Source organism: Odocoileus virginianus, chromosome 23 (genome assembly GCF_023699985.2).
Source record: "Odocoileus virginianus isolate 20LAN1187 ecotype Illinois chromosome 23, Ovbor_1.2, whole genome shotgun sequence".
Classification (NCBI taxonomy): domain Eukaryota; kingdom Metazoa; phylum Chordata; class Mammalia; order Artiodactyla; family Cervidae; genus Odocoileus; species Odocoileus virginianus.
The window spans coordinates 12846573-12915374 of NC_069696.1; the positions used below are offsets into that span (position 1 = coordinate 12846573).

General features: G+C 61.6%; 1 protein-coding gene and 2 long non-coding RNA genes across 5 annotated transcripts; 1 reads left to right on the plus strand and 2 right to left on the minus strand.

Annotated features, from left to right (window-relative positions):
- Nucleotides 1–405: 405 nt before the first annotated feature.
- On the minus strand, nucleotides 406–54516 carry WNT7B (Wnt family member 7B). 3 transcript variants are annotated; one of them, XM_070453502.1, is made up of 4 exons: nucleotides 53937–54516; nucleotides 27364–27586; nucleotides 9184–9455; nucleotides 406–3186 (listed from the first exon to the last, which is right to left on the minus strand). In XM_070453502.1, the coding sequence occupies exons 1-4, from the start codon at nucleotides 54030–54032 to the stop codon at nucleotides 2707–2709; spliced, it is 1071 nt and encodes a 356-aa protein (XP_070309603.1). In that variant the 5' UTR covers nucleotides 54033–54516; the 3' UTR covers nucleotides 406–2706. The 3 variants fall into 3 exon arrangements, with proteins under 3 accessions (XP_070309603.1, XP_020757874.2, XP_070309604.1); XM_020902215.2 differs by having other exon boundaries at nucleotides 27360–27586; XM_070453503.1 differs by lacking the exon at nucleotides 53937–54516 and adding an exon at nucleotides 49681–50281 and having other exon boundaries at nucleotides 27360–27586.
- Nucleotides 23889–27429, plus strand: LOC139030576 (uncharacterized). The gene is made up of 2 exons (XR_011482960.1): nucleotides 23889–24760; nucleotides 24862–27429. It is a non-coding gene; the product is annotated as an uncharacterized lncRNA (long non-coding RNA).
- A 4755-nt stretch (nucleotides 54517–59271) lies between the features above and the next one.
- On the minus strand, nucleotides 59272–68375 carry LOC110142783 (uncharacterized). The gene is made up of 4 exons (XR_002315411.2): nucleotides 68105–68375; nucleotides 61384–61564; nucleotides 60189–60278; nucleotides 59272–59524 (listed from the first exon to the last, which is right to left on the minus strand). It is a non-coding gene; the product is annotated as an uncharacterized lncRNA (long non-coding RNA).
- Nucleotides 68376–68802: the final 427 nt, after the last annotated feature.

A 68802-nucleotide genomic window follows, 5' to 3' on the forward strand; every position in this document is an offset into this window, starting at 1 on the left:
GACAGACCCCACCAGGTCAGAAGGGGAAGGAGACACAGAGGAAGACAGATGGGGCCAGGGCCTCCCACCTTCAGCCCCACTTCTCCCGAGAGCAGCCCCCGGCACCAGGCCATGACCCCCCTGCCCCTGTGGCCTGACCCAGGCTGTCTGGGGAGGCCTCAGAGTCTGTCCAGCCCCCCAGCTGTGGCCCTTGCTTGGTGGGGACAGGCCCAGAGTTCCTGGGGGCAGGCATGAGAACCAAGCCCCCCAGAAGGTGTGAAGGACGGGGTGGGGGAAGGGCCATCAGCACAGCGCCAGCTCCGCCCACACAGCGGGCGCCAAGTGGGGGGCCTTGTCCTCAGGGGACAGCTCCTGCCTCCCTCCCCCACCCCCGCGGCAAGGGGTGCAGACACTTCACACACTTGCTTCTCTGATTCCAGCTTTATTGGAGCCGAGCGCTCCCCTCCTGGGGAGGCCAGACACAGCCCATCAGAAACCCGCCAGTTCTCCTGAAGTGGGCGGGTGGGGGGGCAGCCACGGCAGGGACACACAGCGCCTCGGCCACCAGCGTCCCTGCCTGGGCCACACAACCCCCCGCCACCCAAGGGAAGGGTGACAGCCTATTAGGGGAGGGCGGGGTCTCGGTGGGGGCCGCCGAGTAGCCGAGGGACAGTGCACGTGACTTGGTGGCATCACAGGCCCCAAGGGTCCAAGGGCCGGTTTCAAGCAGAAGGAGGCGCCTAGCTCAGGGACAGCATGGCCATCCCCCCGCCCCCCAGTACCCAGTGTAGGTCACAATAACTTAAGAGACACTATAGACATTTCGACGCTATATAACAATATAAGTTAACCAGGTTTCTTGGCAAAGGATGCTAGGCCTGTGGACTCAGGGGGGTATCCTGGGACCTGGGGTGGGGGAGTGGGAAGGGGCCTGGGGTGGGGCATTCACAGTGGCCTGGGAGCTCCCAGGACAGCAGCTGTTGGTGGCATGTCCTGGCATCGTGCAGGCAGGCAGGGTAGACGCCGGGGCCAGGGCCCAGTGTCACTCACCCCAGGCTAGTGCCCAGCCCACTTGTCTGGTTAGTAGCCTGAAGATACATTGCCACGGGATTCTGTGAGAAGACACCTCAAATCAGGACAGGGACGAGTGCAAGGAGAGCGGTGCACTAGAAGCCGGCACACGCCATCCTTCCCGGCCCCGGACACCCTGTGCCTCGGTCTCCCCATGGTGGGCAGGAGTATTGGCAGAAGGCATGTCCAGCACTGAATCTCAGGCCCCTACTCTCTCCCCACCCAGCCCACAGCTTAGAACCAAGCAGGACCCCTTTCCATTCCTGTCTGCCAGGTTTCAGGGTAACTTGAACCTCATGGCAGGGTCTGCGTGGGGTGGGGACCACGGATGACTGGAGGGCAGCTATCTGCTGGCGCAGCAGGTGGGACCCTGGCGGAGCAGTGCCCTGGATCCGAGCTTTCTCAGCATCAGGGTCAGGATAAAAGGACCTGGACTGGGCAAGGAGACCACCAGAGAAACCCTCAAAGGCACCTCAAGGAGGGGGGCGTGGACCCCACTGAAGCTGGCAGGGGAGGGGCACAGCCAGAGTTTTCAAGGCATGGGGACTGCCTGTCACCCTGGGTGTCCCCAGAGCACGGCCTTCAAGGTCAGGAGCCCTGGGGTCACTGTCAGGGAGCCTGAGCCCGGGTGAGAGCCCCCACTCATGGCCTTGGGGGGGTCTCTCACTAGTACTCGAGTTACTCTGGGCCTCAGGGTCCCCATCTGTCAAATAAGGCAAATACCCCTGAACTGTCCCCCTGTCCCACCAGCCTGCCCCGGCACGGTGCTGTCCTGGGGGTCCAGCTGATTCCAGGGCGGGAGGGAGTTCTGTAAACTAGGGGAGCATCAGGCTGGTGGGGGCTGGAAGAGCAACCGCATTCAGGGATGCAGCACTCCTGGAACCTGATGTGGGTGACAATCTGATTTGCTCGATATGATTTTCAAAAGAAGGGAGGAAGGGGCCAGAGGTCCCTGTCCGTGGCTCTCCTCACTGGCGGTCTCAGCCGTGCCAGCCACCAAGCACCCTGTGCAGCTCACGTGGAGACCACTGCACCTGTGACCTCCCCCTGGACAGGGCCATACACCGGGAAGCTCCCGCGGGTACCCAGGGGCCAGAAGAGGGAGCAGAGGGCGGCAAGGGGACACGCTAACAGAGTACGGAGTTAGGACCGGCTATGCCTTAGTGCTAAAATCCTCTTCGGATACTAAGAAAACATAAATAATTTTTGTCGACATCTGCCCAAACTGCCCTGGAGCCCAGTGACTGCTGAGGCTTGGGCCAAAGTCTTTCTGCGTCCTGCACCACCAGGCTCAGGGAGAAGGACGCTCTCAGTCTTGTCGCTTTGCTTTCCGGGTAAGTGTGTGTCCTTGAGGTTCACTGTCCCGGAGAAAAGAAATGCACTGGGCGCCGCCGGGGACACTCACGCCATCGGCCTTGCCTTCTGGACCAGCTGACGGGCACTGTTCTGCCACAAGAGGGGACTGGCGTGGCAGGAGAGAGCCGCTGGTGGGCCAGGAAAAGGTGGCCGCCCCGTGGGAGCTCTCTCGCGCCTGGAGCACCCACCTCCTGCACACACCTCTGCCCGCGCGGTCAGGCGGCGGGGCAGAGGCGCCAAGGGCGCGGGGCGGGGCCGCGGGCGGAGTGGGCGGGGCCGCGGCGGGGTGGGCGGGGCCGCTCACTTGCAGGTGAAGACCTCTGTGCGCTCGCTGCACGTGTTGCACTTCACGAAGCAGCACCAGTGGAACTTGCAGTTGCACTGCCAGACCTTGGTGTACTGGTGGGTGTTGTAGCCCCGGCCGCAGCACATGGTGTCGCAGCCGTCCGCGCCGGGCGACGTGCGGTTGCACAGGCGGCCCTGCGTGCCCACGCTGCCCGTGGCCGCGTCCTCCTCGCAGTAGTTGGGGGACTTCTCGATGTATACCAGGTCCGTCTCCATGGGCTTCTGGTAACTGCGCAGCTGCTTGATGCGCAGGAAGGTGGGCTGGCGCAGGCGGCTGGCACGCACCACCTCGACCTGCACGGCCACGTTGTACTTCTCCTTCAGCAGGTGGCCCACCTCGCGGAACTTGGGCAGCGTGGTCCAGCACGTCTTGGTGGTGCAGGAGCCTGATACGCCATGGCACTTGCACTCCAGCTTCATGCGCTCCTCCAGGACCTGGGGGCCACAGGGCAGGCTCAGTACGGGCGGGGGAGGAATGGCTGGGGGAGGCAGGTGGCAGGGGGCCTGCCACCTCACCTCCATCTGACCCGGATCTGACCCCACTTCCCACCGTGTGACCACACATCAGTGTTTCCTGTTCTCTGAGCCTCAGTCTCCTCATCCATGAAATGGGGCTACTGACCACAAGGTCCCTTACTGCACAGGACCCTATGAGGGTCCCCGTGAGAATATTCAGACCTCAGCAGAGCGAGGCGTGAGCTCATCAAATGAGTTCCACAAGATTCTCAAAACCCTTCAGGGAGCTGCAAGTCTATGCACTGATGAGGAAACTGAGGCTGGGTGGATGGGGCAGGCGTGGGGCTCACTGCAGGTCACAGAGCAGCAGGTGAAGAAGCTGGTGCATGCCCCCCTCTGGGTAGCAGGTCCAGCAAGAGCAGGTGCTTAGTAAATGTGAACCCCCCACCCTTGTGCCTGGTATAGGCTCTGGCATGCAGTCAGCACTTAATAAGTGGCTGTTCAATGGAAGCCTGGAACGCACATGGAGCTCTGCACACCTTTGTTGAAGGAGGGAGTGGGGGCAGGTGGGAGGTGAGCGCATGGATCAGCGAGGCCGAGGCGTGCCGTCTGCTGGGAAGCCACCCTCTGACCAGTGTTGTTCTTTCTCCCCAGCTCCCCGAGGGCCCGCAATGGGTGCAGCCGTGTGTTTTCCTTGGGCCTCCTCCTTGGCCCCGGAAGGCTGATTCCCAGAGCCAGCCCTGACCCCGGGCACTCATTTACTCAGATCGAAAAGGCCCTGCCAGCCGGGCCTGATTAAAGATGGGGAATCATTAGCCGCCGCCCCACGGCTGCACAAGAGCCATTTGTCAGCTGTCTTAGTTCCCGCTGGCCTCACTGCGACAGCCTGAGGTCTTGGCCACCCTCTGCCTCCTGGCCCAGAACCCCAGCCCTGACCCTCAGTGAATGAATGAATGAATGAAGAAATGAAAGAACCAGAGAGAGAAACATGCCACGGTGCTGGTGACTGCCCAAACCCTTTCCTGCCTGCCCTGACTGCATGGGGCCCTGGACCAAGGTGACGAACCCTGGGACACACAGCGCAGGGGCTTGTGAGGGGGGCGGTGGCCAGGCGTGGGGGCTTCCTGGAGGAGGTGGTGCCTGTACTAGGAGTTGATGGAGGAGCAGAAGCTCATTAGACTAATAGGAGCTGTGTTCCAGGAGGGGAGCATCGCGAGAAGGTCTGGAGAGCTGTCACCATCACCACGAAAGGAAGATTCGACCCAAATAAGCACAACGTGCGGCTAGCGGCCTGAAGTTTAGGGGCCGAGGCTCTCTTCTCCTGTGTGAATGATGTCCTGGGTGGAACGGGAGAAGCTGGGGAGGGACCCCGTGTTTGGAGGAGGGGAAGGGGGCCCAGGGGAATATTCTTAACTGGAATTGCAGGGCTTGATGACTGCTGTGGGGCATTTGGGTTGAAGGCACTGACCAGAAGTCTGGTCTGGGGGTCTGGGTGAAGATGCGACCTCTTCAAAAAAAATGTTTCTAGGCCTCTCCTCTGCCTCCCACCCCTCTCCTCACTCTTGTTCATCCCAGCCCAACCTCTCCTTCCCCTCCCTCCACCCCACGATCATCTTTGCTTGGACCACTGCGTGCTAAGTCGCTCAGTCGTGCCTGACTCTTTGAGACCCCATGGACTGTAGCCCACCAGGCTCCTCTGTCCATGAGATTCTCCAGGAAGAATCCCAGAGTGGTTCCCATGCCCTCCTCCAGGGGACCTTCCCTCTCCCTGAAAGCCCCTCGCTCTACTAATCTGCCCCTCAGAGCTTGGAGGCTTCCCTTGCCCTGGTCACTCTGCCTGCCATGGATGGTCCAGGCCAGCGGCTGACCAGATGCATAGCCCTCTCAGAGCCCCAGCCCGGGGGGCAGCTGGCCCTGCCCCATGCTGCTGACCCAGGAGGTGCCTCCTCAGATGGGCGGTGATGGCCAGAGACCTGGCGGGAGTGTCCAGGCTAGCGTCTGTGCAGGCCGGGTGTTCCATCGGTGCCCGCGTTGGCCCGCTGAACGGCTGCCCCCGCCTCGCTCTGCCGCCCGCCTGAACCCCTGCCCTCCACATTCAGCTCCTCTGTTGCCAGAAGGGTGACAGTCCTCAGATGAAGTTGATTGGACCATTGTGTGCAGAGCAAGGGGCTGAAGCCTCGCTTGGCTGGGTCCCCAGGGCTCACTCTCCTGGGAAGTGATCACAGGATTCAAGAATGTGCAGTTTCCGGCTCCAGTGCCCTCATGATAAGAGAGAGAGAGGTGGTGGCGCCAGCCCCCACTTCCCCAGGAGACCACCTAGGAGGGTGCAGAGCGACCCACCCTGCCCAGGGGAGCTGCTGGCTGAGCCCTGGGCCTCACTCCTGCCCTAGGGAGCTCCAAAAAAGGGCAGACTGGGGTTCTTCCCAGAATAGGGGCTGGCCTACACTGTGGGGAGGGTGCTCAGTTAGGGGGTGTCCCCGGTTGGTGGCCCAAAGCCCTGAAGGAGCTCAGAGTTGAGCAGGTCTGCACATTCAGCTTGTCTGATCCTGGCCCACGAGGGATTCAGTGGGCCGTGTGCCAGTCTGGGGTGGGCTGAAGAGTGTCCTCGCAAATATGTGTCCACTCAGCCCCTCAGAATGTGCCCTTCTTTGGAGATCAGAAGTTTGCAGATGTAAGCAAGGTAAGACTCGCCATGAGATGGTCCTGGTTCAGGGGGGACCCTGAGTCCAGAGACCTGTGTTCTTGTAAGAGACAGAAGAGGAGGGAACACGGACACAGAGGAGGGGCCACATGAAGACAGAGGCCGAGACTGGACGATGCGGCCGCAAGCCAAGGAGCGCCCGCGGCCGCCGGAGCTGGAAGAGGCCGAAGGATCCTCCCGGGGAGTCTCGGGAGGGAGCTCCGGCCTGCGGACACCTTGACTTTGGGCCTCTGGCTCTGTGCAAGAACAAATTCCTCTTGCTTGAAGCCACTTCACTGTGGGACTTCGGTGTGGCAGCAACAGCCCCCTCTCCACCTGACTTGCTGAACTCCGCCCAAGGCCCAGGGGCTGGGGGTCAGGCCTGGCTGCTCTATGATGGGGCCGGGGTGCCCCAGCACTAGAGTGACCCCTGAAGGTCTGGACTCAGCTCTCCAGGAAACCTCAGAAGCCATACCCACCGGTCTCAGCTGCCATGATAAGCCCCCAGGGGGCCCTGTGTGGTCACCACCACTGGCCTTTTCCAAGAGCTCAGACTACACATGGGCGGCACGGCCCCACGGGGTCAGGGCTGTTGGGGGGACGGGCTGGGGCACACAGCGGGGAGGGAGAGGGGTGGGGCCAGCCAGGGCCTCGCGGACAGCTGGGGACAGTGTCAGCGGGAGAATCCTGGCTGCCAACCAGGTTAGAGGCCTTTTCTGTGGCTCCCCTGGCCCCGACAGGCCTTCGCATGGCTCATCTGCACCCCCTTGCCTCCAACATTCTGCCTCTCCTTAGTGCATGGCTTCCGGGTGTCACGGCTCCACCCCAGTCAAACCCCCCCAATGTATTGACTCTTCTCCATCCCAATTCCGCCCCTCCCCCGAACAGCCCCAGGCCCATCACCAGCCTCCTACTGTCAGCCCTTCTGTCTTCCTCAGGCCCAATCCTGCTAGTCTCCACATCCCCTACTCCTTTTTGCTACTGCTAAGTCACTTCAGTAGTGTTTGACTCTGTGCGACCTCATCCCTGGGATTCTCCAGGCAAGAACACTGGAGTGGGTTGCCATTTCCTTCTCCAATGCATAAAAGTGAAAAGTGAAAGTAGTCGCTCAGTCATGTCCGACTCTTCGCGACCCCATGGACTGCAGCCTACTAGGCTCCTCGGTCCATGGGATTTTCCAGGCAAGAGTACTAGAGTGGGGTGCCATTGCCTTCTCTACTACGCCTTTTTACCACCTACCAATTGCCACCCCCTCTTCTCCCAGCCACCAAGTCCCCAAATATAAAATGGAGATGGTGAGATCCCAGGGGTGTGGGAAAGCCCCTGCTCAAGACCTAAGCCACTGAAGAGGCTCAAAGGGGATTGGTTCAGTTTAGACTTCAGATGTGCCTCCTCCTCCAGGGAGCCCTCCTGGTGCCCTCCATGTAAGTCAATCTCTCTCTCCTCTGCCCTTCCAGACACAGATCACCATTGCCTGCGCCCAGAGAATGGAGCCTGGGGCTTCCCTCGTGGCTCAGGCAGTAAAGAATTTGCCATTCATGCCGGAGACCCGGGTTTGATCCCTGGGTCAGGAAGATCCCCTGGAGAAGGAAATGGCAGCCCACTCCAGTATTCTTGCCTGGAGAATCCCATGGACAGAGGAGCCTGGGGGGCTACAGTCCATTGGGTTGCAAAGAGTCGGACCTAACTAACACACACACAGACACACACACACAGACATGGAGAATGGAGCCTAAATGTTGTCTGTAAACTCCATGGAGGCCCAGAAATGAAGACTCATTTCTTCACTCATTTGTTCATCTGACAGTAGCTCAACAACCACTGGCTGCACGGCAACCTCCACTTCTATAAGATGAAGTCAAAGCCTGGGCCTGGTGCTCAAGGCCCATCCTGGGCTGGCCCCTGCATATGTCTCAAACCCTGTCTCACCCACCCCTGGTGCTCCCACAAGCCTGAACCCTCTGCAGTTGCCCCCTCCTCCCCCGGGCCCCTCCCCCGCCCTCACCTCTCACACTCTGCTCTGCTCTTCTCAGCTCTGGCGTGTCCTTCAAGGCCCCCCGCAGACGCCACTGCCTTCAGGAAGCTGCTGCTGCCCCTCCCTCGGGCCCCTGGGCTCCCTGCTGTGGGCCCACTGGGCGCTGGGGGAGCTCCCACAGCCAAGGCACATCTCACTCCACCTGTGCCCTGTGCCCAGCATGACGCCTGGCACACAGACCCGGCAGGAGCATTGGTCGAGTCAATGAGCTCAGCTCTAGGCTTGGGGGCAGAGGGCATCTTCAAGTCTTCTTTGCCTGGAAAGGCTAGTCTGTCCCTGGCCTGCAGAGCCCCTGAGGCCCTGGTGCCCTGGGTGCAGCCCCCGGGGCTGGAGAGCTAGACCCAGAGGCGTTCCGCTCGGCTGGCTGCCCTATCTCGGGCCATCTTGCCGCCATGGCGGCCGCTCCTCCCAGCCCAGTATCTGGGGCCCTCATCTCCCAGAGGCGGGGCTGGACTCGCCCTGACTCCTTCCCCACTGTGTCCCGGCTTGAATGTCTTCCTTTATCACGCACCTCTCTGCACCCCACCCCACGCATGAAGCTGGCTGCTCAAGAGGCTCCAACTCAGTTTCTGCCTTTCCTCAGGCTGCTCCTGCTTCCTGGCACCACCCCTTCCTCCAGCCTCTCAAAATGAATCAAAGGCCACCTCCTCCAGGAAGCCTTTCTGAGTGTATTGGCATGACTCCTATAGGAGTGGGGCAGGGACACAGACTGTGGCCTAGAGGCCTCCCCCACCACCGACGCTTGCCAGGCCCGGCTCCTACCCTATGTGCAAAAAGGGTCCCTGTCTCACACCACTGCCCACCAGATGAGGGCTACAGACACATAACTTCTCTAGTCGCACCCTCAGTTTTCAAATCTTTGCAATTGGAATAGAAAGGCCCAACGCTTAGAGCTTAGGACAGACAAGTGATGGCTTGTGCTCAACACTACCCACCCTGCACCTTCAGGGCTCAGTTCACCAGCTCCCTCCGCTAGGAGAGAAGCCCAAACCTCAGAGAGGTCCAGACCCTCCCTGGATAACTGGGTAGCTCAGTGGTCACGCCTGAAGCAGGCCTGCCCCGCCCTGCCTCCTTGCTTGCGTCGCCCCGCCCCGCTCACTGCACACAGCGCCCCGCCCAGTTGCGCGTCGCCCCGCCCCTCCCAGCTCCCGCCGCGCCCACCGTCGCCCCGCCCCGCTCACAGCGCCCCGCCCAGTTGCGCGTCGCCCCGCCCCTCCAGACCCGCCCACCACCGCCCCGCCCCGCCCCGCGCCCGCCCTACCTTCCTGCCCGCCTCGTTGTTGTGCAGGTTCATGAGGCGCCTGGCGTTTTTCTTGATCTCGCGGGCGTCCACGAAGCGCCGGGAGAAGTCAATGCCGTAGCGCACGTCGGCGGAGCAGCCGCCCCACTTCCAGCCCTCGGCCTGGTTGTAGTAACCCTGCTTCTCGCGGTCGCAGCCGCAGTTGCTGAGGTTGCCCTGGCTGCAGGCGGCGGTGACGGCGTGGGCCACGCCGGCCGCGGTGATGGCGTACGTGAAGGCGGCCTCACGGCTCCCTGCGGGGAGGGGACGGGTGCGGACGGTGAACCCCGCAGGGCCCGACCCGTGGGCTCAGGGGCCAGGTGCTGGGCCCTGATCCTGCTGCCGGCCAGCCGTGTGACCCTGGGTTCAGCCCTGGCCCTCTGAGCTTCCGACTCAGCCACGTGGGGCTGATGGAACCCAACTGGCAGGGCTGTCGTAAGGCCAGTACACCCTGGGCACTCGGTGCGTGCCCTGGCCCTGCCGCCCGCACGAAAGACCATTCTCTTTCTGTTCCAGGAGCCTGGGCAGGGGGTGGGGGGAGTGCGGGCTGGGGAGGCAGTTTCCTCCTCGGAGACAGCAGTCAGGGGTCCTGGGAGGGGCTGTTTGGGCCTGCACCTCTGCCAGCTTCCTGGCGCTGCTCTTCAGGAGCGTACCACCTGTGCCCAGGATCCCTTTGGGGCGCCCACCCCACCAGCCAGGGGCAAGGCAGAATGCCCCCAGCTTGCAGTGGACCCCAAACCCCTTTGCTGCCATCTCTCTCTCTAACCACCCACTGTCACCTCCTCACTAGGCCCTGGCCGCCTGAATCTTCCTTCTCCATCACCCCTGCCTGCTTCAGGGGCCACTGAACTGCCAGGCTGAGGCGTGGGTCTCCCCTGCCAACCCCACTCCCCAGCCATCCTCCAGGCGGGTGCAAAGTGCAGTTCCGCACACACGTGTACTACACACACATTCCCTCCCTCTCCTTTGCCTGAGCTGGAAAGGGAAGGTCTGAAGTCCGTGCAGGGTTGGATCCCCAGCCCTCTCTCCCTATCTTCCACCCCAAACAACTCAAATTCCGGGGCTCAAAGTCAAATTCACATGCTCCTGGACGTTGCCTGGTCTTTTGGGTGGAATTTCCTTCCCTTTCATGCCCAAAGTTTTACAACCTTCCAAAGCCAGTTCCAATACCTCCTCCTCCAAGCAGCCTTCCCAGACCACCAGCCAGAAGACAGCCCGGGCTCCCTGGCCACCCTCAGCGGCAGATCTGACTCTCATTGCTCTTGACAGTGTCCACCTGGTGGGCTCTAGCACTGGGCCTTCCTGGCTCCACGTGGGTCAAAGTCCCCTTAGTTGGGCAGTCCCAGCTTGAACTCTTTATTTTCCATGCCCCATCCCCCGCCTGTGCATCCAGCCATCCCAGCCCCAGTCTCTCGAGCACCTCTCCCCTTGCCCATGAGCAGAGAGGCTCCCTGAGGGCCACGGCCGGGACTGTGTGGTACCCAGCACCTGCCACTCCGGGTCCGAAGCTCAGTGGTGTTGACTGGACTAAAGCCCGGGTCTGGTGAGCGGGAATGGCAGTGCCCTCAGCCACAGCAGGGCATGGCCCAGTCAGACTCAGCGGTGCCCTGGAAACCCAGGAGCATATAAGCCCAGCGCTTGTGCCCTACGGGCGCCAACATGCCCCGTGTGCTTGCCTACTGTCCCTGTTGTTGGGGTCTGGCATGGTCCCCCCCAGCTTGAGAGAGGGTTGAGAGTCAAGTTAGGTCCATTCCACAAGCATCCACTAAGCACCAACTGCCTGCCCGGCCTTGTCCTGGGTGCAGGCCATGTGCTCTGGGGCCTCCCTCCTCACCCACCAACCGGCTGAGGGGGGCTCCTTCGGAGGGGTCCCCACTCCCCTAACAGGCTCACCCTTGGTGGGGTACTCATCCTCAGCGAGTACCTTCCCTTTGGGGGCTCACCCTGGGGGCTCACCTATCTGGGGTCCCTGCTCCCGGGGTTTCTCCCATTCAGGATGAGGACCAGGGTCTCAGGGGCCCAGGGTGGAGGAGGCTTTGGTCGGCCTCTGCCTCTCAGAGGGGGCCGTGGCTTCCTGGAAACTTCCATCCTCTGAGAAGAGCTGAGGGAAGGGTGGTGTCCAACATCCCTTCCTCCCCAGAAAGACCAAGGGCTGCAAAGGGCACCACCTTCCCAGGGCCTTGCTACTCATCCGCCCCTCCTCCCGGGCGGGCCCATCCTGCCTACACTTTCCCCTCCTGCGTGGGGACCACTCTGATGGCACTGCTCCATCAGAAGTCAGCCTCAGCCCAGTGAGGGGCTCTTGGAGGAGCACGGAGGAGCCCTGGTCCTGCACCATCCAGGCCACTAGCCGGGAGCACCAGACAGACAGGGACAGGGAGAGCACGGTGGGAAGTGGGCGACTGAACTCCTTCTGTTCGTGTTGGTGTTGCCCAAGCCCAGCAGAGCCTGCTGACTAGCTCATGCATGGGCATGTATGGGCAGGGTAGGCGGCAGTGAACTTGGGGGATTCCAGGAGAGGAGGTGACCACAGAGCTCTGCGAGGAGGGGCACAAGGAACCACCGAACCTCCAAGGATTCCTCAATCTGCCTCTCGGTGGGGGGTTGGGGGTGGGGTGGAGCAGTCAGGGAAGGCTTCCTGCAAGAGGTGACATCTTTAAGTCTTAACAAGAAGTATGTGTTAACTCGTCATGGGTGCATGTGAATGTGTTTGTGGTGTGTGTGTGGTGGGTGCACGCTCCTGGTGCGCATACAGCAGGTGCAGAGGTGTACAACAGTTTGGTGATCCTGGGCTGGGAGTAGGAGATCAAGAGTCAGGAAGAAAGGTGGCTGAGGTGCCAGGGAGCCAACGTGTGGGTGCCCAGCGATGTGCCGTGAAGCAGGTGGCACTTTTGCCGGTGTGGGGGCGAGCGAGAAGCTGTGGGGTTCAGATCTTAGAGCTCACACTGGCTGCTGGGGGCGGGGGCTCCTGGAACTAATTAGCAAGCAGATCAACGGAGTTGTGCTTCTCTCCTCCTCACCGGCTGTCACAGCACCAGTGCCCCCTGACCCTTCATATGTGTTCTCATCGACCTGTCCTATTGGAGGTTTTATCCTTATTGCTACATCACAGGTGAGAACACCGAGGTACACAGAAGCTGTGAAGTGAAGTGAAGGGAAAGTCACTCAGTCGTGTCTGACTCTTTGTGACCCCGTGGACTGTAGTCCATGGACTTCTCCAGGCCAGAATACTGGAGTGGGTAGCCCTTGCCTTCTCCAGGGGATCTTCCCAACCCAGGGACGGAACCCAGGTCTCCCTCATTGCAGGCGGATTCTTTACCAGCTGAGCCACAAGGGAAGCCCAAGAATACTGGAGTGGGTAATCTATCCCTTCTCCAGGGGATCTTCCTGACCTGGGAATTGAACCAGCGTCTCCTGCATTGCAGGTGGATTCTTTAGCAACTGAGCTATCAGGAAGCTGTGAAACGAGGTGTTAATGGCGGAAGCAGGACTTGAACCCGGGCAGTGGAATCCAAGCCCAGCTTTGCAGAGGGAGGAGCTGGGGCATAGGTCACAGAGGTCATCCTACCCCCTCTGTGGCCCCTTTGCCTTCAGTCATCGTGGGCAGGAAGAGACCGGGGAAGAGGATGCACAGCCCCTTGGTGAGGGGCTTCTGTCACTGGACCATCTGTGGACCCCAGGCGTGCTGTGGGGTGGGGGGTGGGGGAGTGCTAGCCGGCAGGTGAACACTGGTTGGGAGCCCTGGGGAGGCGGAGCTAGCCTCGGAGTGGGCCGTGCCACACGCTGGAGTGTGAGGAATCTCCTCGGTTGTGTAATCCACCAGGAGGCCAGGCCCACGGAGTTAAAAGCCCCACAACCAAGCCCTGCCTGAGTGAGCAGGATGTGGGCGTGCCCTCGGAGGCCCTGGACCGCCCCCCACCGACCCCTCCATCCTCTTCTTCCCCAAACGCCCTCCCTCCCCAGCAGCAGCCAGAAGGGGGACTCCCACACCCCCCACCTTAAAGCACCAAGCAGGCCAGCAGGTGCCCGGGCCAGGGCGGGCTGCGTGTTTGGAGGGCATTTCACAGAACGCCTCCCCCCCATCTTTTCTGCTCCCGCCTGGTTTCTGCCCGTGCTCAGCTCAGACCCAGTTACTCATCAGTTACTCACCCGGTTGCCACTCCCGCTAATTCCTTTTTTATTTGGTTTTAATGAGCCAAGCCCTCTCATCTCACCATGGAGACAAGGGGGAGGTGAGCATGAGGCAGGCATGGTTTGGGGAGCCGAGGAGTCACGTGGGGTTCGCGATGGAGGGGATCGCTCACCCGCCCCCTCCGCGCTCTGCAGGCGCATCTCATTTAATGCAACGGCTTTGTCGCCCCATCTCACAGAACTGGACGCTGACTCGGGGCTGACTCACAGTGCGCTCGGCCCGAGGGAGGACATGGCCCGCCCGCCCCCCCACCAGGTCACAGCCAGGACAAGGGCTGGCTGCCTGTCCTCCAGGGTGAGAAGGGGGAGGGCTGGGATTAGAGAGAAGCCCCTCAAACCCGTGGGCCTTGTCCCAGCAAACATCCGGGACTCCCGGGCCCCGAGATGCCCTCCAGCCCTGGAGGCCCACCCGTCCCACCCACCACTCCTTGAAGCCCTGCTTGTCCAAGCCCAACAGCTGGTCGCCTGTGGGCAGGTGCACACCACTCTGCTGGGATAAACAGCAGCCTGATTCCTTGCCGCCTGTGTGGGGGACACTGGCACCCTCTTCCTGGAGCCCTGCCTGCCTGCCACGTGCCTGCAGCACACCCAGGCTCTGAACGCAGACAGGAGGACCCCTGCTTCCAGAAGCCCCCCCGTGAGGTGAGATGGCCTCCCCTGGCTCTTGCCAGGTGCCCACGGGCTGCAGGGGTGGTGGGTGGGATCCACGTCTGACTCTTCCGTGTGCCCCCACCCCGCAACATTACTCCCTGAGCCCGCACATGAGCAGGGCCGGGGCTGGATGCGCGACATGGCATCATCCCCTTCTATCTCCACGACCACCCACGGAATAACTCCTCTGGATGAGACCCATCTCACAGATGGGAACACTGAGCTTCAGTGGCAGGAAGTGATTTGCCCAGGCAGCCGCAGCGATGGACACGTGAGCACAGCGGCTGCTCCAGATGCAGCCAGTGGTGGGGGTGGGGAGCTGGGTGGAGGCAGCGGGGACGGTCTGTGTGCGGCCAGCCGCTGTCCTGGGGGGCACTCTTTGCTCTTGGAGCCCAGGGGCCCCGCTTGGGATCCGGAGCCTACCCCAGACGGATCTGCACCTGCAGACCCCAGAGCCAGCAGTAGGTTCGGCAGTCTGGCTGGCACGCGGGAAGTCAAGGTGGGCTCTGTGAGTCCAGCCCTGCCCCCAGCCCCAGGTTTCAGGGAAGCAGAGAGGGGCGCAGGGAGGAGCACCCCGGCCTTGTAATCTCACACCTGTGGTGCAGCCCCAGGCAGGCCACAAACACTCTCTGAGCCTGTGCCCCCATTTGCCCCACGGTCCCAGGAGAGCTGGAAGAGCAAACAGTATAAACAGGCATCGCCCTCACGGACACCAAATGCGGGGGCCAGGGCGGGCCGCGGACGGCCAGGTACAGCTCAGGGCCCCTAGGACGGGCCAGGCACCTCTCTGCGCTATCCACGGCCTCCTCCCAGGCAGCCTGCCCAGCTGCCCCCTCCACACATACTCTAGATGAATCCAGAACAGCTGACCCTCGGAGACCACTGCCCCCTAGGTAAACTGAGGCGCTGGCCACTCAGAGGCCACCCGGCTCTGCTCTCTTTCCTATTGATTACTCAGAACCCCCCGAGCAAAGACCCACCCCTGACCCTGGCCACTGCATGCCAGCCAGACCTGAAGTCCAGGGAAAGAGGGTCTTCCCGGATCATCAGGGCCTCGCCCACCATGCCATCCCCTCACCCTGACCTCAAGGAGGACGCTGGGGACCAGGCAGTGATTTGTGAGCAGTTACTGGAGAGGACAGGTTTCCTAGGTGGCTCAGTGGTAAAGAATCTGCCTGCAATGCAGGAGATACAGGTTGGATCCCTGGGTCAGGAAGATCCCCTGGAGGAGGGCATGGCAACCCACTCCAGTGTTCTTGCCTCGAGAATCCCATGGACAGAGGGGCCTGGCAGGCTACAGTCCATGGGGTTGCAGAGAGTCAGATATGATTGAGTGCCAGCAGACATGCACACACTGGGGGGGACAAATGAGGCTACAGGGTAACGCGGGGGCCTGGGCAGAACAGCGCTCCTCTCGCCCTCCCGGGGCAGAGCTCCCTTGCCTGCCCGCCCCAGGCCCCAGGCACACACACCTATCTCACGGTCCACTCAAAGTCACATCCCACTTCCTAGCATCCCGAGGGGCCTGGCACGCTATCTTCAGAAAGCCACGACCAGCACTAATTGAGCTCATGATGACCTGATTAACTGCGGGCCTGGGAGGCAAGGTGAGAAAGGCGCTTGTTCCCTCCGAGAAGGGGAGCTGGGAGGACCTGGGGGGCCATCTGGTGCTACTCCACGAGGAGTCTGAGGCCCAGAGAGAGGCAGCATGCAGCCCAAAGTCACACAGCAGCCCAGGAAGTGGAGAACCCAGACCTGACATTCTGAAACGACTGAGGTGAGGTCAGAGTCAAAGGTCCCAGGGACGGGCCTCGGAATCAGAGCCCTCGAGTTCAGGTCTAGACCCTAAAACTGACCAGTCGGGTGGCCTTGGACAAATCAAGGGGCCTTTGTATGTCTCAGTGTCCCCGCTTTGCAAAATAAGGATAATAAGGATAATTGCTCTGATATGGCCGAGTCCCTGTGTCAGAGGGCCCATGTGTGGTCCCAGAGGCAGGCCTGGCCCAGCACACAGGGGTCGCTGACCTGCGCTTCTTGTCCACACGTGTGTCACACACCATACATGGGCTCTCCGTGGTGTGCACATGTTCGGGGATCCTGTGTACCGCTGCCTGAGTCCTCACACACGTGTCCTGGGTGTATGCCTGGACTTACATGTGCACAAATGCAGTTCCCATGAGCATGAGCAAATATGTGCCCATGCTTGTGGCCGACAGCTCGGTTCTGTCAAACCCCACCTTTCCCCACTTCCCCTGCTCTGAAAAAACACAGTATTTTCTACAATTCAGTAATAAAAAGGCAAACAACACAATTAAAAACGGGCAAAGGATCTGAATGAACAGCTCTCCAAAGAAGGGATAAAAATGGCCATTAAGCCCACAAAGATGCTCGACATCATCAGCCATCAAGGGAGTGCAGCTCAGAGCCGCGGTGAGAGCGCCTCACACCCACTTTGCTGTCGTTGTCCAGTGGCCAAGGTGTGTCCGGCTCCTTGTGACCCCGCGGACTGCAGCACGCCAGGCTTCCCTGTCCCTCACCACCTCCTGGAGTTTGCCCAAGTTCATGGCCATTCAATCAGTGATGCCATCCAACCCTCTCATCCTCTGTCACACCCACTAGAATGGCTAAAATAAAAAGACACTAACAAGTGTTGATGAGGATGTGGAGAAACCAGAACCTTCATGCACCACTTGTGGGAATGGAAAATGGTGCATTCATTATGCAAACGGTTTGGCAGTTCCTCAAAATGTTAAATACAGAGTTACTCTGTAACCCAGCAATCCCTCCCCTAGATATGAACCCAAAAGAATCGAACACGTTTCCACGCAACAGCTTGTACATGAATACTCATGGCAGCATGATTCTCAACAGCCAGAAGGTGGGAACAACCCAAATATCCATCAACAGCTGAATGGATAAAGAAAACACAGTCCCTCAACACAATGAAACACTTCAGACACATCGAGGAACAAAGTACGGACTCGGGTTATGACGTGGATGAGCCTTGAGAACGTGACGCTCAAAGGTGCCGGACACAAAAGGCCCTCTATCGATGACCCCACTGATGTGAGATGCCCAGGGCAGGTGAGTCCACAGGGACAGAACGCAGACAAGTGTCGCCAAGGGCGAGGGGGACTGAAGGGTGATCGCTGAGAGTACAGAGTTTCTCTTCTGAGCGATGAAAATGTTCTAGAATCGACTACGGTGATGGTTGCACTACCTGTGACTGCACTCAAACCACTGAATTGTATACTCTAAATGCATGGTTTGTACTGATATGAGCTGTATCTGAATAAAGCTGTTATACAAACACAGCAGGGACTTCCCTGGCGGTTCGGTGGCTAAGACGCCATACTCCCAATGCAGGGGGCCCAGGTTTGATCCTCAGGGAACTAGATCCCACATGCCGCACCCAAAAGTGGTCCCTCCTGCTGCGAGGAAGATCAAAGACCCGCTGTGCTGCACTGACGCTGTCAAATAAAATATTTAAAAAAACACAGCAAAAAAACTGCCCCCAACCAAAACCAAACAAAAAACCCTAAGCAGTCTTTCAGGGGATTGCACACAGCTCGTCCTAGATGATCTAAACCTTCATGGGGGTCGCCCCTCACAGTGAGGGTGCTTAGCTCAGAGGAGGCAAGGGACTGGCCCGAGGTCACACGGCAGGCTGACCACAGAGCTGGGATCTGACCCAGGACTCCAGAGTCCATGCTCAGGCCACTCTCCACCCACCAGAATGGAGAACCCACATGGTCTGCCTCCTGCCTCTCTGACTGGACCTGGGACCCAGGCACCCTACGCCGTCTCACCCCTCCTTCCCTCACGTCCCTGCACTTACCATCCATATGTCTCCCCAAAGCCAAGCACAGTCAGCCCTCCTCACCGACCCCACGGACTGGAGCCCCCACCCATCCCCAAGCCCAAGGCCACCAAACAGCAGGACAAGACTAATGGGCTGGGAGGGGGTTCACAGGGCGTGCAGGCAGACAGCCTCGGCCAGAACCACGGAGGGTCAGCTGGACGGTGGTTGTAGGAAGGCACTTGGGTGGAGGGCGGCCAGTGCAGGCCCCTCTCAGGAAGGAGGCTGAAGGGACTTCCCACCAGTGGTCCAGGGATTAAGACTGCACTCCCAATGCAGGGGGCCCATGTTCGATCCCTGGTCAGAGAAGCAGGTCCCACAGCCACAACTAAAAAGACCCTACATGCCGCGATGAAGATGAAGATCCTGTGTGCTGCAACTAAGACCCACAGAGCCAAAATAATAAACAAGGATACCGAAGGTAAGTCCTGAACCACAAGAGAAGTGAGTTGTGCAAAGGCGCAAGGAACAGTGTTCAGGCAGAGGGAACAGCAGTGCTAAGGCCCCGAGGAGAGAATGAGCTGGGGGTGTGTGGTTTGATGTAGGAGAGACAGCCACACCGTGTCTACTCTGAGAGCCCACGGGGAGGAGTTTACATTTTGTTCTATGAAGACAAAGAGCCCCTGGAAGGGGCTTGGATAGGACCCTCTGCTGATGGCAGGGGTGTGGTGGAAGCGGGGAGACCCATGGGGACGCTGTGGGAGGGTCTGGGTAAGAAACCCTGATGGCCTGCCAGGTGGAAGAGGTAAGTAGCCAGGCTTGGGATACAGTCTGAGGGTCGAGCCAGTGGGACCAGCTGGGGGACTGGGTGAGGAGGTTTGGGGAAAGACCATTCCAAAAGGAAGGGGCAGCTGGTAGGGCCGTCACCAGGAGAGGCGTGGAGAGGTCCCGGCTGGGGGCAATCAAGGCGCTGCATCGGCCACAAGTAGGGGGCAGCAGAGTACTCACGCCCTGCTCGGGAGACCCGCAGCCCCGTCCAGATGGCCCTGGGGCTCCTGGGTGGCCCTGGCCTGGTTCTTCACTCCCCCAAGTCTATTTGCCCACGTAACACGGGGGTGGGGCCCAGTGCAGTGGGTTCCAGGCCTCCTTAACAGGAACCTTTGCCAGACTGGAACTCGAGGTCCAAGTGAGGCTGCCAGGGCTGAAGTAGGGTAGGCGCATGGGCCAGGGTGGGCTCGCGGGGCCTCCAGGCCCAGCCAGTGGACACTGCCCACTGGTGGGCTCCCCTGGTCCTCTGAGACCCCCACCCAATCTGGGCCTCAGACTCCCACGAGCTTGGAAGGCAGGGAGAACACCTTCCCTACCAGCAGTGTGTAGGTGGAGACACGGAGGCCAGGAGGCACCCCTGGCCGCACCAGCGGCTCCCAGGGTCCCCCAGCAGGGCAGGTGCAGTGCCCGTGTGCCCCCCAGAGCTGCCACAACCCAGCCTGGCCCCTGGGCCCCAGCCTTGGCCCAGTCGCGGGACCTGGGCAGGTGCCCCCTGCCTGCGCTGTGTCCCGGCACATGTGGCGGGAGGCAGGAGGTGGGGGCAGCCAAGCCCACAGGGGCCTCGAGGCCGCTGGGCCCCCGAGCCCCATTTGTGCACCCGAAGACTCAGGAGCCCAGAGCCCCTGCCCCACCAGGGCCCCTGCCGGCCTGACCTAGGGTTCTGTCTGGGAAAGGGGCCCGGCCTGGCCCCCTCTCTGATGGCAGAGAGGCTCTCTTGCTCCCTGTCGCCTCTTTCTGTACCCCCTCCCCACCTCTCGGGGTCCAGGCAGCGGAGTGAGGGCTCCGGAAGTGCTCAGCGCACGAGGCTGCTTTTATCACTCATCTCAGAGCGACCTGGACCCCGGGCCTGGGTGGGCGAGCGGGTGGGCACAGGCCCGCCTCTGTGCTGTGTGTGTGCTCGTGTGCGTGCCTGTGTGTGCGTGTTGCTGTGTGTGCTGCCCTCCCCAGGTCGCTCTTGCTGGGAGGCTCTGCCGGTCCCTGCCCCCGCCCCCCATCTGCGTCTCCATCCCTCTGTCCCTCTCTGCACCCCCCCTCTCTCCGGCCCCACCCGGCCCCCACCCCGCTGGTTCCTGGCTGAGTCAGTGTCTCCGAGCTAAGCTCTTCCCCGCCGTTGTCATAAACACAGGGCTGGAAACAGCCGTGCCAGGTCCGAACACGCCGGCACACCCGCGCCCGAGGCCGTTTGTTCTGACCTAGCGGGGCCCTCGCACCCACAGCGGCCTTCCCGCGGAGCCGGGCTCAGGCTGGGCCCAGGGAGCCTGCCTGGCCCAGGGCCCAGGGGTCTGCAGGCCCAGCCGGGCTGGCCTTCCAGGGGTTCCCGTCCTGCCCGGGGCTCTGGGAGGGCAGGCCAGGAGTCTCCCGAGACCCCAGCTTCTGGCGGGCGGCCCCTCTCCTGAGGGGGTCAGCCCCGGGCAGCCGGCCCTGGAGACGCTCCCCCCCTCGTCAGGGCTTGCAGGAAAATCAGCGGATGCCTGTGAGAGGGAACTCGGCGTGACCAGAGCCCCCTCCCCACATCCCGCAGTTGCCCCCTGCCCCCTCCCCAGCCAGGCGCCTGGACCCTCGCTGGGCACAGGGCTGCACTCTGGGTTCAGATGACCATTTCTTACCCGTGTGTGACCTCGGGCAGGTCAGGCTTCCGGGGCCTCTGTCTGTGCCATGTGGACAGTGGAACCAGGAGTGAGCGGCATTTGCATGAGGGCCTGGCCGCAGCGGCCTTGGGAGGGATGGTGCCCCCGCTGCGGCGGCAGGAGGGGCCCACGGGGAGACAGGCTGAGATCTGGGCCAGGTTTGCCCCGGGAGCCCAAGGGTGGAGGCCTGCCCACGCGGTGACCTGAGTCCAGCGCGGTGGACGGGAGCCCAGAGGCCTGGACCCCTTGTCCGTGGAGCCTTGGGCAGGACCCCGGCGTGGGCGCCGAGGGAACTTCCTGCCCCTATTCTGGGGAAACATCGTCCCAAGTCCTGGGGGAGTCAGGACCCCGGCCTCGGTCCCGGGCGGGTGGGCAGCCGGGGGCCCAGAGCATGTGAGGCTGTGACTCTCCCCAGGGTCACCTGGTGGAACTGGGGCAGCTGGCCCAGGCTGCTCTGTATTTCCTGCAGCACCCTCTCTCCACCCACTGCCTGTCCTGTCTGTCTGGGCTCTGCCAGCCGAGGCTGGAAAATTCCCACCCTGGATGAGCGCCAGGCAGGCCTCGAGGGGCCACGTAGAGGGATCGGCCACCGGCCAGCCCAAGCCCCCAGCTGGTCACCGTCGGACGGTCCAGAGCCTGCTTGCCTCAGGAGCCGCTGCTCCTGGGAGCTAGGGGCCTTCCGATGTAGGGCGCAGAGCCAGGGCCCCCGGACTGACCACAGGCCTCATCCGTCCTAAACCAGGAGTGAACCGCTGGGAGCGCTGCCCTCAGGGACATCTTCCCGACTCTGCCATTTGACGCCCGGGTGTCCCTAGTCTCCTGGCGGCCTGGACCCCGAGCCTTGAGCCTCGAAAAGGTCTGTTCTGCTGCCTCAGGCTGGGCCCCCAGGTGGGGGTGGGGGTAGGGTGTGGCCAGACAGACAGAACAAAGATGCTCATCCCTGAGAGGGTGTGCAGGTTCAAGGCCAGGGCTCAGCCGGGCCTCCCAGCCCCATCGGCTCCCCCAAGAGCAGCACCGGGTGGCCTTCACGCCACCACCTGCGCCTGCCCCAGGCCAGACATATAGCAGACACTCAATGCCTGAAGGCTGAGCCGGCAGGGGCCACTGAAGGGAGCCAACCTCACACCCACGTGCTGCCCCAGGAGGCAGACGGCGGTGACCCTCTGCCCTCGGCCGAGCTGGAGGACGGTGTCCTGGGAGGAGACACTCAGATCTGGGTTCAAACGTCCACTCTGCCCCTGACCAGACTCAAGGCAACTCCTGACCCCTCTGAGAGCAGTGCCACAAACAGAGGTCCCAAACACGAGACACCGGGGTCACTTAAAATTCTCTAGCAGCCACATGAAGACAAGTGAAGATCAGCAGGTGAACTTAGATTTGGTGACATATTTTATTTAGCCTGTATATCCAAATATTACCATTTCAGCATCTTAATGTAAAGATGTCCCAGGTCTCCCGCACTGCAGGCAGATTCTCTACCAGCTGAGCCACCAGGGAAACCCAGGAATACTGGGGTGGGGAGCCTATCCCTTCTCCAGCGGATCTTCCCGACCCAGGAATCGAACCAGGGTCTCCTGCATTGCAGGTGGATTCTTTACCAACTGAGCTATCAGGGAAGCCCGAATATTACCATTTCAACATCTTAATGTAAAGATCATGAAAGAGACATTTTACTTGCTTTTTTCTTTTGACGTCTTTGGAATCTGTCACGTATCCTACACTTACGGCACGCCGCGGTTTGCACGGGCCATATTTCAAGTGGCTCCCCTGCCTGCGGGGGCCTGTGTCCCCAGAGGGGACAGGGCAGGCCTCGAGCCCTGGTCCGTCCTGGGGACTCAGCTGGCACCTGCCTGAGCCTGCACTCTGAGGCCCCGGGCAGGGGTCCAGGCACGCGCAGGGGCACAGGGCTCCAGAGTTACCCTTCCTCCTCCGAGTCCCCAACGGGTAAGCCCCCAGACCGTCCCCTCTCGGACGCGCGGAGGGAGGTCTCTCTGCTCCCTCGGACTGTTCAGGAACAGACGGCCTTTGCTGAGCCCCCGCTGCAGGCGGCCAGCAGGCAGAAGGCCTGCTCCCAACGCCGATCTCACCCACAGAGCAAACGGGCCCCACGTGAAGCGGGATTAGGGGTGGCCCTATGCCTGGTCATGTCCGAGCAGCATGTGATGGGCGGGACTCAGTGTTCCATGACAGCTCAGGGTGCGGGCGGGGGCCGAGTGCTGCAGCCACAGCCCCCTGTGACCCGTGCCAGAGGGTCTCCGGGGCACTGGGCTCAGCCGGGGGCAGGGCAGCGGCGGCAGGGACCCATCTGGGCCTTCCTGGCCTTCACAGCACTCGCGCTGCGGGCACCTCCAGCCCCGACCCCTCCTGGGCAGCCAAGGGTCTGCCCATCTTCTGGTGTGCACTGACATTCCCGCAGTTCCTGGAAAAACACCACCCGCATTCTGGCCTCTGGGCTTTGGCTCCGGGCGTTCCCTCCACCCGGGGCCCCCTTCCCTGCTCTCAGCTTCGTGCTGATCTGGGTCACTCAGACAGTCACTGGGTCTCCACGAATGCTCACCCCATCAAGGAAGTGCTCCACAGGACTCCTGGCTCCATCACGGTGTCTGTTAGAAATGCCCTGCCTCGGTCAGGGGCCCTGGGGGCCCTGAGTTGCTAACAGGTGTCCCTGGAATACGAGGTTCACCCTGGAGACTCTTACGTCCCCTCCATCCTTACCCCACACCCCCACCCCCACAAGCCCATTGTCAGGTAACAGGAGAAATGCGTTGAAGGGGCCAGGGTGGCCCAACCTCACTCTCACAATGAGGAAATAACCATGGGTGGGCTCAGGGTTCAAGGGTGGAGGCTGCCAGGCATGAGGGGAGACAGCACTGGTGGAGAGTGGGCAAGGGTGGGCCTCAGCTCAAAAGGAAAGAGCCACCACACAGAGACTGGCACCCAGAGGGCCCCAGGCCAAAGCTGGCACAGGGTCATCATGAGAGACGTCAATTTCACATGAAGTAGTAAGCCCCCGTCCCGGGGGCATACAAGCCACAGCACCAGGAGCCGGAAAAGGAGTTGGAACTTGGACAAGGTTGAACAGTGCGTTTAAAGGGTTTCCCTGCAGCTCTCAACATCTGGGCATGGCCCAAGGTCATGGGTAGGACCTAAAAGGGGCCTGTCCCACCCACCCAGGCCATCCCCCCTCGCAGGGCCAATCATTAATGGGCACCGCTCGAGTGACTGCCTGCCCGCCCAGAGTCGGGCTCTGGTCCCGTGCCCGGGGCACCTGCGTGCCTCTGACACGGGCTGGCCTCACTTCCTGCTCGTGACTCCCAGCAGCCGAGCCCTGGCAGGAGCAGGGTGCCAGCTGGGACCACCGTCGTGGCACCCGGCGGGACTCCGCTGGCCCAGGACTCAGCCTGCAGCCAGGGCCCCCTGGCTGAGAGCTGGGCCTTCCTCAGAGGTCAGCAAGGGGCCGGGGAGGGCGCCAGGCCCTGGGCGGGAGCCAGCCTGGTGGGAGGAAGCCCGCCCACTGCGGGCAGAGTGCAGGGGGCCTCAGGGCAGGGGCTGAGCGACCCGGGAGGGTGACGCTCCTGGATGTGACTTCGGCCTGGCTGTGGCCGAGGAAGAGCCGGCGATGGGTCGAAAAAGGCCCTCCCCGGCCAGTGGGGAAATCGAGCAAGGAGAGCGAGGCGGAGACCTCCCAGGGTGAGAAGCGGGGAGCAAAGTCCCAGAGGAGGGAAGGGGAAGGGAAGGCAGGTGGCGATGGCTGGAGCTCGGCTTCTGAGAAGGGATGGAGGGAGGCAGGGGTGAGGTATGGCAGGCGCTACTCAGACTCCACGCTAAGAAGCCACTTTCATCCTGGGCAGTAGGGAGCTACTTCAGGTTTCGGGGGAAGGGAGTGACAAGGCTGGGGTAAGTAGGAGGCAGAGGGAGGAACTGACAGCTGCCAGCGGAGAGGCAGACCCCGGGGCAGCGTGGAGAGAGGGGTAGAGACTGTTCCTGCCCAGACGACGGGGCGGTCAGGCCAGCAGGGGAGGCTGAGGATGGAGCTTTCAGGGGCAGGATGCTGAGTGTTCAGCCAGAGGCGCCCACGGTCAGCCTCACCTAGCGGTCCACGGCCGGGGTCGGGGGACGTGCTGGTCTTGACCCTGGGGGAGAGCTGCCTGCGGTGGGGCTGGGAAGGAGCAACCAGAGAAGCAAGAAGAAGCCCATGGGAACCGAGGCCGGCCAAGGAAGAGGGTCGGTCGGCCACACGAAGGTAAGGAACGGCCTAGCAGAGGAGAGGCGGGTTTGATCCCTGGGTGGGGAAGATCCCCTGGAGGAGGGCATGGCAACTCACTCTAGGATTCTCGCTTGGAGAATCCCCACGGACGGAGGAGCCTGGAGGCTACGGCAAAACGTCGGACACGACTGAGTGGCTGATCATGCACGGGGATGACAGGAGGGGGGCAAAGTGAGGGACGCGGACGGCGGGTGGACGTCTCTGCCTGAAGTCTGCCTCTGAAGTGCTCCTGAGAGAGAAACGGGTGAAGCAGAGCCAGAGAGGCCTGATCCCAGAGGAGCTCAGGGCATGAAGAAAGTCGCAGGCAAAGCCTCCCCACCGCATCGACCCCTCCTTGGCGGTAGGTGCCTCTCTCCGTGGGCAGAGGGCTGGTCTCCAAGAAGGAGCAGCTGGGAGCTGTTAGCCAAGAGCCTTGGAAGCACCAGGGGATGCTCTCAGGAAAAGTGATCTGGGTCCCTGTCGCGGGGGTGGGCCAGTCCCTGGTGGGGGTTGGGGGGCAACAGCACTCCTCTGGGCTTTGCTGGGTGCATCATGTGGAGCCCGGCATTTCCTGGGTACTCTTGGTGAACCTCCCCGCCCGGGGCGCGGCCCTGAGGAGAGGCACAGAGTGGCCAGCTCCCACTCACCGCCTGTGTCTCAAGGTCCTAAGTGGAGGGCAAGCTCCTACCTCTCTTCAGGCCATGGACCACGTCCACCGAGGTCCCCTTTGCCCAAGGAGGCAGGCAGGGCTATCAGAAGGGGGGGATCTGAACCCAGCTCCCCCGAGTGGCCATGGACCTCCATGTTCTGGGAGCCCCAGGTCTCGGGGGAGGGGGTGCCAGGCAGCTGAGTGGGCACCAGGGCCCAGGCCCTCCCAGCTGCGGTGGGTGTGGAGGCAGCCCCGCCCTCTCTGCTGGCACCGGGAGAGGGGAAGCCGCTCCTGGGTGGTGGGCCCCTCCGGGGGGGGGGCGGTCCCACCCTCCTGGGGCTGCCAGGTGCCACCCACAGGCTGCCCACCGCAAAGGGGCCCTGGGGGTTCCCCTGCGCCCCCCCAGCCCCACACAGGCACTCTGAACCCCAGGAGCTCAGCGCTGGCCTGGGTCCCGGCGGCTGCGGCTCCGCTCGGCAGGCAGGCCCGGGCTCCCTGGGAGGGACCTGCGGTGCGCACACGTTTGGAGGCCCGCCCTGTGCCTGCAGCAGGGGCCTGGGGTCACAGCGCGCCGGGCACTGCACCCCGTCCTCACTCCCCGCCCTCTGACACTCCTGGAGGGGGCAGGCCGGCTCGCCGCCCCCCGCCTCCGCCCCGCTTGTGCAGCAGCTGATTATTAAACACCTACAGCTACCCAGGCGGCGCTAGTGGGAGAGAATCCACCCGCCGATGCAGGAGGTGCAAGACGTGGGAGACTTTATGGGTGCTATTCCTGGGTCGGGAAGATCCCCTGGAGAAGGGATAGGCTACCCACTCTAGTATTCAGAGGCTTTCCTGGTGGCTCAGATGGTAAAGAATCCGCCTGCAATGTGGGAGAGCTGGGTTCGATCCCTGGGTCGGGAAGATCCCCTGGAGGAGGGCATGGCAATCCACTCCAGTACTCTTGCCTGGAGAATCCCATGGACAGAGGAGCCTGGAGGGCTTCAGCCCATGGGGTCCCAAAGTGTTGGACATGACAGGCGACTTAGCTCGCATGCAGGCAGGCCCTGGAAGAGGCCCTGGGAGGGGGACCCAGACAGATGAGGAAACTGATGCTTGAGCGCCAGGCCAAAGGTCACACAGCGGCTCCAATTAGGTCGGACTCCGCAAGCCTCATGCGCTTCTCCCTTTAGTCCTGTCTCCTTCCCCGGAAAGTAGGCTTGAGGGAGCCTACCCCTGCGCCGTGGGGAGCAGGATGCATGGACGTGCAAACGTAGTGAGGCTCGGCCCCCTGAAACCTTGCCTGGCTGTCACTGTCGGAGTCCCCAGAGGCCCACTTCTTCCTGGCCCCGACTGCCCTGCACACCCAGCCGCCCTGCTAGCCCTCCAGCCGGACGCCTCCCCGTCCCGTGTGTCCCCTGCGGCGTCCCATGCCCTCTGCTCGCCCTGACCCTCTACAATCCCTTCCACTCTCAGAATCACAGCGGCATTTACACAGCACATCTTGGGGGCATTTCCCATCAAGCCCCCTGCTCACCCCCTGTAGGAGCTGCGACCCTTAGCTCATTTCCAGACACAGACTCAGAGACAAAGTGGGGAGACAGAGCCTCATGCCCAGGACCGCCCGGCGGCCACCGATCTGCAAGGCGGGCCTCTAACCGCCCCCCTGCATCACCCTGCGGCCGGCCTGCCACTCACGTCTGCGCCAGGACACTGCAGATGGAGGGCTCGTGTCCATTCACATGGGCTGGCTCCATTCGACACCCCCCTGGTCCCAGAGGTGGCAGAGCCCCAGAGGGCCGGGCAGGCAGAGCAGTGCTGGGACAGCAGAGGAACCAGCCAGCGGGCACAGAAAAGCGAGCGGGAGCGCCGGCCCAGCCTTCTGAGGGCGAGGGTGTGGGCGTGCCTGGCCCCCTGGGCACCCACAGCCCGGACGGCAGGTTCCCACGGGCCCGGAGGCACCCTTACCTACTCGGAGCTCTTGCCCGAAGACGGTCTTCTCGCCGAGGGCGGAGCAGTTCCAGCGCCCGAAGCGGAACTGGTACTGGCACTCGTTGATGCCCATCTGCGCCCCCTCCCCGATCACGATGATGGCATCGGGCCGGCTCTGACAGATGGCGCGCTGCCGCGGGGCCAGGCCAGGGATCTTGTTGCAGATGATGTTGGCTCCCAGGGCCACGACGGATGACAGCGCTCTGTGGAGGGAGAGGACGGAGGTGAGACGCCCGCCGTGCCTGCCCTGCCCAGCCTCTTGGGCTGCGAATGCGCGCTCCCGGAGCCCAGCCCTTGCCACGCCCTGCCCTCCAGGGAATGAAGCGCAGACCCCTGCCCTCAAGGGGCCACGGCCCACTGACCCGCACGTGGGACTCTGTTTTGAAAAGACACGCATGCACCCTCCAAGTCCCCTCAGCCCCGAGTTCACAAGAACGGGATCACAAGGACCACAGAGTCACAAGTCCGACGAATCGACAGTCCTCCAAACACAAGAACCACGCCTCTCTGAACCTTAGAATCAGACACACAGACTGCAGGCCATGAACTTGGGACTGTCCGCGGCTGCCTCCAAGCAGCAAACCCCAACTTCCCCATCACCTGGAGACCCCCAGCTCCCCTCTCCCCCAGGGGCTTGAAGCCAGGCAGGCTGCTAAGGGGGCCGGCCAGGCCAGGGGCCAAGCCCACCGGGTCCTGACTCCAGCCGCGGCCCACGTGTAGCCTGTCTCTCTGAGGCTGTTTTCACACCCTCATTGTGGGTTTGTATAAAACACCTATTCCCACCACACAGGCTCAGACCAGAGAAGCATGGGGGAGAAAGGCCACACACACGGGGATGTCTGTCGTTATTTTTTTTCTCGTTTCTGGAAGACGGGGTGCATGCAGAGGAGAAGATAGGAGCTGGCATGAACTTAGCCCGGGTGCTGGACTTGGCAGGCACTTGACTGTGATAAAGCATCCTCAGAGCGGTACTTCCTGAAAATGCTCCGAGTTAGGCCCCCAGCACCCTGCAGGAACCCGGGGCACTTTCTGGGTGTCTGCCATCAGCCTGACTGTCTGTTTAAGGAGGTGGAATTCACATGGCAGGCACTCTACCAGTTTACAGTCCTGTGGCATCCAGCACATTCCCAATGTTCATCAACCGCCACTGCTACCAAGTTCCAAAGCATTGTCACCACCCCAGAAAGCACCCCCTACCTCTTGGCAGTCACCCCTGAGCCCCCTGGCAGCCAAGACTCTGCTTTCTGCACCTGTGGACTTGCTGGTTCTGGACATTTCATACAGACAGAATCAAACACCACGTGCCCTTTCGTGCTGGCTTTTTTTCAATTAGTACAACCTGTTCAAGGTTCATCCTCGTTGTATCAGGAACTTCCTTTTTCGTGGTTAAATAATATTCCATCGTATGGCAATATCACATGCTGTTTACCTGCTCGGCACTGATGGACATTGGGTTTGCTTCCACGTTTTGGCTCTTGCGAATAACCCTGCCCTGCACACATATGCACAGGTTTAGTTTGAGTCCTCATTTTCCATTCTTCGGGGCATGTACCTAGGAGTGGAACTGTTAGGTCACCTGGGCGTTTGTTTCGCTCTTTGAAGAACCCTCAGACTGTTTCCCACAGAAGCTGCATCGGCCGTTTGACGTTAAGCACCCAGGGACGGGACAGCGAGCTGAAAAGAGGGGAGCTGGTTTTCGCGGGCCCACAGCAATAGCTGGTTTTAAGACGGTGTCTGACTTCCAAACAGCAGACCAGAGGGCAAGAGATGGGAGTGGGGAGGCCACGAGGGGCCCCCCAAAGCCCTTGCCCAAAGCCCTTGCCCAAGCCCTGGTCTCCTAGCACAGTGAGCTGGAGCCTTCTGCCCACGGCGTGCCAGCCCCTTTCTGGACAGGAGCGAGTCAGTGTTTTTCCAGGGCAGCTGGGCACCCACAGCCGGCTGGGAAAGTCCCCGTGGGGCCTGAGCCCACAGCACGTGCTGCGCCCAGGATGCCCTGGCGACACTCAATCCCCGTGGCCCGCCCGCCCCACCCGCTAATCTGGCCAGGACCCCCCTGGGTCTCCCACAGGCACAATGGGCAGAAATGCCCGGGGCTGGCTTGGAGGAAGAGCATCTGGGCAGGCGGGGCTGGGAGCGGGCAGGAATCTGGGGAATTCAGCCCAAAGTAACCGTAGACGCTCAGAAAACCGAGCCGGGGAAACGAGATGGATGGGAACTCTGCCGGGCACCGGCCTCCAGGCCTCGGGTCGGAGCCTGGACACGGACAGCACATTCCCCATCGGATTCTTCCAGCAGGTTCCGGGCCGCCGAGGGTGAGAACCCCTGCGCTGGGGGCAGGGCTTCAGACAAACGGGGTCTAACAGGACAGACCCGGGGGCAGAAAGAGGCTGTGTAGCTCCGGGCCCCTCCTCTGGGCTGGCCACTCCTCACCCCCCACACCCCCCCATCATGCCCCTCAGAGCCCACAGCTCCCCAGGCTCCTTGCCCAGAGCCGGAGTCTCCCTGGACCCGCCCCCTAACGACCCTGCCACCTCTGCTCCTGCTGGTCCCTCTGCCTGCTACGCTGGTCTCCCTCCCTTTTCTTCCGTCCTGCAAATTCTCCTTCCCTCCCAGGCCCCAGGGCAAGCCCGCCTGGGCTCAAGCACCTCAGCCCGTTCAGTTCAGTTCAGTCACTCAGTCCTGTTCGACTCTTGGCGACCCCATGGACTGCAGCATGCCAGGCCTCCCTGTCCATCACCAACTCCCAGAGTTTACTCAAACTCACGCCCATCGAGTCGGTGATGCCATCCAACCATCTCATCCTCTGACATCCCCTTCTCCTCTTGCCCTCCAGCATCAGGGGCTTTTCCAATGAGTCAGTTCTTCGCATCAGGTGGCCAAAGAACTGGAGTTTCAGCTTCAGCATCACGTGGGCCCGTTGCCCAGGACAAACATGGGGGACACTGGTCTCGTGGACACAGGACCCCTCTGCCCTGGTCTCAGTCGTTATTTCCACACCTGGCCTCCCTCCACCCCAAGACCACCAATGTGTCCAGGGCAGTGCAGGTGTGAGCTGACCCTGGGGCCTCGCAGCTGCCCCCATGTAGCCCACTGCCCCAGTGGGTGAATGAATGGACGAATGAGGAAATACTCAGGGATTGGGACTTCCCTGGTGGTCCAGTGGTTGAGAATCCGCCTGCCAATGCAGGGGACACCAGTTCGATCCCTTGTCCGGGAATATCCCACCTGCCACGGGGCAGCTAAGCCTGTGAGCCAGAACAAGAGAAGTCACTGAAATGAGACGCCCACACGCAGCAACTAGAGTCACCTCTGCTCGCTGTAACTAGGGAAAGCCCGCACAGAGCAACGAAGACCTCGGGAAACCAAAAACAATAATAATAAAGATACTCAAGGATCGTGTCTAAAAGAGCGCCTGCAACTCAGTAACAAGCAGGCAGAGCAATGTGAAAAAGGACAAAGGGCTCAGCCATTTCTCCGAAGAAAGACAAATGGCCCCAGAGCCCGTGGAAAGATTCTAAACATCACTCATCACTGGGGAGATGCAAACCGGAATCACAGTGAAGAGACACCTCCCGCCCCCCAGGACGGCTGCGATCGAAACAACAGAAAATAGCAGGTGTGGGCAAGGACGTGGGGAAACTGGGACCCTCTGCGTCTCTGGTGGGGATGCAAAATGGGGCAGCAGTTGGGATGGTCCTCAAAAAGTTAAATATAGAATGACCACAGGACCCAGCAAGTCCACTCCTGGGTGTATGTCCAAAAGAACGAAGCCAGGTCTTCAAACAAAAACCTGAACACAAATGCTCGCAGCAGCACCAGTCACAACAGCCAAGAGGAGGAAGTAGCAGAAAGGTCCACCAGCGGATGAGTGGGCAAACAGGATGTGGCCTCTCCAGACAACGGAATATTATTTGGCCATAAAAAGGAATAGGGCACAGATACAAGCTCCATGGATGAACCTCCAAAACATGATGCTTGGTGAAAGAAGCCAGACACAAAAGGCCACGGGTTGTAGGATCCCTTTGATAAGAAATGCCGGGCAAAGGCAAACCCACGGAGATGGAAACAGCTAGGGGAGGGGCAGCGGGGCGTCCCCGCTTCATAGCTGCGGGATTTCCACCTGGGCTGACGGAGAAGTTATGGGCTCGACAGAGGTGATGGCTACGCAACACTGCAAATGCACCAGGCACCATGCAACTGTATGCTTCAAACGTGGAAGTGGAAATTTTAGGTTAGACACAATTTCAAACAATGCTATCTGTACACGGGACTTGCACACCCCGGCCGTGGGTGAGATGTGTGGAAGGGGCTGAGAGGGTCTCGCCCGGCCGACTCCCTGCCTGTGGCTGCTCGTCTGCCTCCCCAGGGTGGGGGTGATGACGGAGGACGAGGATGGGGCCCCAGCCATCCCCGAGATGCCAGCGTGGGCCTTAGAGGTGAGACAAGGGCTTCCTAGGTGTCTCAGTGATAAAGAACCCGCCTGCCAATTCAGGAGACCAGGGTTCAATCCCCGGGTAGGGAAGATCCCCTGGAGGAGGAAATGGCAACTCACTCCAGTATTCCTGCCTGGAGAATACCACGGACAGAGGAGCCTGGTGGGCCGCAGTCCATGGGGTCACAAAGAGTCAGGCATAACTAAGCAACAATAACAAGAGCTTCCGAGAAGAGAGCTGCGTTGCACCCCAGAAGCATAAGTAATCAGATACGGTTGATAATTAAGAAATGATTTCAGAACTGTGTCCTTTAGAACACGGGGACTTTTTCCCCCTAAAGACATTCAATACTCCTCTTCTGAGCACCCACTTGGGCCACACAGGCCTCTGTAGAGTCTCAGCCCTCCACTGGCGGGATGAGCCTTGCCACCCCCACGTGACAGGTGTGCAGACTGGCCTCAGAGAGGCCGGGGGACCCGCCCCAGGAGACCCCGCCAGGCCTCCGCTTCCGGAACTCAGCAGCATGGCTCGGAGGACAGCGCACGTGCATGCTCACTCAGTCGCGTCCGAGTCTTTGCGCTCCCGTGGACTGTAGCCCACCAGGCTCCTCTGTCCATGGGATTTTCCAGGCAAGAATACTGGAGTGGGTTGCCATTTCCTGCTCCAGGGGATTTTCCCCACCCAGGGACTGAACCTGGGTCTCCTGCATTGCAGCAGATTCTTTACACTTGAACCACTGGGGAAGCCAACGCAAAGCGCAGCACACAGCAGGAGCGTAACATAGAAGATGGCCTGGGGTGGGAGACTACGCCCACTTTTCATTCTCACAGCACAGCTTCCATCCTTCCTGCGTTTAAAATCCTCCAGGGGGACTTCCCAGGTGGCCCAGTGGTTAAGACTCCGCACTTCCACTGCAAGGGCCTTGGGTTCAATCCCTGGTCAGGGTACCAAGATCCCGCATGGCACACGGTGTGGCCATACATAAATAAGCAGGTATATAAAGTGAAATGAATCCTCCAGGTCACTTGTTAGTTCATCGAGGTTTCTGGACAGCTTCTGTGGCTGGCATTCGAGGTCTGGCAACCAGTCCTAGCACCCTGCCCGTCCTCCTCCCGCCACTGACCTCCTTGAGCAGGCCTGGCCCCCCACACCCCAGGACTGTTCCTTCCACCTGGAAGAGGGAGGGCTGCAGATGTGAGAGACCAGGGAGTTAGGAAACCAAACCATCCGAGTGGGAAAGGGGAAGAGATACATGGTCGCTAAACAACTGGTGCCCTGCAGGAGACAGGAGGGCGGACGCAGGCAGCATGCTGGGGTAACTGGCAGTTTGCGGGTGCAGACAGGCTAAGGGGACTCTTAGTAAGTGAGATGCCCCACCGGGGGTGGGGTGGCTCTCACCCTCCAGGAGGCTGCTCACCCTCAGCTGCCCGCCCAGGTGCCCTGGGAGAGGCTGGCAGGGCAGCTCTGTGGGGCCCCGAGCACAGAGAAGCTGGGCGGGGCGCTCGTGTTTCAGTTGCTGACTTTTCCATGGAAAATTTTGCTCCAGGCTCATCCCCTCCGCTATCCAGGGGGCCTCGGGACACAGGCAAATGCCAGAGGGAGTGGGCAAAGCTGAAAATCCAGAACTTTGTTCACCCCAGCTGGGGCCAGTCCCACGGGTTGGTGGGGGCAGTTTGGAGGAGGAAGGTTCAGGCCTTGCAGGCAGGAAGCCCTTCCCTCTTCATTGCGGGCTGTGGACAGGGCTATCCGGTCTCAGACCAGAGGGTGCTGAGACCAGCATTGGCACAGGAGGCGGCTGCCCCTGAACTATTAGAAGATCTTTTACCCGCCAGAGCGGTCCAAGTGGGTGGGACCACCTGTAGGATGGGGGGTTCCAGTGGGGGTGAGGGGGAGGCGTGCTGCCAGGCAACAGATGGGTGGCAGGGCGGGGGGTTTGCAGGGCCCTTACCCAGGCTGTCCACCTGGCCATGCTGTGGGCAGGGGTTAGGAATGTGAGTGCCGGTACTGGCCAGCTTGGCTCTACCAACCTGGCCAACCCTGCCTGCCTTTACCCGGCTCAGAGACCGCAGGCAAGTTTCTTAACTGCAAAGGGCCTCAGTTTCCACATCTGTAAAGTGGGAGTCATAATTGCACTACATCACAGAGCTGCCCGGAGGGGTGTATGAGTCGAAGAACAAGGCGCTTCGTAGCTGGCCTGTGGGGAGAGGTCACTGGTGTTAGCCATCAGTAACCAACCCTCACAGCCTGAGACTGCACCCCTCGCTGGCCCTCTTCACTGAGCCCCCAGGGCCCACTCCCCTTGTGGGGCCCAGGGAGAGACCAGCTGTGGCTCTCGGAGGACCGAAGCTTAAACCAGCAGTTCTGCAGCCAGTGGGTGCCACATCGGCCACTGCACCCACCCACCACGGGGTTCATCCCTGGACCAGCTCTCCCCTCTGACCCAGAAATTCCACTCTGGGGTCTATACACCCAAGAACACCGAACACTTATGTCTGCCAAAGGACACGCATGCAGGTCTCCAGCTCAAACTGATAACCACCACCCACCATCACCAGAAGAATGACAGGCAAATTACGGCACATTCACCCCGCGGGACGAGACCACATACACAGGTGACTCTCAGAGGCCACGCTGCGTGAAAGACGGGACAACACAAATGCTACTACACAGCAGAAGCTCCAGGCCAGGTAAGACTCAGCATCAAGCCAGAAGTCAAGAGAGAGTTACCCTTGGGTGAGAGGTGCTGGCCGGGGGGAAGGGGTACACAGGAGAGCCTCCTGGGGGCTAGAATGTTCTCTGTCCTGAGCTGGGCAGCGGTTACACGGGTGCCCGTGTACATAGACATGCATTACACTGTCTGTTTGAGATTTCTGTGTTTTATGTAAGTTATACCTCGATGAAAAAGCAAGCTATTGCAGTATAGCAAGTCCTCTATATACAAACCTTCAAGTTGTGAACTTTCAAAGATGTGAACGTGCCTGCCAGCCCCTGATGCCAACTATTGTGCCCTACTAATGTGCTTTTCAAGGTGCTGTGAACGCGTGAGCCGCTCAGTCATGTCTGACCCTTGGCAACCCCACAGACTGTAGCCCACCAGGCTCCTCTGTACTGTAAGATTAAAACTGTCTTTATTTTTTGTGTTTGTTTTTTATGTTCATATGGTTTACGTGAAAAGTATCATAAATCTATTACAGTACAGTACTATATAGCCAGTTGTGTTAGCTGGGTACCTGGGCCAGCTTTGTGGACTTAAGAATGCACTCTCAGAATGAAACTCCTTCGTATGCAGGGGTCTCACTGTGTGAGACTTTACTGGGCTGGCAGAACAAAGCAAGAAGGAAAACTCCAAGTTTTCTTACAAAAACTAAAATAAAAAAGCACCCTTAAGAAATAAAATGTGAGTATTAGATGATACCCCTAGCAGGCCAGTGGTTAAGAACCTGCCTCGCAATGCAGGGGGCACAGGTTCGACCCCCGGTCAGGGAACTAAGATCCTACACGCTGCGGAGCAACTAAGCGCTCAGACCACAGCTAAAGAGTCTGTTTCACAAGGAAAGATCCTGGCACAACTGAGACCACAACACGGCCAAATAAATAAATATTAAAAAAAAACGTGAACCTTAAAGATGATTCCTGTGTGCTTGAAGGCTGCTCACCTCTCCTACAGCACAGGCTTGCGGGGGCAGCTGTGAACTGGCCCCCTTCTGCAGGCGGAGCTGGGCCACAACACGGCCCAAATCCACGCTCAGAAGCCCCAGGATCAAAGGGCACCCCCAGCCTGGCTCTGCTTAGGGCCGGCCTCTGCCTGCCTGCCTGCCTACCACCCTCTGCCTCTGCCTAGACTCTGTCCACTGATGTGGCCAGCCTGTGCCCACGGGGTCCTGGTCCTCTGGGAACCCTGAATAGGGAGGCAAGCTCCCCCAGCAGCTCCCGGAGCAGTAAGGAAGGTGGGCACAGGGACCCTGAGGGCCCTGGGAGTGGAGGGAGCCCTTCGTGGTGGGGGGGGGGGGGGGTACTGCACGAGGCAGGGTCTGTTGCTCTTGGCCTGCGCCTGGCCAGCACTGGGGCCGGAGGCAGAGCTGCCCATCTACTAGCTGTCCTCTGCCCAGAGGAGCTGGGCCTGGCCCTGACGGGCAGCCTCCTCCCAGCGCTGCCTCACTAAGACCCCTGTCACGCCCAAGCCCCTCTCCTGCCATGGCCCAGCCTTGGGGCCCTTCCAGCGTCCTTGAGAAACAACCTCAGGGATGCTGAGGACCCAAGAGGGGTCGACTGGGGGGAGCCAGAGTCTCCCCAGTGCTCAGGACTAGAACCATCCTGTCCCTCCCCATCCCTGTGTAGGACGCCCCTGCTGCGTTCAGGAGCCAACACCCTCCAAACCCGCCCCGGCGGCTAGTACTCTAGCCTAAATCCTTCTTGCTGCTGGACTCAAGGTGGCATGAGAGCCTGCGGCGTGCTGGACTCGGCTCAGAGTCCCCTGAGTAGTGGGGAGGCAAGTGTTATAACAATAATAGTGATAGCTGTTGCTGTTATTCCTCAGAATAAGTACTGAAAGGTCCGGAAGGTCCACCCACCTGCCCAGGAGCTCAGCGAGGGAGGGAGGGAGGGAAGAAGCCTGGTCCCAGGTTGTCGGTACCTCATCACCTCATCCTTGACCCTCAAAGACAGTTGGAGGGTCCCCTGTCCACCTGGAGAACCATCCTCCCCCACTGGTCCCCAGGGGCTGCACTGGGGGGGCCTCCCAGGGGGCTGCAGAAGGAGGCCCCCACACTTGTGCCAGGTTGGGAGCGGGGCCCGAAACCCAGGCCCTCCCCACGCCGGCGGCCTCCCCTCACTGACTCACTCCCCACAGCGCGCTCTGTCCCACCCGCCAGGCCCCGTCCAGCCTCAGTGGTCCCCATGGCTGCCGGACGGACCCGTGAGTGAGCAGGACGCATGGGGACATCCACTGGGGCCTCCCATGGACAGGGACCCCACCCCTCGCACAAAGAGCAGGACGCTGCCGCTGACATACCCTCGGCAAGGCGGGGGCCCCAGGCACACCCCATCTTCTCTCTGACTCCTCCAGGTCCATAGAAAGCAGCTTGTGACAGTGAAGGGCAAGGAAGTCTGGCGTGCTGCCGTCCACGGGGTCGCAGAGTCAGACACGACTGACTTAGCGACTGAACAAGAATCTTGCCACTTTACACAGTTGAGTGAATGCCCGCCTCCGTATGAGGTCTAGCACTGCAAGCCCCCAGAGGTGAGCAGGGTGCTGTGATTATGGGGGGAGGCCACCCCAGCATGCCCTCCCCTGGGCCCTGATCCACTGGCATCCCTGACTTCCTGATGAAAAAGCCAGACAGAGATGGTGTCACTGCCAGCCCGGCCCATGTGACAGAATAGCCTCTCAGGCCCAGAGGAAGCCTCGAGCCATCTGATCTGTCCACAGGGCCTTAAGGCGACAGCCACGGATGCGGCTGCTGGGCCCGGCACCTCCACATTGGCATGCTGCTTCACCTACAAATTCCCCGACGCCCGACCCCGCAAACCACAGTCCGAGACAAAGATGCCCCCGCAGAGGGCAAACGCCCACTGCGGCAGGGACCCCCGGCTGCCCCCTCATGGGACAGAGTCCCGGCCCTGATGCAGCCTACCTCCCCACCCCAGGGATGGGGATTAAGCCTGCCCTGAACCCACCAAAGGATCCTGGGAATGCTCTGGAGCCCAGGACTGGGGCAGCACTCCATGGGGGGCTGGGAGCCAAGGACTTTCCGGAACCCAGACCTCATGACTGAGCCCAGCTGGGCCTCCACACCCCCGACCCCTCCCAGAACCACCGGAGCCAGCGCAGGTCACCGGGGGGACCTTTGACCCCTGCCTTCCCCCTGGGGAGGAAGCAAGTACCCGTCTTGGGGAGGTGAGCAGCGAAGAAAGGGTTTCCCCGCAGGCCACCAGCCAGCCGGCCCCCTCTTCCCTCTGGGAACGCCCACCCCTCCCCTGGCCTGACCCTCTGCCCCGCCCCCAGCACCAGTTGGGCGTGGCTTCAAGGCCTCAGCCCAGCGGCAGGCTGCTCCTCATTGGCCCTGGGTGCTGTCAATCATGAGGCTGCCACACCCCTTATCACTCGGGTCACTAGCTCTGTGTTCTGCCACTGCACCTTCACCCTCGGGTCCTTCTCGCAGACCTACTGACCTCCCCACCTCAGAGACCCTCCTCCGAGAGGCCTTCCCACCCCCCTGGCCCCCAAGACTCTAAGCCTGACCCCTCCAGCTTTTCCTGAGGCCATGTGGGGCAGGGTCTATCCACCACCGCCAGCTAGGGGGGGGTCCCCAACAGTGCCTGGCACCCAGCCAGACCTTGGACATGACCCCCCTCCCTTCCCCAGCCATGCCCCCAGCTGCCTGGGAGGCAGGGACAGGCTGGCTGAGCTGAACCAGATCCCGCCTCCCTCCAGGCCCCCAACCCTGGCCTGGCCCCGGGGGCCCAGCAGCCCAGAGCTCCTCCAGCCCACGCTCCTAGCCCGGGGCGCTTTGTAATTCTTCCTTCTCGGGCATCCTCCGGCAAAATATTTGAAGAATGTTCTAATTATCTGCGATCAGCCAGGGAGGCGAGCCTGGGTCCACTTGTCCAGGAAGTAACTGGGCAAATACCTGGGAGGGAGGCACCTGGCCCCCACGCCCACCCACGGCTGCGTCCCCGCCAGCCTCTCCCTCAGGTGGCCAGGGTTTGGCCCAGAACTTCCCAGCCACAGATAAGCCAGAAGAGGTTCTCATTTCTGGAGCCCAGCAGGGCCCCGAGGGGCAGAGTCGGGGTAAGGGACTCCTGGTGGCCTCAGTGCTCCTGCCTGTCAAACGCGGACAAGAATGTCTTCCGGGTCAGGGGCCACTCTGCAGACCCCCCGGGTCCCCATCACAGCCCCAGAGCTCGGCACCAGCAGGGTCCCCACAGCCTTCCCTGGTCGGATGCATCAGGAGAGAACAGAATAGCAGGCTAGGAGGCTGGTGCAGCCAGTGCCAAGGCCCAGGGCCACACAGGCCACCTGCCCCCACTCAATCTGCCTTGAATCTGCTCATCTCCTTCCCCTGCTGGGGTTCTAGGCCAGCTTGAGGGGAGGCATGTGGCTTGGGGACGTCCCAAGCTTCGGGAAGGCCCCCCAAGACTGCTCCTGAGACTCCGCTTTCTCGTCTGATAGGAAGGCACGGTCAGCCCTCTGTTGGTAAACAGCTTCCTCCTCTACTGGGTCAGGAGCGCCTTAACCCCCGGGACAGTCGGGGGGCGGGGTGTGCAGAGGGCTGGCTTTACTGAAGTCTGCCTGGCCATCCGAGGCATCCCCTCACTGCCCAGTCAAAGGGCCTACACCAGAAGGGAGGAGGGGGCCACAGGACAAAAAGACCGCCCTTCCCGAGCAGCCTGCTCCCCTGTGTCCCATGCCATCTGCAGCAGGTCTCTACAGGGTGGGCCCTGCCAGCCCCCTTTCCAGAGGGGGAGACTGCAATTCCGAGAGGACACCCCGCGGGGAGCTCTGTGGTGGGGGTCAGGGAGGAGGGGTCCCCGTGGGCCCCCCACACCACGCCCAGGCCTCAGTGTCCCATCCGCACAGGGGGGCTGGGCAACCATCTAGGTACCTGCAGCTGGATCCTAGAGCCTTCTCTGGATCGGGATCCTGTGTTCCAGTTTGGCTCAGCCCCTGACTCTCACTGGCCCTGGGAGCCTCAGTTTACCCATCCGTCCCCTGTGGGGAATGGCCCTGCTCGCGGGAGGGGTCTCTTGTGGGCTGGCCCCCTGCGCCCGGGTCCACGGGCTGCAGTCTTTCCAGGCCACTGCCCCGCTGAGCTCGCTGCCCGCGGTGTTCCTGGGGAGGAGAGCGCGGCGTCCGCCCGCTCCCTCGCGCCCGTGGCGGGCGGCAGGCCCCCGCCCTCCCTGCATAGCTGGCATTCCTGGCTTGGCATCGGGGACCCCACCCTGGAGAGGAACCGGGTGGCCTGAGCGAGAGCAGGTGGCAGCAGGGGGTCCTGGGCAGGGGCTGCCCAGGGGCTGGTAGGGGCTGCCTACCAGAGGCGGACACGCACAGCCCATGCCCTCCCAGACCCTCCCTGGCCCGCGGAGCTGGAGGATCTATCCAGCCCCCATGTCAGCCAAATCTGTGAAGTCCAAATCTCACCCAGTCACTCAGGATATTGACCTCTGACCTCAGAAACGTCCAGACCTCTGCTGGGCATGTAGGCCCTTCACAACACTCCTGGGTTCTGGCCACATTGTGCCAGCAATTCCCCTTCCCAACCACGCTGTCTCCTCCAGGCAAGATTCAAGGCCCAGCTTGATGCCCTCTCCTCCAAGAAGGCCACCTGGGTCTCTCCTCCATTCTCCCTTCCTCTGCCCAACATGGGTGCATCGACCCCAGGCTCCTGAGGAGGCCTTACGTCCTGAGGAGGGGCTATAATTCAGCAGCTCCTGTCTGTCCAGGCCACGGCCGTGCTTCCTGCACCCTCTGCTGTGCCCAGACCTTTCCCAGGCCTGAGCCCTGACCTTTCTCCTCACTCTCCGAAGTACAGGTGAGGATGTTGATGCCCAGAGGTGCCCAGGCACCTGAGGCCCCACGGCGAGCTGAGGCCTGAGCAGGCGTGAGGCCCTGATGCCCCAGATCTGTTGGACGCGGGGGCGGCTGCAGGCCTGGGTGACCAGGAGGCAGTCTGAAACCTCAGGACAGACGGATGGACGGACAGGTGGGCGGAACAGGTGGGAGGAAGCTGGCAGGCCCCGCTGGCCCGTGGCCAGGTTGGGAGTCTGGGCGCCTAGTGGCTTGGCCAGCGCTGCGGCCTTCCTGACCACCCTGGACACGGTCTGAGCAGCAGGTCTGGGGGGCTCACTCCCGTCAGACAGTGGGCAACGACCCATCCCCTCTGGGCGGACAGCGAGGTCCAGACCCCACCCTGGGAACCGAGCCTCAGGCTGGCACCCCGGACGGTCCCTCTTCCGGGAGCAGGTGCGGGCGGGGGGCCTGCCTTGGCCTCTCGGCATCTCCAAGTGACAGTGAGACTCAGCGAACCCCACCCGCCCAGGCTCTCCCGCGCTCCAGTCCGCCCTCTGCTCTCCCCAAAGCTGGGCACCTGCTTTGGGCCAGTCGCCTCTGCACAGCGCCCTCGCCACCCCCATCTCTTTAAAGCAGCCCTCTGTTCTGGACTGCTCCCACCAAGCAGTCCTGGGACACCTCCCCGAGCTCAGGGCTCCCCAGGGCTTGACCCAGGTGGCCCAGGTCCTGAGCACTGGCCCTGTCTCCTGCAGCCCGCCCCGGGTTAAAGGAGGGGGCAGGACCTTGGCCCCGGCCGCCCAGCCACCTGCGGGGATTTGGTCTCAGAGCGAACAGCTTGCTCTGCAGCCTTTCTCCCCACTCCTGGGGCAGCAGCTGGACGTCCAGGGGGACTCCCCTGGCCGCTGGAACCATCAGCCCTCAGCCCCTGCCTGCTCCTGGAGCCAGGCGGAAGGAAATCAAGGAGCAGGGGTGGGGGCAGGGGAGGCGGCGGGGAGGCTCTGGCCCCTCACACAGCCCCTCGGGGAGCTGCGGCCAGGAATGAAGCCCTGCCTGACCACACTGAGCCGGCATCTCCAGGCCGCTGTCCTCGGGGCCCCCTGTGCCCTGGGAGATGAACCCAGAGTCCCTGTGTGCGCTGAACCCCTGGGAACAGGGGGAGTGGCCGAGCCCCAGGTAGCTGACAAGCCGCGACACCAGCTTCACCGCCAGCCCTGGGCTCCTGGCCTGGCCAACCCCTGGGCACACGACCTGGGGCACCCCCAGGCCACTGCCATCCCAACCCAGACCGTGGACCCGAGGCTCAGGAGGGTCACTGTGGGAACCTGGGCAGGCAGGACCCCGAGCTCCAGCCCCCGGGGGCGGCAGCACCATGAGAGGCGGGCACCCTGCCGGGCGGGGCCCAGGGCCTGGTTCGTGGGGGCTGCCTGCTGCAGGGCTGTTGGGGGCTGCCTGCTGCAGGGCTGTCCGGGGCCACCGGGAACAGGGTATGCAGGACAGGCCTGGGAGGATGGGTGCAGGGAGGGGATGGATCTGGCTGCTTCCGGAGGGGGTGTCAGCAGCCCTTGGAGACTCCCGCTCTCTTGCCAGTCACCCTGGGAAGATGGGGGTCTGGGGATCCTGGCCGTCATCCAGCCCCCCGGTGCCAACACACCTGGGGCCGGGAGGCCTCTGCTCGCGCTGGGCAGGGGCTCCTGACCTTGCTGGGCCCCTGACACGCAAGCCGCCATCGGACCAGCCGACCTGTGTGTACTGGGAAGCAGCTGAGAACACAGCGCCGCGCTGGGTGCTGGGGGACCAGCGGTCAATCCCACAACCACAGGCCTGGCCTCTTGGAGCCTGGGTGCTGACAGGGCTTCCCTCCCACACTCGGCCGCCCAGGAGCCCTGCTGATCTGCCCTCCCTGGGCAGCCCTCCCTCTGAGGCTGGCCGGACCAGCCTCCAACCCTCCCCTACTGGCCACTCTGCACCCAGGGTCTTCCCTTAGGAAAGAAGCTGTTCACCCCTGCCCTACGGCTCCCCAGGCCTGGGGCCCCCGCCCTGCCTCCATGCAGCCCTCGCCCCACCCAACTCTAGCCAGGGCCACCTCCTCCCGGTCCACCCCACCCTCCTCTCCCGGTCATCGAGCTGCCACAGACACCATTCTCCTCTCTGGTACATTCTCCAGGACCCAGGTCAGAGGTCACCTTCTGCTCTACCTTCACTGTTGATGGATTAGGGCTCCTGCTGTGGGTACCACAGGGCATGGCCCAGTGATGCAGAAGGAAGGGGGCTTCCCAATTACTGCCGCACACATGACCAGTATAGTCAAAGCTATGGTTTTTCCAGTGGTCATGTATGGATGTGAATGTTGGACCATAAAGAAGGCTGAGCGCTGAAGAATTGATGCTTCTGAACTGTGGTGTTGGAGAAGACTCTTGAGAGTCCCTTGGACTGCAAGGAGATCCAACCAGTTCATCCTAAAGGAGATCAGTCCTAAATATTCATTGGAAGGACTGATGCTGAAGCTGAAACTCCAATACTTTGGCCACATGCTGTGAAGAGCTGACTCATTGGGAAAGACCCTGATGCTGGGAGGGATTGGGGGCAGGAGGAGAAGGGGACGACAGAGGATGAGATGACTGGATGGCACCACCGACTCAATGGACGTGAGTTTGAGCAAGCTCCAGGTGATGGTGAAGGACAGAGAGGCCTGGCGTGCTGCAGTCCATGGGGTCACAAAAGGTCGGACAGAACTGAGCAAATAAACAGCAACAGCACGGCTATTCTTGTCCCCCTGACACAGGGGCTGAATGGGCATCACTGGTGTGGAGATGAGCTCAGAATGCTGGCGAGCCCGCCAGCTGATGGCGGGAGGGCTGGAGGCCGAGGGGTGGTCCCTGAGAATCTAGGCCCATCACCTGGAGGGATAAACTGAAGCCCAGAAAGGGGCAGGGTTGCCCACAAGGCTGCTCAAGTCCATGGCACAGGGCACCGTACACATGCTGACCCCACAGAGGTCACAAGCTGGCAAGCTAGGGCCACCTCCTCTCTGCTCAAGCTGGTCTCAGAGGAGAAAGCTTGGGGCCCAAGGCAAGGAGAGACCCAGGGCAGGAAACTGAGGCCTTCTTGGCTCCCTGCACCCTCTGGGAAAGCAGCCCTGCTGGCCCCAAATCTGAATGTGGAGGCAGCCCTCACTCGGAGCCACAGAACTCCTCGTCAGCAGACAGTGCTAACCAGCTGGGTTAGTTGGTTTCTCCACTCATGTGAGGTTACAGGCAGCGAATTAGAAGGCAGGGGAATTTGTTGCAGGCAGGAAGCCTACATCAGCAGGACTCCTTGAGAGGCAGCACAGAACCTAAGGGTCAGGCAGAGTGTGTGTGTGAAATCAGTCGTGTCTGGCTCTTTGTAATCCCATGGGCTGCAGCCCCCCAGGCTCCTTTGTTCATGAGGATTTTCCAGGCAAGAATACTGGAGTGGGTTGCCATTTCCTTCTCCAAGGATTCTTCCCAACCCAGGGGTTGAACCGGCCTCTCCTGCATTGGCAGGCAGGTTCTGCACCAGCTGAGCTACCAGGGAATCTCAAGAGTCAAGCAGGTTCAGCTTCAATCTGGGCTCAGCCCCACTGAACATGACCTAGATTGAGTTACTCCGTGCTCTGACCTTCAGGTTTCTCCCAAGTAGGGGGGCCTTTCCTAGCTCCCCTTTCTGGCAGGCCAGGAGGGAACAGATTCAGAGCAGACCCCAGATGTGACAGTGAGCCTTTCCAAGGAGCCGTGGTCCCACAGAGGCGGAATGCAAAGCCCTGGTCCCCATCAGGGGCCCACGGAGCAGGTAGTGAAGGAACTCCCATTCAAAAGCGTTTTTCATCTGTTTTGCAGCTTGGTTCATTGAGGGCCTAAGTCCCGGCTCCGGATCCCTTGGGAGCCTTGGCAGGTGCCATGGGAGGGTGAACCCAGGCCCCGGCCAGACTCCTGCCAGGGTTTGGCCCCTTCACAGCTCCAGTGGGCCTGGCACTGGGGCTTTCCAGCACGAGGAATACCTCTGGCCCAGGGGGCACATGGGGAAGGGTTGGGAGCAGGGGTGGCCTTGGTAAGTGGTTCCAGGAAGGGATGAAAGCCCACAGGTGTCACTGGGCTGGCACCACCAGGACTGCTGACCTGGGCTCCTCCTGCTGATGCTGGGGAGCTGCTTGCTGGGCAGGGCCAAGTCCCCCCAGGGCCTGCTCCAGGCAGCTGCCAGGCTTGAGGGGCTACTGCAGAACTGTAGTGTCTTCCACTCACAGCCTCAGACCGAGCCCTTCTGGCAACCCGAGCGCCTCAGAGGACACCTGCTCCAGCCCAGGGCTGGGCGCGGCTTCGGTGGGCAGGGTGCCAAGCCTCACTCGGAGCTCCGCTGCCGAGGCTGCGGGATGACCTGCCGGGGGCCTCAGCAGCCCGTCCACGGAGCAGGGCAGCTACGCCACGTGGCTGCCTCACACAGAGGCAGCCCCAGGAGTGCGGGCTTCCTTCCAGGCGAGGCGTCTCCCCATCATCCCTGAGCCTCCCTCCTGCATCTGCTTGTATGCCTCCAGGGCCAGAGAGCTCACTGCCTCCCTGCCAACCAGGGGCTGGCCCAGAAGGTGTGGATGCCCTGCGTGGGAGGCAGGACTGGGAGAGGGGTGCCTGGGCAAGTGCAGTAGCTCCTCCGTTAGGGAGACGGGGAAGATGGGGAAAGGGAAGAGTGCGCGCACCTGTGCCCACCCCCCTCTCCCGCCGGTCAGCCTGAGGGGAGGCCCCCACCCCGAGCCAGGGAAGGAGGACAAATGGTGGTTTTGTCCTTGGCCAGCGGGCGGCCCGCACCACACAATGACCCTTTCATCATGCTGAGGGAGCCCTGGGCCCGGGTTTCATCTGACAAGGGAGGGCGCCAGGCTCCCGTCCCCTTGCTGGGGAGTTGGGGGGGAGCAGAGCCCTATCTGAGCCGGACCCAGGGCCCCGCAACGTGGAGGCCTCAAGAACCAGCTGAAGCCCTGCTATCGGCCCCTGGAGGAGCAGGGCCCCGTGAGGTTAGGGGCTGCCCGCAGGTCGCATGGAATAGCCTGTTCTGGGTACCCCAATCCTGAGCTGACAAGGCGCCTGCCTGCCTCTCCGCAGTCAAGACCTCCATCCCCCACCCCCACCCCGCTCCAGAGCACCTCCAGCAGCGACACCCTGGGGCCCCAGAGCTGCCGGGCTCCTCTCCCTATTGGACCAGAGCTGGCAGGGCTGTCATCCTGGGGCCTGGGTGACCTCAGCAAAGGGTCTCTCCACTGGACCCTGGCATTGATGTCTTCCCACCTCAGGAGGACGCTGTGAGGCTCCCTGGAGAGAAACCCAGGGTGAATGTGTTTGACAGTGAATATTGTTCCTTCTTCTGGGAGTCTCTCTCATGCTCCTGTTTAGTCCTGGCAACTCCTATTCATCCCTCAAAACCCTGTCTACATGTCACCTCCTCGGGAAGCCCTCCGAGATACCCTAGAGAGTTCATTACTCTCTCCTAAACAGCTACAGCCACAGGGCTCCCCTCTGTCATGGGGAGCCTCCCTGCTCCTAATAACTGCAAGTGACCCCATCTTCTGAGCACTTACTATATATACCAGATACCCAGCTGAGTACACCCCTGCATTTGCTTAATTCTCGCACCCGTCTGGGTTAATGTTCCCTGGCCCTTGCTGTACGGAGGACACAGCTGAGGTTATGAGATGCACCCAGGCAATACGGGAGCTGTGAGCCCGGTATCTGGGTCACCACCAGGCCCCTTGGTCTCACAAGGACCAACAGGGACAGCTAGTCAGAAAATGGGCCCTTCTCCTGCGGGCCTCAGTACACCGCTGCAGGGCCTAATGAGGCCCCAGGAGGAAGCCTGTGGGAACCCACTTTCCCCGCCGACCCTCCATCCCGCACACAGGGGGTCGGAGGAGCCACGTCCAGATGCATGCTCCCCCTGTAGTGGTGCGGGGCCTCACGCACATGTCAACGGTGTCTCGAAGTTCTCTGCGATCAAAACGCCTCTATTTGGGTATCTTGAGCTGGGGTCCCTTGGGGGCTGAGATTTCTTCGAGACCCCCGGCTCCCACTGCCTGGGTGCACACCCCTCTCCAGAGTCACAGGCACTCTTGAATTCCAGTGGCGTGCGGGCCTGACCCGAGCCCGCGAGGCGCCTGATGACGACAAGCAGACTGAGGCCCAGAGGCCGGCCAGCAGCGTCCCGCCGCACCTGGACAGACACGGTCTCCCAGGCTGGGAGCTGCTCCTCCTGTCCCCGTGGCCCTCTCCTGCCCCTGCCTGGGCTGGTGATGCCCCGGGAGTGGGCCTGATTCAGCAACCCCCACCCCCCAGGGTCATGCCCACGGGGCCTCTGGGTCTGCGGTTGGCACCACCAGTAAAGCCACAGCGGCAGAGCCGGGAAGAGGCCAGCTTGGCAAGGCAGCAGTGAGCACCCCTCACCCCCCACAGCCAGGTGGTCGGTGAGTAACTGCCCCGTCACCGTGACTCACCCGGCTCCCCAGAGCGGGCGGTCACCATGAGAAACTCCTCCCGGAAGGTCTGGGGGGGATCGCTGCAGCCAACCCCCGCATCTGGGAGCAGGAGGCCGAGGCTGGAAGGGACCTGCCTGGGACGGCGGGCCAGCCTCGCCCTGGCACGAGGCCTTGGCCAGGCCCCCCTACCAGCCAGCCGGGCGCTGCGGGCCCTCCCCTTGGCCTGGGGTCTCCCACCTGCCCTCCCAGAGACCCTGAGGACCCCCACGGGCCCTGAGAGCGCCTGTCCTGATGACACAGAAGAGGAGCCCTGCCCAGATGGCCGGCTGGCCGAGCTCAGAGTCCAAGGGGCTCAGGGCTCTTCCAGGCCAGCACACCCGTCCGACCAGATCAGTGGCATCGGCCCAGGCATGCGTCTGGGATTCGCTGTGCGCGGACCACAGCCCGGGACGGGGAGCTGGGAGAGGAGCCCAGATGAAAGGGGCAGGATCAATTGTCCGCCAATGCTTGTGATCCCAGCCATAGATGCCTTCTGGAAAGTTCTCTGGAGCAGAAAGACGCCTCTGCCCAGGGCCCCTCCTGCCCCTGGCATCTGCGGATCCCACAGCACTAACTTACCGCTGACCCTCAACGCTGATGGAAGGACTTTGCATCGTGGCGCCTCACCTGCCGCCTCACCTGCATTCAGGCCAGGGCCGTAGACACCCGCAGGGTCTTCTCACACACTCACCTTCGTTTGCATTACTAAGGCCCTGCTCCCACCCCTTGGCGACTCACACCCCTAACCCCAACCCAAGTCAGCCCTGTGCCCACCAGCAGGTGGGGAAACCCCAGAGATGTGGGGGCCTCCCTTGCTCACTCTCGGGAGCCCTTTCTGCTTATGCACCCCCCACCCCCGGGGCTGAAGACCAGCACCCCGCTGGGGTGGGGGTGCTGAAGGCAGGGCAGGGGGCAGAGTCTGTCTGACTGCCCTCCCCACCACCACCCACCCCAGACCCCAGGACTGGCCCAGGAACGTTCCGGAAAGCTGTCGCCGGAGGAGAATTTCTGCCAACAAAGCTGGCAGCGCACACTCTGAAGTGTGTGGAGCGAGCCTCTGTGGGCACAGATGGTCGTCACTGCAGGCCTGGATCTGGGGTGCCAACCCCAGTGGAAAACCCCAGATCCGTGGAGGTACACTGGCCACCACCTGCCCCTGAGCCCCTCAGCTGCGGCTTCGGCACCCCACTCTCATCAGCTCCTGAGACCAGGGAGCAGCCCCCCTCCTCCCAGCTTCTTGCTCCAAACCACCCTGGGAGGACTCCTGGTTTCCCATCCCTGGACACCACCGCCCCATCAATGCCAGACCTCAGCCAGCTGGCCCGGAAAGTGATCTGTTAAGCAGAGTAGCTGCTGATTCTCCAGCAAGGCTTAAGACAGACACGCCGGGGTTCTGGGGAGCAGGAGCCATCTCCGCCTCCCACCTCTGGGAGCTAGGGCCTGAGATTTCAACACCTCCCCGAGCTCACTCCTATCCCCGGAGGGACGCCAGAAGCAGGACTCTCTAGCCTGGCACTTTGCTAGCCTAAGTCCCGGACGATCAGGAGGTCCCCTCCCGGCTCTGCGCCCTGCCCAGGGCGGCCTGCCCCCCTCCCCGCTCCAGGCGATGCCTCCGCAGCCAGCCGGGGCTGCCCGCCGGGCCTGGAGCGCTCTCTGCTCCGGGACCTTGTAATTATGTCCCACAGCCCGGGAAACCGCGGGCCTCGCAGCATCTGGCTGCGGTTGCGAACTTTTGTTTCAAGATGCGCGACTATTTATAGAAGGAAAACTGGTAGGATAGTAATTTCCTAGGAGCTGGAGGAGAAATTGGCTGCGTCTCTATTAAAAGGGGGTGGGGGCGCGGCGATTTATTAGGACTGCGGCCGCGCGGGGGGCGGGGGCGGCACACGGAGCCGGGAGGCAGCGGCTGCCCCCTCCGGCCGCGTTAGGCGACCCCGGACGTGGCCCGCGTGTAAAGGAGCGGGAGGGGGAGGGGAGGCAGCACTGGCCCTGAGGTTTAATCAGTAGCATCCAGCTTCAGTTCCCCCAAACAGCGGTTCCATAAATCAAACGTCTTTTTTAAATCGGAGGCCAGGGCATATGCGTCCCATTAGGGAATCCGGCGAAGCCACCGCTGCGCCGACGCGCCCCTCCGCTCCCTGGGCCCGGTCGGGCCCTGCCCGGAGCCTCCCCGAGCCCGGCAGGCGCTGCCCCGGCCGACGCGCACGCGGGCCCACGCGCCTCGCGATGCCTTGCCCGGGACAGCCCGGCGCACGCGGGCACTGCGCGCCCCGCCTTGCCCCCGCTGAGGGTCCGGTCGCTTGGCGCGGCAGGAAGCCGCGCGAAACCTCGGCAAACTCGGGGGACAGCTTGGGTGCTGTCTGGTGAGACGCGCTGTGCACGTGTGCGCCAGTGTGCAAGCGGGGCAGCGGGCGTGTGCGTTCGGCTCTCTCGAGGGTGGCAGGGCCGTGCGGGCCGCGTGGGTTTATCTAGGAGGGGGACCTTACTGGTTCAGGGCATTGGCTGGGGCGCGCCGGGGATCTTGGCGCTGCCCGCGCGCCCTCCGGACCTCGCGCTCGGTGCGCGCAGCCGGTCTACCGGCGCCGTCAGGCCTCCAGCGGGCCGCCCTTTCTCTGACCTCAAAGCCAGAACCTCTCACTGCCTCAGCCGGCCCCCAGTTCCTCAACCTTGGTGGCTGAGCCTGGCGAGGAGACCCAAAGTACCCCGGCTCCCGCGCGTGTCGGGCACCCGGCGCCCCGCCCCGGGACCTCACCGCGGCGTTCCCCGCGAGCCCAGCTCCGTGGCCGGAGGCCCAGGTGGGGGCCCCGCCCGCCCGCCCCGCGTGCGGCCCGCGGAACTCACAGGTAGCTACCGCTGGACAGGATGAGAAAGAGCTGCGGGCAGTACACGGAGAGCAGCGCGCTGCGCGGCGACAGCAGCAGCATGGTGGGCCGGCGCTCCCGGCGGGGCCGCGCAGGCCCCGCGGACGGAGCGCGGGGGCCGGCTGGGGCCGGGGTCTCCGCGGCCCTCCGCAAAGCAGGGCGGCGGGTCGGGGCGCTAGGGACCCGAGCGCGCGGGCCCCGGCGCAGCCGTCGCCCGTGCCCCGCCTCCAGGGCCTCGCATCTCGCCGGGGCTGGGGCTGCGGCGCGCGCTGAGGTTGGAGGGCCCGGTGGGGGCGCGGGCCGCGGGCGGCGGGTGCGCCTCGGCCGCCGTCCGGCCCTCCCGTCCGTCGATCGGTCGGAACCAGCTCTGTCGCTCGCTCAGCCTCACGTCTTCAAGTCTCCTGAGGCGCCCAGCTGCCATTGGACGGGCCACCCCTACATCCGCCTCCTCCGCGGGCGGGTTTTTTTAAAGGGGAGGCTGACCGAAGCGTGTGGCGGGAGCCGCCTCCAGGGCTTGCCCAAACCGCCCTGCCTCGACGTCGGCGAGCCCCACCGCTCGGGTCCGCTCTGGAGGGCGCACCCGGGGGGCAGGCACGGCGGGCCAACCGCGCGGGGGCGTGCGCTGCTCTGGGGTGCTGTGCGAGGCGCTGGGTGCGCCTGTGTGTATGCACGTGCCTGTGCGTGCCTGCGGCGGCGTGGGCGCATCTGCGGGGGTGCAGGTGTGTGCGCCCAATGAACTGTGTTCGCTGCGCCTCTGCCTGCGTGCGCCCCTGGGTCTGGGGAGACTGGCTCTGGGTCGGAGGCGCTCACTGCCATGGCCAACCGGGCCCAGCGTGGTAGGGCTCACCTGTGCACCAGCGCACCGGTATCTGCAGGCTCCGGCCTCCCAGCCTCTTTGGAAAGCCTGACAATGGAAACACAGCCCCAAACAAGTGCACAGAAGCCCCCAACCCTGGCTTCCCCTACCTCACTCTTTTGCCCTCCTCTGAGGGGTTGATTGGGACAGGTGTGGGGTGGAGCCAACCCAGGAGAACACACTTTTCTGAACTTCCAGTGTTTTTTTTTTAAAGCCCCAAACAAAAAGATGGTTTTGAGTCCCATCTCCTATTGTCTGCCAAGCTGGGGCTGCATATGAATGTCTCTTGATGAGGTGTAGATCCCTTAAGCAGGAGTTAAGGCACAAAGAGAGACAATGACAAGAAAAGAGGCCTGTGCAGTGGGGCCAGTGGTCCCAGAGGGAGTAGGTTTCCTGGCTTCTAGAGCTGGCATGGAGACTTGTCCCCAACACCCAGGAGGAGGGTCCCATCCCTCTGGGCCCTTCTGCCTCTCCTGAACCCCAAGAGCAGAGGGAAGGCAGGAAGCAAGTTTGCTCCTGGTACTTTACGGCCCCAGTTCCAGGGGGCAGAGGGTGCCCAGACTCCAGACGGCTCCTCCCAGCCCCAGCCTGGCTTCCTCCAGGGCGGCATCCTGCAGGTTGCTCGGTTTCAGAGCCACTTGTTTTGAAATGGCCCCAAATCCAAGGCACGTTTACTCATGGGGCCGCGATCAGCAACAGGATTCCAGGGGCTGAGCTCTCCCCTCCTGCTGGCCCAGGGGCTCCTCCAAGGCTGCACGTCTGCACTGGCATCGGGGCTGTGGGGCACGTGTGTGTGCGTGTGCACGCACACACACGTGTCAAGGTGGGGGTGAGGGAAGCTCCCCTGAACATTCACAAACATGGGGGTACAGGCTGGGGGAGGTGGCTGTGATCATGGAGTAGTCCCCCCAATACACACGATTTCAGATGTTTACTTGGAACTCGTGTGACCCTAAAACCCCCACTCCTGAGATTTGTGGTCCTGGCGGAGTCCCCGGGTGCTTGCTGTGATGTCATTAACTGGGACCTCCTCTACCCCTAGAGCGAAGCCCCCCCAACCCCGGAGACTGACCTTTGGAGCACCCAGGGCAGGAGGGGCAAGTGTTACCCCAAGTTTCAGGTGAGGGAAGGTGAACTGGCAGGTGAAATAGCCTGCCCAAAGCCACCCAGTGAGGTGTGCCGGGGGTGGAGCCCCAGACCTTTCCTTGGGCACCAGGCTTCAGGTCCTCGAGCCCCTTAGGCCACATCTAGCCCAGCTGCCCTCCTCCCGCTCCAACACGTGCACCATCGATGCCATGGGGGCCAGGGCTGAGTTCCCTCCCCCTGGCAGACCCCACGGTGACTCTCTGGCTTCCTGAATGTGCTTCCACAGGGATGTATGGGGACCGGGTCTTCTCACCCCTCCCAGGATGGGTGAGTGTATGTTTTAAGGGGCACGCCAAGGGGGAGGAGGTCCCCCTCCAGGGCTCCTCGGTGCGGGCGGAGGATAGAGCTGGGGCCACCGCCCGGCTGTCTCTCGCGCTGCCAGGGAGGTTGGCACAGGTGCCTGGGCGCACCGACTGGTCTCACTCCCTGGGTTCTCTGCACGGACACCAGCTGCCACCCTACCCAGGGCAGCCAGAGCTTCAGTCCCATTGCCAGAGGGGAGAGGGGGATTCAGGAAGAACTGGGGGTGGGGGGACCCTGGCCCCAGCTCTGGGAGCTCAGGCTGGGCATCCCCTTCAGCTCCTTCCACTGTCCTGGGCTGGGGAGGTGGTGGTGGGTTCATAGAGCTCTTCCCGCAGCTGGCGGAGGGGTGCTTTCAGATGACCCCCGCTGAGGAGTGGGTGTTAGGGACATGGTCGGGGTGCCTGGCCCAGCTCTGCCTCTCACCCTCGTGGACAGCGGCTTGGCCTCCCTTGCCCCATCATTTCCCAGTCCTTACAACAAGAAGAGCAAAGGTCTGGCACAAGGCCTGGGTGCTGAGGATCAGGCAGCAGAAGGCAGGACCCGTGGGGAGGTGGGGGTTGCCTATTACTTTATGGGGCACAGGAAGGGTAATCCCAGGTGCTACCTCCTAGGAGGGTCAGGGAAACAGTGCCTCCTCCCCACCCCCACCCCCAGTACACTCAGCGCACTGCGCGCTCACCACCCATAAACAAACACCCAGGGACACAGCCTGCACACAGACCCACAATAAACAGAGCCACCAGCAGCCGCAGACACGCCCGCCCAGGCCTGCAGAGCTGAGGCTGGGACAGGGCGCTTCCAGGCTGCCTCTGTGGCCACTGGCCTCCGTCCCTACCGGCCCCGGGGCTCAGTTTCACCATCTGTAAAATGGCAGAGGAGGCGACGGACCGAGGGGCGATGGACGAAATGACTCTTAGGTCTGCTTCTACCTCTCCGCCCGGGAGGCCGCGGCTCGGCCGGCCCTCCCTCGCGGCTGTTCACTGGCTCTGCCCGCCGCCGGCACCGGCCTGCCCTCCCACCGCTGGCGGCGCACAGTAGGCTCGCAGTGCGCTTCAGGGTGATGGAGGTACACCGCACCCCCCACCCCCGTCACGGTCATCCTGCGCGCCCCCCACCCCGCCCCCGACTCCGAGCGAGGCCGAGACAGATTCTGTCTAAAGGAGATCGCAGCTCAACAGGTAAGGACTCGGCTGGCTTCAGGAATGTGGAAATACGACTCGGAGCAGCTACTGCAGCGAGCGCGGCCCGCCGGGCGCCCTCCCGCCCGCCCGCCGGGCCGCGCGAGGGGGAGCGCGGCAAGAGGGGGCCCGGCCGAGGGCCCGTGGCGGGCGGGGCCCGGACGGAGCCCGAGGCGGCCCGGCCGCCCGCGCGGCCCGTTCCGAGCCAGCCCGACGAGTTGTCAAGGTAATTTCAACACGTCCGGGTGATGGATAGAGACGAAGTGCTGCGGCGGGGGCCCAGGCCTGCGAGCTCGCTCCTGGGGGGTGCGCCCCCCGCCCGCCCGGGGCCCTCGGCCGCCCGAAGCCCCCCGACCCCGCCCCGGCGCGCCCTCCGGGCGGCGAGCGCTCGGCCCGGGCTCCGCGCCCAGCGCAGCCCGGGGGAGGGAAGGCGCGTCCCACCCCCGGGGCCTGGAGCCCAAACAGGTGAAAGTACGCGCCGGGCACGCTCGCCGCTACCCGCGAGCCTGGCCGCCCGCGCGTCCGGCTCTCCCTGCCCCAGCCCTGGGCAGGGCGCCCCTCGCGAGTACCCGCCACTCAAGGGACTCTGCGGCGTCTCCGCCGGGCCGGGCCGCGAGTTCAACACGCAGACCAGCCCGGGATCCTCGAGAGCTGCCCGACCCCCCTCTCCGGTCCCCGCGGGGAGCCCCTGGAGGCGGCTCCCACCGGCTGCTCCCATCCTGGGTGCCCGCCCCTGCCCACAGGGCTACTCACCCGAGCTTCACGTAGAGAACGCCAAAGCAGAGAAACACGTAGAAAATCCACTTGCGAAAGTTTCTGTGCATGATCCAGGGAGGGGGGCTGCGCCATAGACCGCGGCGGCCGGAGGGGACGCGCGGGCCGGGCGAGGGACGGGCAGGAGCGGGGGGCTTCGGTGGACAGCGCTCAGCCGGCGCTGCGGCTCCGGCGGCCGGCGACGCGCGGGCACTGGGCGCGCGCTGCCACCATGGTGAGCCCGGGCCGCCGACGCCGCCGCGTGCGCCTGGGGGAGTGACCTGGGCCGGGGGCTGCAAGCTCGGAGCCGGGCTGAGTGACCGCGGGGCCCCGGGAGCGCCGGCGGGGGCCGGGGCCCGAGAGCGGCGGGCGGGAGGGTGCTGCCTCCGCTGGGCGCAGCAGCCTGGGGCCGTGCGCGCCTCGCCGAGCGCCGCGGCGGCCAATGTGTCCGCACTTGTCGGCCTCCCCAGGTGACTCGCGGCCCCGGCCAGCGAGCTGCGAGCGAGCGAGCGCGCCCCAGGTAGGAGGACCCGCCTCCCGCCCGCCCTCCTCGCTCGCCGCGCGCTCTCTCTCCCTCGCTCCCGGCCTCTCCCCTCCCTTTTCTCCTCCCTCCCCCGTGACACACGAACGCATCTCTCCCCCGGAACCCCCTCCCCAGGCCGGCTCCCTTCCGATCGCCGAGCCCAGACTGGGAGGGAAGAAGGGGGTTGGGTGCGCGGGGAGGGGGGTGAGCCGGGGAGGGCGCGGCCCCGAAGAGACACCTGCGGAGGGGCTGGCGGCTCCTCTGCGCCCGCGAGGGTGGGGGTGGGGGCCCGGCAGGAGTGGCCCCATCGGGCGGTGTAGCCACTCGTCTTCCAGTTTCTAGGGAGGAAGGGAGAGACCACCCACACCCATCCCTGTTCTGGGCACTTTTCCCCTACCCCTCAGAAATTACCCCGCTTGGGGTCCCCCAGGACCACGCCCCTCGCACAGGCATTTCTGCCAGCCCAGAGGACCTCCATCAGAGCCCCTCTTCCAGCCCCCGGGTCCCCACACCTGTCAGAACCGCTGCCGGTGGCGCTTACTGAGATCAGGGACAGGAAACGGACAGACGACGGGCCTGGCCAGATGCAAGGGGCTGGCTCCATGACCTCCTAGGGAAGCCGCGTGGCTGAGCACCGCGGTGGAGACAGATGGGGGGATGCTGGGGTGGCTTCCCTGGCTCTGTGGGAGGCTCCCACCCCAAGGATCCCCTCCTTGCTCTCCCCGTCACCCCGAACCCCTCGGCCTGCACCTTTTCCTCGGCAGTGCCCAGGGTGCGAGATCAGAACCATTGTGGTGCCTCGCACACCAGAGCATCTGACTTGGCTCAGGGCCGGCCAGTGGGCACCCTGGTGGGCACACGGCCTGCTTTTGGCTGAAACTCTGTCTGGAGAGGGCGGGTCAGTGGCCCTCCACCTAAGCACTGCCCTGGGCAGACTCCTGTCCGGCTCCGGAGTACAGACCTGGATGCCTCTTGGGCAAAGGGATGGAACTGGGAAGCACTTAGTTTCCGAGGACCAGCGGAGACCTGAAACTTGCCGGTGTGGGAGTGCAGGCGGGAAGGGGCAGGGTGCTGCTCTAGCCGGCCAGCCTGGGTCCCACCTAGCCTACCCGCCCCCCACTTTGAGGGCCCCACTCCCTCCACCCTGTAGTGCGACCCTCTGCTCCTGATCCCCTCTTAATCCTTGCAAATCCCCTGAACCTTTGCCACCACCCAGGCGCGGGCCATTCCTCGGCCTCTGATCGGAGGCCGGCGGTGCAGCTGCGCGGAGCGGGCAGATAGGGAACATTTCACAGATAATCGGAGGGACGCTGAAGAGCCTCACTGGCAGGGAAACTGAGGCACAGAAAAAGACATGACTATAGCAGCCTCACTCCCAAGTGTTCTCTGCGTCCCAGCGCCCCAGATGTGACCCCATTTCACGGAATGGGAAGCTGGCGGCGGGGCCGGCTGGGGCGCGCGAGCCGATGCTGCCACCCGGCGGCCACGTGCGGACGCGAAGCTGCGGGCCCTCCACGACCGGATGAGAGGGGGTGTCGCGGGACACTGGGCCACGCGGGGCCTCGGGACTGCGAGGCGGACAGCGTGGCCCCATCTGGGCACAGATTCCGGGGGCCACCTTGCCCCCAGCGCCGCCAGCCTCAGTCTCCGCCTCCGATAATGGGGCGAATCCTGGGGACCTGCGGAGTATGGCGGGACTTCGATAAAGGACTCCCCACCCCTCAGTGGCCACCTCGCCCCGGCCTGGAGCCTCGGCGACTGCCGAGACCTCATGCCTCGTGGACCCCCGCCCCCGACCTCGATCCGCTTCCCGGGTCGGGCAGGGAGACCTCCGAGGTCGGGCAGGCTCCTGGACGAACCGGGCGTGGTGGGGCCGGGAGAGGAGGGGGTGATGGCCGGCGGGTGGGACGCCTCGGTTAGTCCACCCCCTCTGCCTGCTGCTCCCGGCCTGTTTCCCCGGGAGAACCGGGCGCAGAGCGCGCCTCTCGAGACTCGGGTACCACTGCGCAGCGTCGTGCTGCCCCCTGCTGGCCTCGAGGCCGAATGTCGGCCGAGCAGGTACCTCTGGGCGGCTTCCAGGCCCGCCCGCTCGGGGTCCGATTTCTTGTTGGCATCTCCAAGGGGATTCCTGAATAGCCCCACGGTTGGCGGAAGTCTAGTGTGGAAGAACTCTATGGATCCCTCTCCGTGTGTCTGTGCGTACACACACACAGAGGCCGCATGCTTGAGGTCCCTTCCCAGTCTGGGTCCCCAGGGTCCATTCCAAAGGCTCTGAGGTCTGCAGACACAGGCGGTTACCTGCCTCCTCCAGCCCCACCCCTCCTCCGCCCCGCCCCTCCTCCCCCACGCCCCTCCTCCCCCACGCCCCTCCTCCGCCACGCCCCTCGTCCCCCCACCCCTCCTCCCCCACACCCCTCCTCCTCCCCGCCCCTCCTCCCCCCCTCCCCCCACGCCCCTCCTCCCCCACGCCCCTCCTCCCCCCTCCTCCCCCGCCCCTCCTCCCCACACCCCTCCTCCCCCACGCCCCTCCTCCCCACACCCCTCCTCCCCCACGCCCCTCCTCCCCCACACCCCTCCTCCCAAATGGGTTTGCAGCTCCAGACATCCTGAACAAGGTGGTGGCGAGGGTCTGGCTCCAAGGGTCCCTCATCTGTTTGCTGGAAGTAGAGGGGGTGCTTCTGCTAGGAAAGGGGTTCTGGTATTCAGTGAGTGTGGAGACATGCCAATGCCCACAGGAAGAGTTACCCAGGATCAGAGTGCCCTGGGAACCCCAGATGGGTCTTAGGGCACCTTCGTGGGGCTCAGTGGCCTCAGCCCCTCTTCCCTGTGTGACCTCAGGCAAAGCGCTCAGGCTCTGCACCCTGGGTTTCCTCGTGGCTACCTGGGACCAACAATAGCCCTTACACAGTCTGGGGTTCTGACGTTTGATTGAGTTAACCCATGTGAAGGGCCTGGCAACTCCGGCCCCTACCTGCCCCTCAACTCCATCACACACGTGAGCACCCTTGTCCTGTCTTCTGCTACTGAACACAGCAAGCTAGTTCTGCCCCAGGGCCTTTGCGCATGCTGTCTCTTCTGGCACAGTGCTCTTCCCCTGGTTCTATGTGGCCTTAGCATAAGCGCATCGGAGGGATGCTCACGTTCCTTCCCCCAAACGTACTCACTGGTTTCCTCTATCACAACGCTGCTGTTCCTTGTGACACTGAGGACAAAATGTGGTTATTTGTTTCCTAATTATTCCTTAGGGCTTCCCCGATGGCTCAGTGGTAAAGTATCTACCTGCCAATGCAGGAGACCTGGGTTTGCTCCCTGAGGCAGGAAGATCCCCTGGAGAAGGGAATGACCACCCACTCCAGCATTCTTGCCTGGAGAATCCCATGGACAGGGGAGCCGGGTGGGCCACGGTCCGTGTTGTCGTTCAGTCGCTAAGTCTTGTCCGACTCTTTGATGCCACGGGCTGCGGCACGCAGGCTTCCCTGTCCTTCACTATCTCCCAGACTTTGCTCAGACTCACGTCCATTGAGTTGGTGTGCTGTGGGGCCGCAAAACACCAAACACAGCTCAGTGACTGAGCAATTACAACAGGCGCTCCTTGGGGACCATCTCCACGTCTGCTTCGGCTCCTGCCCTATCCCCAAGATAAGGGGGAACCTGGCATATAGTACAGGCTCTATAAGCAGCTCTGGAGTAAGTGGTTTTCCAGGAGGCAGCTGCGTCCACGACTGCAGAGCAGGGACCTAACTTCGGCTCCTTTGAACCTTGAGTCTGATCTCAACCACCATCTCCTGCCTCGGCCACAACCCATTCTTGTGCACTTCCTCCTGCCTCATTCTTGCGTCTTGTATTGGCTTCACTCTTAAGTGTTTCCTGAACCCCAGGAACTCCAACTGAGGTGACACTGAATGTGTGTTGGGTCCCGTCTAGAGAGGATTCTAAGCCCGAGTAGGATCTGATGTGCCCCTGTTAGCTTTGAAGATGGAGGGAACTTCATGGTGAGAAATTCAGGTAGCCTTTATGAGCTGAGAGTCTTAGAACTGGAGAAAGAAGAGAGGACAAAGCCCCACCTACAGGAGGAAGGCCCCTTGGGCTAGATGACGTTGAGAGGAAATGGGCTGCAACCTTCAAGATTGGGGTCAGGATGGCAGAGGGAGGGGGAAGGACTAGAGGTTGGCATTAAAAGGATGTTTGGGCCCGTCCTTGGAGAATTACATGGATATGATCCATCACGTGGAAGTCCATCCAGTACCTGAGGATTACTACCATGCAGGAGAATGCCGTGTGCTTGCCCAGGCGGAGGAGATGCTGATAGGTTGACCAGCTGTCCTGGCTTGCCCAGGACAGAGTGAGGGTCCCCAGGATGAGAGATTTTCAGTTCTAAAACCAGATAGTCCCAGGCGAACTGGGCCGAGTTGGTGGCCTTAGCTAGAGCAATTCCTTTTCTCATTGCTGTAGACTGAAGAGCCTTCCATCGGCACCTGCTAAGACATCCATACATTTTCTCGTGGAAGGAAGTCTGCCTGGGGCCCAGCCCCTTTCACTCCCTCTCCAAATTTCCCCATGCAAACACCTTCTCTTCACTCTTTTCAAAGTTCCATAGTACTCAGAAGCCCCACAGGACAGAGGGTGGAGGCAGTGATGGACAGTGAGTATGGAAAGAAATGTCCCCATATCAGTACTCGGATGGGAGCAGACAGTTGAGAAGATAACCACTATTGATTAACACAACTTGCAGAAAGCAATGAAAGCCATACTCAGAGGCAAATGTATTGCTTTCATCACTAAAAGGAAAGATGAAAATAGGTGAACCAAGTATTGAGATTAAGAATTTTTATAAGTAATGCATTAGTCCAGGATTTAGCAATTAAAAAAAAAAGGCCAGGTAGTAAATATTTTAAACTTTTTTAGGCCACATGCAGTCTCTTAACAGTCTTTTTTGATTTATTAATTTTTAACAACTCTTCAAAAATGTAAAATCCATTCTTAGCTTGGGGATTTGGCCCCCAGACACAGCTTGCTGACTCCTGTATTCCCAGGATATTTTCCATTGCAAATGACAGAAGCCAAGCTGTAAGCAATAAAAAAAATTTTTTTTTTTTTAAAAGGGGTGGGGGAGGGGGAAACTGTTGATTCACATAACTAAAGAATCTAAGAGTCTGATGGTAGTGTGGCTTCAGGCATAGCTAGATCCAGGGCTCAAACAAACTTACCAGTGATTCTTTATCTCTCTGTCAATTCTGCTAACCCAGAAGTTAGCCACATCCCAGGCAGGCAGTGGCCCCTCACCGCTCCAGGGTTCTGCCATGCAGGTTGAGAACCACAGAAAAGAGAGCTCCTCTTTCCCAGGAGCCAACAAGGTCCTAAGATCAACTGCCATTGCCTTTGACTGGCCTGGAGGGGGCTACATGCCTATCCTGTAGCCGATTACTATGGCTGGGGAGGGAGGCACTGTCCTAGGATTTTGGAGCCCAGATTGGGGCCATTCCCATCGGCAGTGGCTCCAAGAGGGAAATGGAAGAAGAGAGTGAATGCGGGGCGGGAAAAATAAGCAGTGTCCGCTGCATGCTGAAAGCTCTGTGTTTAGTGAACACTTTACAGCACAGCCGCTGTCACTAACTCGTTTAATCTTCATCACAGCCCTGTGAGGGAGGTTTTATTATCACCCCATCTACAGATGAGCAAACTGAGGCCTTGCTCAGGGACGTGAGGGTGACCGCGTATTGGAAACTTACCATGGCCTGTTCCATCAGTAGCTCAAGGAAGAAGGGCCACAAGCTCATCTCCAAGGATGCCAAAAAGACACTGAGAAAAATTGAAGACTCCTTGATTGGAAAAAACAAACAGAAACCCTTAACAGACAGAAACTCTTAGAAAACATGGACCCGAGGCTGCTCCATCAGCGTGACAGGAAATACTTGGACTTCATCATCTACCTTCCTCGCTCTCTCTCCCCAAAGCTGGTCTTTTGAGCCCTTCACTTGCTCCTCTAAAGCCATTCAGCCTGGAGTCCCGGCAATAGTCTGGTCCATGATTTGATGCTGCCTCTGTGCCTTTTCCACGCTCTTCCATCCTGTTCCCCATCAGGAATTGCTTCCTCCTCCTTTCTACCACTATTTACAGCCTGACTCTGACCGCTTATCTCCTGAGCCCTTAGGCTGGGTCAGGTCATAAAGGGTTCTGAGAGCCAGACCAAGACCTTGGACCTTGTCCTTGGCAAGAGCCAAACACTGTGCCCTCAGGTGCCTGAGCAAGCTGGGGTTTCTCAATGGCGGCACCACAGACTTTTAGGGCTGGACCATTCTTGGTGGGGGTGGGGCACTGTGGTGGGCGCTGGAAGGCGTTTAGTCGCATCCCTGGCCTCCACCCACTAGAAGCTTATAGCATCCCTCCCCTCATTGGAACAACCCAAAGTATTTCCAGATACACTAATGAGAACCAAAGGTGTAAGCTACAAGATGTGGACTTGTGAGTGTGGAGGATGCAGGTTCTGTCCATCCTGTGGCTCGGACATCCCCAGGACATGGCTGAGTCAGCCAGGCATAGATAAGCATGGGTACATTTGCAATCCTGCTTGGCGGAAGCAGAAAATTCCAAATAAGCAATTTCCTTTTAAGCCCGTGACGCAGCATCTGCATTCCCTCTGCCCACATTCCACTGATTCTGGCCGGATTCTGCTCACACTCAGCTACAAGGGACAGGGAACCCAGGTCATGAGCTGAGCTGCTGGCCAGGCCAGTTTCCACTTAGAGGACTGGGGAGAGGGGGGCAATGGGTTTTGGAGGACAAATGACAGTCCTTCGCATTCCTTTAGGCTCTGGTTCCCCGCCCCCCCCATAGCCATTTTCTGACATCCTCCCATGCTATCCATTGGATTCCCATGAGCCCCTCTAGGCCTTTGGTCCAGAGGGTGCAGCCTTACTCCCTTACCTTAGTACAGGAGACCTTGCATCCAGAGTCAGGTCCTGACCCAGCCGGTCGTCCACTGGTCCCATGTGAGCCACCCAAACCACATGCAGTGTTTCAGCCTGATCACTCCTCTGGTTTTCGCGTTGTCTCTCTTCTTCAAGATTTCTTCCCCACTATACCAGCTTTGACTAGGGTCGACTGCCTGTAACAGTAAAGCTCAAAACTGCAGTGCTTAAACAAGGTAAATGTGTGTTTTTTCTTTCCCATAAAAGAACTCTAGATGTGGGCAAGCTAGGGCTGCTGTGAAGGCCATACACGTCACCAGGGACGCGGGGTCCTGCCCGCTCATTGCTCTACATCCCTGAGCAGGTGTTCCTTCACCTCAGACTCCAACGTGGCTGCCAGAGCTCAGCCATCACATCTGCTTTCCAGGCTGCTGGTTGGACAAAGGGCCAAAGAAGGGCATATCTCTTCCCATTCCTGGATACTCCTATTTCTCATTGGCCAGAACTTGGTCACGTGATCATACCTAGCTGCAAGGGAGGTGGGAAATGTGACCTTTTAGCTGAGCGGCACTAGACCCAGGTAAAACTGGAGCTCTGTTACTAAGGCAGGTGGGGAGATGGCTATTGGAGCTCACAATCCCTGATTTCTCCCCACCCCGCAATCTACTCCGATGTCCTCATCCCCAGTCCATTCAGACTGCGGACAACTGGGTGTGCAGATTTCCTCCCTTGGGGCTCAGCTGGGCCCCAGGCTGCAGTCAGATCCAGGAGCTCTGGGCTGAAGGAATAAAGGAGCAGGTGGACACCCCCCTCCCCCCACCACCCCCAGCCACCCCTGTTCATGAGAAGTGTTTTGAGTCAGAGCCAGCCCAGGCTGATCTGGGCAGAGCCACTGACACAGGGCCGGGGGCTGCAGGCGAGGCCTCATTGTCTAATGCAAACACTTTCATGTCTCCTGGTCGTCACTTTGCCACTGCGTTTAACGTCATGCATTTTTCATGCCTCTTAAGCCAAGTATTCTTTAGAAAACAGGACTGAGTCACTCGCTTTCCCAGCCTCTCCGAGAATGACTGGCCAATCAGGTGGGGGAGGGGGAAGCTCATTTCTGAACTGGGGACTCATCCTTAAGAAGTTGGATTAACTGTCTGAAATGTAATTGCATCTGAAGCCGTAATCCTATTTACCAGGTTGATCTCCTAAAAGCAATGGGCTGTTTGTTCTTTGTCTTGGGCACCAAAAACCAGTGCACCAGAGCCGACCACTGACCACAATTATGCCTGAGAATCTGCATTCTTACCCCACACCCCATGTGACTCACGAACAACAAAGACTTTGACTCATGGCCCTCACGGCTTTAAGGGTGGGAAGACTGACAGGGAGGAAAAAGACCTCCAGGGTCATCCAGTGGCCCAGCAAGGATTGGAGGAGCCCGGCTGGGTCGCCCCAGCACCCAGGATGCCTGGGGGTTCTCACCCGGCCCCTGCTCCTGTGGCTGTAGCTGGCAGAGCCAGCATCCAACCCTGGGGCCCGGGCCCCTGGCCTGGCAATATGGACTTCCTCGCCTGCATCCATCCCACCATGCAGGGCCCTGGGGCGGTGGGCACGCTGACCTGGACTCCACAGATGCCCCTCACGTTGGCCTGAGATGCACAGAGGCCACCAGAGGGCAGCACCCGGCCTTCAGGGCCGTCTCCAGTCCTGGCCTGGGAAACGCCTCGGAATCTGGAAAGCTCTGGGCCTTGGCTCCTGGAAGGTTGTCACCAGTGCTCAGGCCTTGGCCAGCAGCACTGATACCCTGTGATCCCTAATCACTGGTGGCATCTCCGTGTTGGTGAATGAATGAATGAATGAATGAATGGGTGAACGAACAAATGAAAGAGGTGATAGACCTGCCTTGGGCCTGCCAGACCCTGCTTCCTTCCTCAGCATCTATCACGCTGTAGCCCCCCAACACTGGCGTGGTGTGAGGGGTTCTGGGAGGGGACCCTCACAAGCTGGCTCCTCGGCTCATGGTGAGCAGGCACAATGTGGGGGAGGGCCGGGGACAGGGTCTGGAGGCAGAGGTTGTGGGCACCAGGTTCTGTGGCTCTGAGCCCCAGTTTCCCCATCCATGAAATGCTTGCTTCTCGCCTCCCTGGTTGTCACCCTGAGTGGGGCCTGGCACACATTTCGTGCCCTGTAAGGAGAGGCGTCTTGCCAGTGCAGGCATGATTGCAAACACCAGGGCATCTCCAGGGTGCTCGTGACACGGAAACTGCTCTGCCCCGTGACACCTCCTCTTTTTTTTTTTAAAGATTTTTTTTTTTCCCGATGTGGACTATTTCTACAGTCTTTGTTGAATTTGCTACAGTATTGCTTCTGTCTCATGTTTTAGTGTTTTGGCTGCAGAACCGTATGGGAGCTCAGCTCCCTGGGCAGGATTGAGCCCTCACCCGCCTGCATTGGAAGGTGGAATCTTAGCCACCAACCACCAGGGAAGTCCAGACCCTTCCTCTTGTGAGGAGCTGTGCCCAAGAGAGAGAGCGGGTGGGCACACGAAGGCAGTCCCACCCGCATCCTCTTCCTCCAGCGGGGACCCCTGTGGAGGGACAGGGTGAATCCAGGCTCGGACCCAGGACAGAGCCCTGCCTCCGGGAACGTGGGTGCTGCTGGCACACTGCCCCCTGGCCCACCACCCGGAACACCGGGAACAGCAGCTCCTGGGCCCCACCGCGTGGCTCTGGAGCCACCTGGACACTCCAGGTGCCTCTCCCCTCCCTGCCTGCTGGGTGGTGGACATAAAGAGATGCCACGGTGCCTGGGCCTGGGGACCACGCTCAGCCTCCCCTCCCCTGCCCTCTGCACATCTCCCCACCTTCCCTGGTGCTGGCCCTTTCACCCGATGATTGCTTCTTAAGACGGTCTGCCTGGCTCATCCTTCAGGTCTCGGCAAAGGCTCCCTCCTCCAGGAAGCCCTCCCTGATTCCCCCCATCTCGTGCTAGCCTCCCTGGGGCTCCCATGGCCCCAGGCTCCTGTCCGTTTCTGTGGCATCCCCCCTGGAGGGCAGAGACACCCGATTTCTTCCTGGGGGTCTGGGGCTTTTACGACATTCTCTCCAGAAACTGGAGACAACATAGGAAAGGTTTTAGAGGGTGGAAGTCAGCATGGTGCAAGTGAGCCTGCCTCAAACATGCGCATCTCACTGATTTCCTGGGAAAGTGCCTGCGTCTGGTCTTCTCTCAGAACCAGGCCAGGACGAACCTGAACCTGAACCTGACCCATAAAAGTGCTGAAAATGCGTTCTGGGTGCTGGATGGGCTTGTGACTGAGTTCCACTGGGTCTCTGATGCTGCTCATGAGGACGCTGGGGCCCTGTGGCTGCTGGGCTTTTAAAGCAAATGATAACCACCCTGCAGTTGTTTGGCTGATGGGGTCAACGTAGCTGATGCCTTCTTCTCTGCCTGGAGAATCCCATGGACAGAGGAGCCTGGTGGACTATAGTCCATGGGGTCGCAGAGAGTCAAACATGACTGAGCGACTTTCACTTCACTTCTCTGGCCAGGAAAAGGGCCTTTTCTGGTTGTATTCTTTTTTAATTAAGTATGTTAATTGGAGGATAATCTGGTTGAGCTTTTAAGAGCCCAGAGAAATAGGTGCAGACTTTATAAGGCTCTGAAGCTTTCGCTATGCCCCCTTGGACCCAGGCCGCGGGCGCGTGGAGGAGGGCAGAGACGGGGCACGCACGGAGGGGCCTGCTGTTCCACATGGAGGGAGACCAGGCTCCAGCATCCCAGGGCCCAGCGTCCGCACCCATCTGGGACAGAGGCTCGTTCAGGGCACTGGCAACAGCCCCAGAAGAAAGGGGACCACCAGTCTTGTTTGATGGGCAAGCCATGCTGTCTAGGGCCCCGGGGTCCAGAAAGAAATCGGATGACTCTGCCCTCCTGGGAAGATGCTCCAGAAACTGACAAGAGCCCAGGACCCTGGGAGCCCCAAGGAGGCCAGACAGGGGTGTTCAGGGAAGGCTTCTTGGAGGAAGGCAACCTTTGCCGAAACTTTTAAATTCTTTAAAGAAGATTTTGGCTGGCCTGTGGAATCTTAGTTCCCTCATCAGGGATCAAACCTGTGTCCCCTGCATTGGAAGCATGGAGTCAACCACTGAACTGCCAGAGAAGTCCCTGTGTTTCTTACTATAAATTCAGTGTCATGCTTCCTGGCTGGCCCTCAGGACTGCGCTACGGGGCCTCTTTGCCCTGAGTGTGGAGGGCAGGGGCCTCCCTCTCCTCTCGGGGGAGTCAGGATCAGGGTTGCATGCTTGCAGCCGGGCCAGGAAGGGGGCTGGGGAGGCCTGGAACCCCCTGGGCAAGGAAGGCTGCCTGGGATGGCAGGGTGACCCCAGCCTGGCGGCAGAGGTGAGGCGGGGGAAGCGGGTCCTTTGACTGAGGGGCCTGGGGACACCTCCCTTCCTGGCTCCATCTGAACTGTGGGGACAAGAGCAACATTCACTTTTGCCAAGTCACAGGTCTCTGTCCCCTCCACCGCTCCACCAAGAGTGTCCCCGCCCTGGTCCCTAGGATTCATACGGGCTGGTCTCTGTCCCCAGACAGTCCCGGCCCCTTGCCCTTGACCTTGGGGGTCCAGACCAGTTCTGGGTTCCTCCGGAGTCCCTGACATCCCCCAGCATTCCCACCAGAGGGCGCCTTGCGGCCGGGAACGGCTGCGGCTCTGGGACCGGCGGGGCTTAAGGCAGGGCACTGGGGGGCAGACTTGTGGAGGGCTGAGGTCTGAGATCGGGCAGGGCCCTCCCTGGGGGTGCTTCAGGGGAGCTGGGAGGTGGACGGTGGGGGGCCTGGGGAGGGGGATCCTCCCCCGCCCGAGGCGGGGAGACTGAGGCGGGACGACCATTTGGATGCGGTGTCCCCATGGGGCTACAGGGCTATGTGAGCGCCCAGAGGACCTCGAAAGGGACACAGCAGAGGCCGGGTGAGCGTGGGGAGCAGTGTGTGCGTCCCTTCGTCGCTGGGGCTGCCGGGGTGTGTCTGTCTTCCGGCCGGTGTGGCTGTGGATGTGCCCGGGAAAGGGGGGCGTCCAGGGACTCTGCTTCAGGTCCCTGGGGCAGCCCAGGACGGACTGCCAGTCACCTACCATGTTTTGCCTTTGAGGAGCCATCAAACTGGCGTCCACGGTGACGGCACTGGCCACCTCCCCCCTGCACCCCCGGGCCTCCAGTCTCTCCTCTCCTGTGACCATCGCTTCTGTTTCATTGTTACCGTTCTTTAGCCTCCTAGTGGAGTGACGGGCACCTCCTGCTTCTACGGCTGAATAATACCTGGAGCTCTTCCTCAGGGGCTCAGCGGCAGGAGGGAGACCCCCTGAAGCCAGCAGACCCCCCAGGGTCAGGGGCGGCCACAGAGGCAGGGGCTGGGGGACATCAGTTCTTCCGGGAAACTTCCAGAGACACAAGGCGAGCAGACCCTTAGAGCAAGTGTGGAGTCCAGTGTGCTCCAGGCAGCGGTGGGGCACACACACTCACGGGCTCAGAGACACACACTCAGAGACACGCACTCTCAGAGACACACACTCTCACATGCTCATAGACACACACTATCAGAGACAAAGACACGCACACTCACACACAGGCTCACAGGCACACACTCACATGCACATATTCATGCACAGACACACACATGCACACACATTCACACACTCATGCACTCACAGACTCACACATTCACACACAGGCACACACATTCACACACTCACGCACTCACAGACTCACACACACACACAGGCACACACATTCACACACTCACGCACTCACAGACTCACACACACACACACAGGCACACACATTCACACACTCACGCACTCACAGACTCACACACACACACAGACTCACACACACTCACATAGACACACATACGCCCACATGCACTCACAGAGACACAGCCTGACACCTGGACAGACACACACCCAGACACACACACAGACACACAACCCAATGCACAGACACACCCCCTCACTGTCTGAGGGCTGCGCTGTCCTCCCAGCTCCCTCCCTCGGTCACGTGTCAGCCAACAAGCATCTTTTTCGGGCCTAGTGTGTACTAGGTTTTATGCTAAAGGTTTTGGAGAATGCAGAAGTGAGCAAAAAGTTAACTCCTTCACCCTGAAAATAAAAAACGCAGCCAAGTCTGGCAGGAGAGGTGAGACCCAGGCCGAGAGCCGCAGACTGACCAGACTGACGAGACTGAGGCCCGCGGGGCGAGCGCGGGCAGTGAGGAGCCCAGCTGGCCCAGGGCAGGGGATTCGAGGTCCTGGGGGGCCTCTCGGAGGAGCCCGGGAGGCTGGGGGCCTGGCGAGGGCCGAGGGGACGGCAGGCCTGGGAAGGAGCCAGTCCTCCGCTGGGGGCGGGGAGGTGGGACGGCCCGCCAAGGAGCAGGGCCTCTCTCCTCGGAGAGTTTGGCTCTCAGCTCCTTCCATCCGGTTCAGAGGGGCCGGCCTCCAGGTCCGCAGGCCTGTCTCCAGGGCAAGCCCTGGGGGTGCAGAGGAAAGGGGCTGTCCGTGACTTTGACACCGACAGTCACGGGGGTACGCAGCCCCCAGCCTTTGGGCCCCTTAGAGATGAGCACAGAGATGGTGCGTGTGCTACCGGAGGTGCGCGGGGGCTGGGGGAGCATGCGAGCTGAGCCTGCAGGGAGCGCTGCCTGGAGGGGGTGGGCAGTGGACACAGGGTCGGGTGGTTGGGGGGAACTCACCCAGACTCACTGGCAACAGCAGGGACCAAGGCAGACAGGTCCAGCACAGGCCTGAGCCGGTGCTGGGGGCTGGGGTGAGGGAAGAGGGGCGGACCGCCTGTGAAACCCCTACAGGAAGGGGAGCTGTGGGCCAGGAGAGGCCCCTGCAGCCGCAACCAGGAGGAGGTGGCCTGGAAGGGACCGGGAGGCCAGCGTGGCGGGCAGAGGGCGCGGCCATGCAAAGGCCTCATTGTTAGGAAGAAACTCAGCGTACCCTGAGGGCGAGGACTGAAGTCCCCCCACCCCCAGCCCACCCCCAGGAAGGCTCCGGGGCCCCTCGTCATTTTAAGGCTGGAAGGAATCAGTTGGATTCAACTGGAGGCGCCTCCTCTGGGAATCAGATGCCTTGGATTGCAGCGCCTGCCGGAGGGTTCACTCCAGGACACGCTGTCTTCTGAGTTCCGGCTTCCTGTGTGGCTGGGATGGGGGTGGGGGATCTGGCCAAGGGCCACCGCTCCCCAGCCAGCGCATTGTCTGCCCTGCGGCCGGAAGCGGCTCCTGCCCAGGGCAGGCGGAGCCTGGGGGACCTTGACCCAGCTCAGGCTACGCATCTGCGCGGATGCCACTGGTCACCCCCCTCCCCACCCTGTCCCCCGACAACACCCAGGGGCCTGGATCATGGGGCTGGGGGAGGGCAACCAAACTGGGCCCCCCGCAGG

What these genes read in the sequence shown, in the direction of transcription:
- WNT7B (XM_070453502.1), bottom strand. Translation starts at nt 54,032, where the DNA reads ATGGCGCAGCCCCCCTCCCTGGATCATGCACAGAAACTTTCGCAAGTG. An exon ending in GTTCTCTACGTGAAGCTCGG is followed by an intron (nt 27,587 to 53,936) that starts GTGAGTAGCCCT and finishes CTCCCTCCACAG; the next exon opens with AGCGCTGTCATCCGTCGTGG. An exon ending in TCTTCGGGCAAGAGCTCCGA is followed by an intron (nt 9,456 to 27,363) that starts GTAGGTAAGGGT and finishes CCCTCCCCGCAG; the next exon opens with GGAGCCGTGAGGCCGCCTTC.